Source organism: Colossoma macropomum, unplaced genomic scaffold (genome assembly GCF_904425465.1).
Source record: "Colossoma macropomum unplaced genomic scaffold, Colossoma_macropomum, whole genome shotgun sequence".
In the NCBI taxonomy this organism is placed as follows: Eukaryota; Metazoa; Chordata; class Actinopteri; order Characiformes; family Serrasalmidae; genus Colossoma; species Colossoma macropomum.
Genome location: NW_023494807.1, coordinates 26,891,791 through 26,963,879, shown reverse-complemented (window position 1 = coordinate 26,963,879; position 72,089 = coordinate 26,891,791). Strand labels below are relative to the sequence as shown.

Genomic DNA, 72,089 nt, shown 5'->3' with positions numbered 1-72,089 from the left:
CAAAAATAGAAATGCGAGGTTTCATTCCAACAGCAGCGATATATATGAAATGGCTCTGATACTCTATTATGATATATATACAAATTCACAGATTTCAACTAATTAGTAGAAAGCTGTTTAGAATGATGGAAGAGCTGTACACGGTTCTATAACGACCGAGAAAGCTGAAGAACATCGAGAAAGAAGTTATAATGAATAGTAATTAATATCAGAATGCCTCATATTTCAAAAGTGGTGATCAAATCTTGAGATATCCTGGTCAGTAATATAGTAAATAGATAAATACAGTGTACCATTTAGCACTAAATAACTTGCTGGGGTTCCCAAAATAAGTGAAATATTGAATAAACAATGTATAAAACTATTTTATAGTGTTTAAATCTACATGCTAAAAGTTATTACTGTATATAAAATCACACTCACACTAGTGATTCCAAATGTTTGAACAGTAGTGCAAATCTTAAAGATTGCAGCCCATCAGGGTGAATTTCTTCTTCTTCTTCTGCTTTTTTTCCCTTTTGGGAATGTTTATATGAAGTTGAGGCACCACAGATACAGTCGTATGCAAAAGTTTAAATACCCCTGGCCAAATGACATGTTGAGTTGATTTTCTAAGTGTAAATAAGTTACACATCCTCTACAGAGACACACTTCTGCACACTTTAATGCACAATTACTGCTTATTTGCTGGATTTAACATTTCTTTTGGGGGGGATGGGGGGGGGGCAGAAAATGTACAAAAATTATGGCACACTTTGTACTTTGTTTTTGTTTTCCAGCATGGATGTGTTAACTTGGATGGATGAGGATGTGTTCACTTATTTTCACTTAGAAAATCAGAAACACGTGTCATTTGACCGGGGTGTTCAAATTTTGCATACAACTGTTACTACTTTTTGACGCATTTGTGTAAGCCAGCACTTTGTCTCTTATTAAGTTACATAATTGCAATTTTTCTGCAGTTACACAAGGTTCTGAAGAATGTTCTGGACAGTCCTGTGAAGGTAGAACAGCTGGACTGGAGTGGAGTGGGATGTGATTGATTCAGGCCAACGCTGTTGTGCTATTGAGGCTTTAGTGTTGCTTCAGAGTTGTTCTTCAGACACGGGCCTCTAGCTTGTAGACCTATCTGGAAAGGCCGTTAGCTACGTTGTGGGTACAGGAGATGGTCAGAAGGGTCCAAAAGTCCAAGACCTCAGTGAAAATCTGGGATTTTTTTCTTTTAAACCTGGAAAAAAAAAATTCCTAATTCTAATTTTAGAATCAGGAAAAAAAGGTTATGACAAGTAAAACGAAGAAGAAGTATTGAAGATTCTGCACTATTTCTGGGTCGCTATTCAAATTCAAGCAAATTTGTGACACTGACCACGTTAAGGCCTTTGTGCAACAAGTCTGATTGTTGTTTAGTCTTATTTCTTCCATTGAAACAGAAGACTCTCAGATGGATTTGATCTACTCATCAGAGGTTTTTTAGCCAAACTCGCAGCGTTCATGCCAGCATGAGCACACGCTGTCATTAAAGCAAAAGGAGGACACATTTAACTGAAAACTGAGAAATTCTGTAATTCATGTTAAAATTTTACTTTTCACCTACATTGTTATGCTGATAATATTGTTTGTAATGTAATGAATGTTGTATTAAATTAGAAAAGAATGCAAAAACAGAAGCATTCTCACTATTTGGTTTGGACCCTGCTGTCTGTCGGCATTTCTGAGGCCTTGGAGTGATTCAGCTTGTGTTTAAACTGTTGCCCCAAAAACTGTGACCATTTTTTAAAAACAACCAGAGCTTCCCAACTTCTAATAGCAGCCATAACACTAAAACAGAACTGAATGCAAAGCTAACAGACCCAGATGTCTGTCCTGTATGACTCAGCCTGTTGTTCTCTCTCTGTGGTCAGTGGAGGGAAGGTCCGGCACAAGCGTCAGGCCCTGCAGGATATGGCCAGGCCGCTGAAGCAGTGGCTTTATAAACACAGGGACAACCCCTACCCCACCAAAACCGAGAAGATCCTACTGGCCCTCGGCTCCCACATGACCCTGGTTCAGGTGAGGTCAGAGGCAGCAGCCGTCCATCCATACACTCAAAAGAGACTCCACACTGTAAAAAATGATTTTATGTTTTAAAGTGGTAAAGTTGCTTTAAAATCTTAAGTTCATTGACCTTCTAAGCTGTTATTTTTTTAAATGCAATGACTTTTAAGGCAACAAGGCTACTAACTTTTTTAAATATGAATAATGTTTTTACAGTGTCCATCTGCATGATGTCCCAGTGTTTCTAGTTTTTAGTGTTTATTGATGAAACTGTCAAAAACATGAGTGGCCTTTTAAAAAAAAATAAAAATAAAAAATAGGCTAATGAGTACAAAATAGGGGTGGACAATATAATGATATTTATCATAATCTGTTACATAACAGTTAGATTTTCTGATTATGTACAAATTACAACCCCATTTCCAAAAAAGTTGGGACGCTGTGCAAAATGTAAAAAAAAACAAAATGCAATGATTGACAAATCATTTAAACCCCATATTTAATTGTAAATAGTACAAAGTCAACAGATCAGATGTTGAAACTGAGAAATTTTATTGTATTTTTGATAAATATATGCCCATTTTAAAATTTGATGCCAACAACACGTTCCAAAAATGTTGGGGTGGGGGCTGTGATCTTTGGGCCCTCAGGCAGCACTGATATGATTCTGTTGTGGAAATCACTGCATGAGCTCAGAAACACTTCTGAAAATCACTGTCTGTGAAAACAAATAAGAAACCAGATATAAACAGGATCCAGGAATGCTGCCACCTTCTCTGGGCCTGAGCTCATTTAAAATGGTCTAAAGTGAAGTGGAAAAGTGTCCTGTGGTCCAACAAATCAACATTTGAAATTCTTTTTGGAAATCATGGACACTGTGTCCTCCGGGCTAAAGACCACTCAGCTTGTTATCAGTGCACAGTTCAAAAGCCAGTATTCATGATGGTATCCAGATGAGACCCTGAACTGTTGAGCAGCTGAAATCCTATATCAAACAAGAACAGGAAAACATTTCACTTTCTAAACTACAGCAGCGTCTCCTCAGTTCCCAAACGCTTACAGAGAGTTGTTAAAAGAAGAGGTGATGAAGCACAGTGGTAAACAGGCCCCTGTCCCAACCTTTTTGGAACGTGTTGTTGGCATCAAATTCAAAATGGGCATATATTTTTCAAAAAACAATAAAATTTCTCAGTTTCAACATTTGGTATGTTGTCTTTGTAGTATTTTCCTTTGAAAATATGCTTTACTTGATTTGCACATCATTGCATTCTATTTTTATTTACATTCTGCACAGCGTCCCAACTTTTTTGGAAATGGGGGGGAACTATAATTTGCAGCTTTGTTAGATCACATTCAATACATATCAAAATAAATGCAACAACAGCACTGAGAAATCATGTGATCAAAAGAGAGGAGCAGATTAAACTGTAGTAAAAAAAAACTACATTTAAATATAACTCAAGCATCTCACAGTAAAAAGTCAAATGTTTATGGGGTCACTGTATCGTTTTTCAGCTTTAAAGCAGCTTTTATACTGGGCATGTGCTGATGACTAGTGAGTCTGCATCATCTTAAAATTTCTCAACAAACTGTTAAATGTTTGTAAAAGTCCAGTATGTGTAAACACCAGGATAAACTTCACATAACTTCCCATAACTGACGCATTGCAAATTGTGTGGGATTGGCAAGAAGAAGAAAAAAAAAAATCTTCTGGTCTTTCAGATTTTGAGATCTGAAACAAGTACTTTGAATGTCTAAATGAAAATGTAAGGAGTAAAAAGTATGTTTTTTTTTGCTCTTGGAAAGGTAACTGAGTAAAAGTACAAGTATTCAGTCTCAAGAATGCATAAACAAAGTACAGATCTTCCAATTAATGCTTAGTATAGTAAAGTATAGTAATGAAGTACAATTATATAATATTATATAAATATTATATACATACATACATACATCATCTAAACCGCTTATCCTTCTGGGTCGCGGTGGGGTGCTGGAGCCTATCCCAGCTGTCATTGGGCGGAAGGCAGGATACACCCTGGACAGGTCGCCAGTCCATCTCAGGGCAGTAAATATTATATAAATATTAATAAAAATATGTTATAAATATTAATAAAAAAATTATATCATGATACTTCAAGACATTTTAATGATTCACAATATGCATCATAAAATTTAGTTTTTCTGAGACTTAATAGTTGGAACAGACAAAGTAGAACTTGTAGCGCCACATATAAAAAATACTAATACTAATAATAAGAAGAATAATAAACCTACAACTAAAATGATTTTTCATTCAATGCTTACTCTATAATGACACTTGCAGCCAGGTATTGCTGTTTAAGTACTGATGATAGCCATGACATGCTCAGAAGAGCATATCGTCAGATAATTTATCACGATAATGATAAAATATTGTCATATTGCCCACCCCTGGTTGGAAAGCCAGTTATGCTGTATGCCTATCTATAATGTCATGTTGTGGTTTCTGCAGGTATCAAACTGGTTTGCTAACGCTCGGCGCAGGCTGAAGAACACAGTACGGCAGCCTGACCTGAGCTGGGCTCTACGCATCAAACTCTACAACAAGTACGTCCAGGGCAACGCAGAGAGGCTGAGCATCAGCAGTGACGACTCGGCCTCAGAGGGTAAGAGGGGAGGAGAGAGCGAGAGAGACGGCAGGTGTCAGTTACTTTAGGAAAGTCCAGAGAGGCCATGAGGCCGTTATAATTCTCTGGATTGTCATCTTGAGATCACAACTTAATTATCTTGTGATCTCGAGATAACAAAAGTTGTTATCCTGAGATCATGACTTAATTATCTTGTGATCTCAAGAATGCAACTTAACTGTTTTGTGATCTCAAGATAACAAAGTTGTTGTCTTGAGATAACTTGATCACTATTTAATTATCCTGTGATCTCGAGATGACACAAGTTGTTATCTTGAGATATCTTGTGATCTCAAGATAACGATCCAGAAAATTATGGCAACCTCCTGGCCTCTCCGGACTTCCGTAACAATGTACACAATATCAAACTGACTTTAAATGTAGTCGGTCAGCAAAGCGTGTTTGGTGTCCGAAGTTTACTTCTTTAGTTTTGCACTGGAGCTATGAGGCTAATGTCACTAACAAGTCACGGATGCTAATACTACACCAGTTAGCGCTGTGCTAACTAAATGCTAAAATCAGTACACACTTGCCTCAAACAATGTCATGTCAAAGTCTTTATAGGAAAGTTTGTCCACTAATCGGCCATCTCGGAAACTACAATAAATGTTTTGGCTAGCAGGACGCTAGCGTTACTGCTACTGAGTGCTGATTGGTTGGTGAGCAGAGCAGCTCGTTGGCTGTTTGCGCTCACAAAAAAAAATGTTTCATGCTGCTCTTTGTTCAGGAAATAACTATATTCTTTTACATTAAAAATGTTTAAGCATTTATAAACTATGATTTTGTTCAAATGCTACATCTTAACCCATTCATTTTGGACTCACTCGGGAGCGCCCTCTAGCGTCTGAGAAACCCGGAAGACATTACAGAGTGGTAATTCTCCTCTCTACCAGTTCTCTGTTCATATTCCATCCAGTGTCTTTGTAACATCTCTGCTTGAGTTGCTAAAGTGCTAATAGACTTGCGTATGTGGTTTCTGACGCTGTATGCAGTATGAATTTTGTCCATTTTCATATGTAAGAGTGTATCACACATTGTCAGAAACCACAAAAGCGAGTCTATTGGAGAGTACTTAACTACTGAACCTGGTTTGAGGCAATTTTGAGCATGCAGTTAGCACAGTGCTAATTGGTATAGTATGAGTTTCCATTACTTGTTAGCTAACATGAGCCTCACAGTCCCAGTGGAAAACTAAAGAAGCTAACTTCAGACACTAAACGTGTCTTGGCTGATCAACTACTTTTGGAGTAAGGGGGGGAATTGTGGGAATTGTGCATATCTTATTCACTGTGAAACGACAGCACTAAACTGTACTGAGATGCCTAAACCTGATATACAGCACTGTGAAAATTATATTTAAAGCTATTTATATGGGCAGGAGGCCTTCATTTGCTCGGAAAAGCACTAACATTACAGTAACACAAATAAAAATGAATATAGTCCATTGTGATTGATGAGTGTATTAGATTAGCCATTTCTCCTTGAGGAAGTCCAGTATTTACAGTTAGCGTCCGATACATGCCAAACCCTGATATACAGTACTGTGCAAACGTCAGTTCTTCTTTAAATTAAATCAAGAGGTGCTGCTGATGGAATATAAAAGTTCATGCAATGGCTGGAGTTTACCAAGAATTCAAGAACTAAACCCCTGTTCTCCTCACCAGCTAACAACATAGCAATTAATTCATGTTATATTTGATTGTATTGATGGTTAATTTGCCGTAAAAGAGTGGTTCGGTGTAAAATTACATTTACACAATGTTCCACTTACTCCAGATGTAGTCGCTCAGCCAGGACATGTTTGGTATCCAAATTTTGCTTCTTTAGTTTAGCACTGGAGCTAAGAAACTAACATTGCTAACAAACACTAGAAGTCAATAGTCACCCAAATTTTTTCTGTGAATACTTCCCAAAACCAACCTGTTCAAACCACATCCAGGTGTTTATTAAGGTCGTGCAGACTTATCAATATGGTTTAGGACACAGTATGACTTACTGTGAACTATAAAAACAAACAAAACTTCATCCTTTAGCTGAACATTTATGTGTTTACAGCAGGTATTTACAGAAAGGATTTGGGTGACTATTGACTTCCAATGTAATGTTAGCAGCATTAGTCTCGACTCCAGCACTAAACTAAAGAAAACTTTGGACACCAAACATGTCTTGGCTGATCAGCTACGTCGGGAGAAAGTGGAAAATTGTGTAAATTAGATTTTTGTTCCTTTAAACAATTTTCCTGACTGGTCTTAGACTTTTGCAGTATTGTACTGTGTATAACACATTTTCCTGTTCCACATCTTTCTTCACCACAGACGGTGAGAACGCTCTACAAATGCAAGCGGGTGAATCCAGCAGACCCAAAAGTGTGATCCAGGACAGCCAAGGCTTAGGGGCAGGCCTGAGGACAGACACATCGCTCTGTGGTGATTACGTTTCACCGCCAAAGTACAAGAGCAGCTTGCTGAACCGCTATCTCAATGACTCCCTGCGGCACGTCATGGCCGCCAACAAAGGCCTCGACTCCCGTAAGAGGCACCACTCGGGATCCTTTAGCTCCAACGAGTACGACGATGAGCTCCTGTCTCCATCGTCCTCAGAGACTGAGGCCAACTTCACCTACCGCACAGGTAAGAGCGGTCAGCGCGTTAGTGCACTGCCTGAAGCCTTGAAAACGTATGCAGTTATATAGGTAGCAGGATATAAAAATCACTCTCATCACATATTTGTAGCTTTAAATAATAAAAACTATTAATTTAAATATCAGATGTGTGTACAGAGAACATTCATATACATTCATATATATATATATACTATATATAATATATATATATATATATATATATATATATACATACACCGATCAGGTATAACATTATGACCACCTCCTTGTTTTCTATGCTCATTGCCCATTTTATCAGCTCCACTTACTATATAGGTGCACTTTGTAGTTCTACAGTTACAGACTGTAGTCCATCTGTTTCTCTGCATTCTTTGTTAGCCCCCTTTTACCCTGTTCTTCAGTGGTCAGGACCCCCATGGACCGTCACAGAGCAGGTACTATTTGGGTGGTGGATCATTCTCAGCACTGCAGTAACACTGACGTGGTGGTGGTGTGTTACTGTGTGTTGTGCTGGTACGAGTGGATCAGATACAGCAGTGCTGCTGGAGTTTTAACACTGTGTCCACTCACTGTCCACTCTATTAGACACTCCTACCTTGTCAGTCCACCTTGTAGATGTAAAGTCAGAGACGATAGCTCATCTGCTGCTGCACAGTTTGTGTTGGTCATCCTCTAGACCTTCATCAGTGGTCACAGGACGCTGCCCACAGGACGCTGTTGGCTGGATATTTTTGGTTAATGGACTATTCTCAGTCCAGCAGTGACACTGAGGTGTAGAAACAAGGAGGTGGTCATAATGTTATGCCTGATCGGTGTATATTATTTATATATTAGTTATGCCTGATCGGTGTATATTATTTATATATTAGTTATGCCTGATCGGTGTATATTATTTATATTATCATTGGCCGATTGCAAAGCAGAACTCTGATTACTGTCTGACTCATGTAAACCCAGAGCTTTTCCGTTATCTGATTACTCAAGTGCATGTAAACGCATTAATTGGATTACCAATGAAATTTGATTTTCTGCAACTATTGGATTATTAATTATTAATTATTATGTAAATGCACTCAATTCTGCCATATTGCCCACCCCTACTACTGAGCTGGACTGTTTTGTTGTAGCAGATCAAAACAACAATGAGTGGAAGGTGACACGGAGTGCAAATGGCACTCAATTTGCCACCATGCTAACATTCGCTCAATTTCATGACTGACAAACACCACCTGACAACACCAACTATCTGACTTCACGCTACAATTTCTCATTAGGTTAAATGGGATTTTCACTGACATTCTGAAAAGACTGTCATTGCAACAGTAGCTATGCATAAGAACAGATTTGAAGGATAAGCATAGATTGACTCAAGGCTCAGTACCTACACAACTAGTGCCAACATTAATGGTGCCCCAAATGAAGAAGCAGGTCAGCTTTGTAGTACCTACAGGCCTCTTTTCACAGATCGCAAAGCTGTTTTGTCTTAGTTGTTCTGCCGATTTGATAAGTTCAAAACAGATTTTCACAGCATAGTCAAAGCACTGAAGCAGACAAGTTATAACAGGGACGTGTTTTGAGCTGAGGGTGCTGAAATTTTAAGCACCATGTATGTGACGTTAACGATGATGTCAGGCAAAATGATTTGCCTTTTTTCTATTTGAATTTGATGACCATAGATACATACAGATGACACATCAGACCGCTGATGCACACAGTCTCTCTGCTATCTCGGTCAGATCTCTACTATTTTGCGTTTTTATTAAAAATATTATTTTTATTATTTTTAGTGGCTGCAGTCCTGAAATCTGGGAGTGCTGCGGCACCCTCAGCACCCCCACTTCCCAAAGCCCTGAGTCATTACGTAATAAAACCCTATGAAACTTTCCTTAGTCCTAAAAATTGCCAGTTTATTATTAAGTTATTATTATTATTAAAATATGTTATTTGAGAACTGCACTGCAAAAAATGGTGTCTTGTCAAGTAAAATGATCTTAAATATAGTCAATAAATCTAATATTTCTCTTGTTGAGATTGTTGTAAGCTTAAATTAAGATTATTTTACCTTATTACTAGACATTTTTACTTGTTTTAAGTCATTTTATTCAGCAGATCATTGTGCTCGTTTTAAGAAATGAAACCAGCAAAATTATCTGCCAGTACAGTGAGATCATTTTACCTATTAAAATTACTTAAAACAAGTGAAAAGTGTCTAGAAATAAGCTAAATCGTCTTATTATAAGTGCACAACCATCCCAAAATGGGAAATATTAGATATATCGACTAGATTTAAGATCATTTCACTTGATATGAGGGCAAGATTTTTTGCAGTGTACAATAAATTAATCAGAACTTACTATTAAATTATAATGTAATTTTCATAGACAGAGTGAGAAATTGAACCATGTGCCCACATATGGATCACTAAAGGACTAAAACCATGAAGTAGTTGTTTTTTTAAGAGAACAGAACTACTTTGTAGTGTTTTTGGAAGTAGTTTGTAAAGTTATTTATAGCTGCTTCGGTTCTCAGTCATAACTGGAATATCTTAAACTTCAAAAGCGCAGTTACAGCTCCAGTTAATTGCTCACATGTTTTAAAATTGAGGAATATTATTAGCTGACATCATGCGAGTAATACTTTTTGGATGATGTGTTTATTCTGAACGTATTTAAGGCAGTTATTTGAACCGCGGAAAGTTCTTTTACTCTGTGGTGTCGTAGCTTATAGGAACACCTGCTAACGTCTCCGAACAGTGAATGTTTCTGTCAAGCCAAAGAGGTTGAGTTTAATTCATCGTTTGCATAATTTCCACCGCAACCTTTTCAAACGTCCTATTTCTCTGTTGGTTTTGTCTAGTTGCCACAATGGAACGGCCTCATTTTGGGAAAAAATGAAGGAATGTTCTCCTTTTGATTTCTTTATGTGTCTGTACTCGTAATTTAAGCGAGTAGTTATTTGTGTTGCTTGCTTCTAAGCCAAACAAGGTAGCCAGCCACAAAGTGTGGACAGATTACATTTCCCTAATGGGACATAATAGCAGTGTGGGTAGCATTAGTTGCTTATCTCCTGATTTTATCCTGTTTTACACGCATAAGTTCAGTTTTTAGCTGGAGTCGATGTTAATGGGTGACGTGGCCTAGTCATTAGAATTCTTCTCCAAGGTCACACAGGTCAGGTTTGGTCAGTTTTTTGGAAAAAATTCAGCAGACTGTGACAAAGCATGGATGGTCACTTGAATTAGATGCTTGTAAGGTTTAACACAGGCAGACTTGTGTGTCACATTTCAACTGATTAACTCTTGTGTGGTGTTCAGGTCTGGGGGACCCATTTTCAATGTTTACCAAAAGAAAAAATTATGTGATTTATTATTATTTCAACCTCAGGTTCTTGGCCTTTGCTCATTTTCTGTGAAGAACATATAAAATAACACATTTTCAGTGCCTTCACTCTGTTCACCCCCCACACATTTGTGGAGGTGCTGTGTCCTTCACTCTGTTCTCCTCCTACATGGCCTGCTGTTAGTGTCTGTGTATGTGTGCATGTGTGTGAGTGTGGACAACATGGACAGGCTGCTGACTGGCTACAGCTGCTAAAGGAGAACCCTACGCTGGCCACTTGTGATATTTTAAACATCTGGTACTTTTACATAAATTGTTATGGCTGTATTGATTTAAATAAACAATAATGCAGTGGGTCCACCAGACCATTGAGTAACAAACACATCAACACCACATGAGGGTTAGGAGAGACAGTTTTGTTCTGAATTAGGTTATGTAGATTTTATGAACATGAAGCTTGTGCCTTTTTTTCTGCAGTGAATTTCTAATCAAGAATTAGCTGACCACATCAGTCCCCTCTCTGGAGACTTGACTGCGGACAGTCAACAGTTATGTACAATCTACATTTAAGTGTGTAGACTTTGGACACCATGGTTTTAATGCTGCTTTTAAGCTATTCTATTGCAGTTTAAGAAACCTGGCCTCATTCCTGATTAAATAGTTTGATGAAGAATCAACTTTACAAGTTTCCCTTTACTTCAGGTGTAGGAGATCAGTCAGTGTATGCTCGGTTTTCAAAGCTTACCTCTTTAGTTTTAAAATGTGAAGAGGAACAGACAAAAACGAGGCTTCAGCATGGCTGCTACTACTGTTTTAGCTCTGTGTTTTTTGTCCATTTTAGAAATAACAGTAATTCCAGAAATTTTGAAGTTGACTCCGATTCCAACTGAATGGAATAGATAGAGTCGATTCCAACAGCTGATTACAATACTTTTTTTTTTCTCAGTTCTAAAAGAGACTCTATAAATTAGCTAGAGCTTGTGAAGACGGACTGATCACCATTAATCTGTTGTTAATTTGAATGTTAATAATGGCTAAACTGTCAGTTTAGTTAAGACAACTCTCATACGGAAATCTGATATATGGCCATATATGCACATATATCAAAGCAGGTCAGGCTGGTATTTAAAATTTATGTACAAATATGTTGTGCGTACATATGTGTAAGTATCAAATATTGCACATAGATGCATAATATACAGATTACACATATATCTGTCTGATACATACATCTCTGTACCATTATAACTGTTACTATGTTATCTGTTTAGTTTTTCATACTCAAATGTGTCAGGGAACAATATATTTTCATTTATTTAATGTTTAATGATTTATTGCATAGGTTACAATGGGTATGGGTTATGTTATGTAGCTTATTATACTGATTTGCATATCATTATGAAGCATGTGGAAGAAACAAAAAGATGCACAAAAACTTCATATTATATAACATGTAGCTAGTATATATGAGTAATATATGGAATCCATATATGAATGTTTTCAATCATATATTGTTCAATATATGTGTTACACATATATCGCTGTTGTCTCCAAAATGGTAACTTTACAGGAGAAGGAAAAAACCTACTTTATTTTTAATGTAAGTCAATGGAACCAGACTTTTTTCCAGGTCATTTTGGGTCGTTTTGTTTAGTCCATTCGTCCTGAAATTTACACACAATGTAAAGGGTACCACGTATTTTCAAATTATGTCAAAAACCGAAAAACGTGAAAAATGGAGATATAAGGTTTTCTTCCGACAACAGCGATATGTTTGTATGTGTTGATGTATGGCTAAAATATATTTCCCATACTAAAAAATGGGAATTTCTAATTAGATGAAATATACATCACATAAACATCTATATGTGACAAATGTAAGTTGGATATATAAGGGAAATCCCTATATGCTAATATATGCCATATATTTGAAATCCATGTTATGCCATATATCAGATTTCCGTATGGGCTTGGAGAGGCCAGCTCTTTCACTGTTTCAGAACTGAAACTGATTTTTTTTCCAGACAGGCTGTCTGGACTGTGACAGCAGAATAGATGTCTAAAGTCATGCGTCATCCTGTAGTCTTCATCATGCCCATGTTAGGAACTCTGGGTCTTTTCTCTATGAATGGTGTTTTTGAAAATCACCACTGCCACTGCCCCAAAGCTGATACATTCTGTTCTGTGTACATTTTTTCCCCAAGAATCACTGGATCCTCTGGAATATGAGGTTGTTTAGCTGTCAAAATATATAAAATGTTGCTTACATGATACCAGCAAGCTAGCACACTTGTGCACTGAAACAATGTTGCATGAAAGTACGTCTACTATTAAACTACAACACTTATATACCAACACCAGCTACTCAAACTGCAGCCAAAAACTGCCAAAGCCTTTTGACAAGGTCGTTGGCGTCTGATGTCAATTCAGTGTGCAGCAGTGTTATTTTGTGTCTTTGACAACCTCATTAATTGAAGGATCCGCCAATGTTCAGGGGAAAAATGTCCAAAACGTACAGGCTTTGGAACATTTCAGTTTACCGCAGGATGCGAGAGCGATGATTTTCCAAAACGCTGTTCAGTTTTCCTATAGAGAAAACCAGTTTAGACACTTATATGGGCATGACGCCAGCTACAGAATGAAGACACGATTTCAGAAGGCCTGTAGCTCACACTGCACACACTGTGCAAGAGTGCGGTCAGACTTTAAGGTCACTGTGTGGAATCCAAAGCTTTGGAGTCGACTCTCAATTCCTGAATGCCTGGAATCTGACAATCTTTTTCTTAGACTCCCAGCTCTAGATAACAGTGTCAGAAACCATATAAGCAAGTTTATTTGAGATTACTGAACAACCTGACACAGTCTGAGGCAAGTTTTCATGATGCTGCTTGGTGGGTTTAAGCTGCCATTACTTGATAGCTACATTAGCCTCATAGCTCCAGTACAACATTAAAGACATGGTGTCCTCCACAGCTTTAGAAACCAACTTGACATATTACTGCTAAGACATTTGTTTGATGTGTCCGTCTTCCTTCTTTTCTGTAACTGTCCAGCTGTATCGTTGAGTTCTAAAGAAAAAGACATGTTTCAGTACTTTTCCATGCACTGTGGCAGCGTGATTGCCAAGACTATTGTCAGTGAAAGTCTCACTGGAGGCCGCATCCCACACAGAAAAGAGACATGAGATATGTACCTAATGAAGGCTGCTGCTTGTCAGGCAACAGAAAATCCTATTAAACACACCAGTGGAGTGGTTGTCTGGCAGTTATTGAGGGGTTGGCTTATTTCTGCTCGCTTTGCTCCTAACCTGCTGCAATTTCATCACACAGGAATGTGAATGGAAACATTCTAGTCAAACCAGAGTGGAACTATGGCACATAAGAGCCATAAACCACCCCCCCCTTGCACTGTTTCCTCCAAGATGTTACGCCGCTCCAAAGCGAGGAGCCGTACCGGAGGCTTTCCTTGCCCTACATCTGCGGCAGACAAAACCAAACTGCTGCTGCATTTGAGGTATTTTGGCATTTGTATGGGCACAGATTTGAAGAACCTCAGCAGCCAGGCTACTTAGATTATATATGGTTTTACCCTTACATATTATATACTATGTCTAACTTTGCCTAGAGGGTTATTATTCTTCAGAAGTTTGTTCTTATTGCTCAGGTTCCATTATTAGCTCACTATTCCCCATATAAAGCAATGGTACAGTTATATTTGTTTGCCTGTTTGGTGTCTGAAGCTTCTTCATTTTTGCCCTGGAGCTACAAAGCTAATTTAGCAAACAAGCAGTGGGGAACCATCCTGGGCCTTCTAGTCCTCCAGAGAAGGCCTAATGAGTTCTGTGAACTAAAAATATATGTCTAATTTTTAGCTCATCTGTATTCAGTACACTGCCTTGAATGAACGGGAGCACTTTCATGAAAAAACAATCACTATAGGCTGGAGGTTCTAGATACAGCAGATTTCAGTTAGCGGCAGCTTTATATCAGGACTGAAAAGGTCACTGTAAAACTGCTACATTGTAAAATATATGTCAATGAGTGCTCAATAATCTGATCATAATCAAATTTCTGCGGTTATCTGATTATTCAAATGGTCATGTAAACAGCATACTCATTCTTTCTTAGATCGGAGTAGGATCTGGATTTTAGCTCAGTAATCAGATTTCTCGGTGCATGTAAACTCTTACTCAGATTTCTTTCGGATTTCTCAGTCTGCGCATGTACGAAACAGACCGTGGAACCGGAAATAAGTACGCAGCGTTGCTGAGAGATGCAGCAAAACACTTTTGGAGCGACGCTGAAACCAAATACATGCTTGATGAAATAAAGGATTTAAATATTCTTCATCTTCTAGATGATGTATGTTCATATTTTCAGGTAAAGCTGGGGCATTAAGTTTGAGTTTTACATTACGTTTACGTTTCGTCTTCTTCTGTGAGTTTATTGGCTGGTTGCAAAGCAGAAATCTAATTACTGTCTGACTCATGTAGACCCAGAGTTTCCCCATCATCTGATTACTTAAGTGCACGTAAACGCGTTCATCGGATTACTGACATAATCTGATTTTCTGCAGTTATCGGATTATTAAGTGCATGCAAACGCACTTATTGTCTGTAACAAGCCTTAAATAAAATAGATGGTATGTCTTTTACATGTTTCAGATGTCTGTGGTTCATCTAGATTGGCCAATAAATGGTAATGTGCATCAGAGTTAGCTTAGCACTATCATACAACTAGAATCCCATTGCTAGCAGAGATTAGCATTGTTGTAGAGGTGGTTTTTTTTCGTCACTGAGTTTTGGAAGCTTATAGCCACCTGAATCATCACATGCATCACATTGTTAAGTGAGTAACCTTAAAAAAAAAGAAGAAATAAAGAAATATTTCAGCCAAAAATGTAAAGTACATCCAATTTTGACACCATTTTCCTTCACCCTAAATATAGTCAATCATCCAAGATATGTCTGGTGTTAGAAGTTTGCTTCTTTAGTTTTGTACTGGAGAGGCTAATGTAGCTAACGGATGTGGAGTAATGGAAGCTTATACCTCACCAGTTAGCATTGTGCTAACTGCATGCCTAAATCATCACACTCTTGCCTCAAACTTGAGTTCCTAAGTAATCTCAAATATACTTGTATACATGGTTTCTGACACTGTATGACACACTGTTATATATAGACCTGGATAAGGGTTAATATACTGCTGAGAAGCATTGAACACTAAATTACCAATGTGACAAAAGTGGCTATCAGCTTCCATTACTTGTTAGCTACATTAGCTTAGCAGCTCCTAGCAGTGCAGAACTAAAGAAGGAAACTCTGGACAACAACTATGCTTTCATTGATAAATGGCATTTGAGGGAAGAGAAAGAACATCTGAGGGGCATTTCTCAAAGTTAACCAGGTAACTTAAGTCCAAAGTAATTCAATAGTGGAAGATCAAGTGACATTTTTATTGGACGGTCCTCACTTTTTTGCTCAAGCTATCCAGCTAATGGAGGAATCCTGCTTTTTGAAGCCCCCCTCTGGCTGTAACACTCAGATACTTTGAAAGACAATAAGCGGTTGGATGAGGCGCGTAGTATCAGGGTTAAAAACTCTCTCTCATGGTGGACCTTCAGGAGTAGAGCCCAGCATTCTTGACCAATACATGATTCGATATGATTACACACACAATGCTATTGCTTATGTTCCGTGATTAGCTCACTATTTCCCTGGTCCCCCTCCACATGATTAACACTGCATGCTTCAGTGCACTGCAACTGCAATCTCAGGGCCCGCTGCCCATCCGTCTTTAATGGAAAATCGCTTTCTTTTCAGATCAGCGCTCATAAAGTGTTCAGGTCAATATTTTCACACCGTTGCTGCAGTGCTGCTCCAGCGTGGATAATGGCCAGGTCTAAAGGCACGTCTAGCCATTGATAGCGACGAGAACAACCCAAGGGGGGCCGAGGCGGATTTTAAAGGACGCAGGGGCGAGCATTACAAGGTCATTTAGGAGTCGAACAGAGGCAGGAGAGGGAGAAAATAAGCAGTATGTTGACTTAAAGCAACAGAGTGTGAAAATGTGGCACAGGCTAAGTTGGGTTAGTCGCTATGTGAGTGTGTTTGTTTTAGTAAATTTTCAGGACAAAATAGTGTTAACCTACATTGATTGACTTACTGATTCACTTATTACACATAGATACTCACATATCTATAATACATATGGGACACATTATCAGTACATGTAGATTCTTAGATCTCCAAAATAGTAACTTTACAGAAGAAGGCAAAAACTTTTAATCAAAATTAAATAGTTTTTATTCCAAACTGTTTTGGAGAATTTCTGTTGGTCTGTTCATCACGAAATTTCCATATAATGTAAAACTCAGCTGCTGTGCACAAATCATGAAGAAAAATGAAAATCAATATGTATCGACAATATATAATAAATTTGTGACATGATTACATGTAGTTATTTACATTTATAATGCATACGGGGCATATTACATATAGGTACTTACATATTTAATATAATATAAAACACATTTTACGCATAGTTACTTACGTGTGTAATACATTTTTTTTGTCATTTTTTATATAATTAGAGCTGTCATTTACATTGTATAAACATTTCATGTTGAATGGACAACAGAAATGATCCAGAATTACTTAATTTTTTTATGTTAATTTCAATTATAAGTTATTAAGTTATTCCTTTATTCCTTCCCTTGTAAAGTTACTACTTTGCAGATGGTGTATGTAGTGCTTATGGGAAATATGAAATGTATGTGTGTATAATTACTGCTTATTTGCTTAATTTAACTTATCCTTTTAAACTCCTTGGAACCACCGGTGGTTCCAAAACGCACTTTGTCATATTCTTCATAACTTTCATATTTCATAAGCTACATTCAAAAGGTGGGGGTCATATGAGAGCTGTAACTGTCTTCTTTCCAGTCAAATAGATGGGTAATGTAATTTTTAAATTTTATAATAAAAGAAGCTGAACTCACAATAGAATAATACAAAGAGAGTCTAAGATTTTTGGCTTTCAGCAGTAAATTGTAAGCATATAGCAATATGTGTGATCATAAAACACACGTTCTGTTAATTTGAGGGGAACTTTTACAAAAAAAAAAATAAATTAAATAAAAATTAACATTTATTTCATGCAGTTACTGAATAATTTGTCTTACGAAAACCATAATATACCCACGAGCATAAGAGGTTATGAATGATGTCATATTTAAGTGTGTTCTCTGTAGAGAATGTGTTCATTTATTAACACTTAGAAAATCAACAAAACCTGTAATTTGCCCACGGGTGTTCAAACTTTTGCACATGACTAAATATATGCCCATGCATAAGCTTGTGGTATGTGATGAAAGTTGTGGTCAACTGGAATTCAGTTGGTCAGCTGTGTCATTTGAAGTGCTCGGAGTTTTTCCGAACTCAACCTGACTTTGGCATTTCTGAACCATTGACAATTATGCGTATTAAGTATTATTAGGAAGTGAGACAATTGAATTTCGCTGATTAAAATTAAATTCGTTTAAACACAGGTTTTCTTCGCCTTGAGAAGCTCAATCAAGCCTAAGTGGCTAAAGAGAGACATTCAGTAGCAGCAGTAGAGTTTAGGCCAAATGATTTATTAATGCCTTATAGTAGCTTTTGGCACAGATGCTGTTTTAAGAAATCTGAGCGGGAGATGTTTTAGGCAAAGACTATTGAAAATTGTGTTTCGTGTGCGAGAGGTCGCAGTCCAATTTTCCCTCTCATGGCTCCCCTAAGAGAGATTTTTCCTCACTGATCTGGCTTCTTCCAGCAGAATAATGAGGCAGTTTCATCTGTGCAAGCCAAATTGAAGCAGATACACCTGACAAGAGGCCAATTCCAAAAGACTACTGTAAAAACGTGTCTGTCTGTGGCATAGATCATTTGACCTATATTTGTATGCATGTGGAGCATGCGGCCGCACAACAGATCTACACAACATCTCTATTTCACACAGCTTATGACTGCTGATATTATAGTATGTTACTTTTTATCAGTTGTAGTTCATTGTAGCTAGCTTCTAATTCAATTTATTCATTGTACAAAACGTTAGTGTGATGGCCCACAGCCACCAAACTCAGCACCTCTTCCTAACTCAGTGCAAATGATTGCTTTTGCGTTTTTTTTATTAGATTTATAAGTAATAACTTATAAGATTTATAAATATGAAAGTTTACAATTTATGAAATTCCCATACAATTACTTGTATTTTCAGTGTCTGTCACTTATAGACCATTGTTATGTCATGGGTGCAACCTGTCACTTATGGAACATTGTCATGTCATCAAAGTAGCCTTTCAGTTATAGACAAATGTGATGTCATCAGTACAGCCTGTCACTTGTGGGCCATTGTGATGTCATCAGTACAGCCTGTTGCTTATTGTTAATCGTGAAGTCATCAAAGCAGTTTGTCACTTATGGGCCATTGTGATATCAGCAAAGCAGCCTTTCACTTGTAGACCATTGTGATGTCATCAGTGCAGCCTGCCGCTTGTGGGCCATTGTGATGTCATCAGTACAGCCTGTTGCTTATTGTTAATCATGAAGTCATCAAAGCAGTTTGTCACTTATGGGCCATTGTGACGTCAGCAAAGCAGCCTTTCACTTGTAGACCATTGTGATGTCATCAGTACAGCCTGCCGCTTGTGGGCCATTGTGATGTCATCAGTATAGCCTGTTGCGTATGGGCCATTGCGATGTCATCGAAGGAGTTTGTCGCTTAAGGGCCATTGTGATGTCATCAGTGTAGCCTATCCCTTATGAGTCATTGTGATGTCATCAGTGCAGCCTGTAACCTACAGGCCACTGTGATGTCATTAATGCAGCTGGTCCCTTAGGGGCCATTGTGATGTCCTCAAAGCAGCCTTTCACTTATTGACATTGCGATGTCATCCATGCATTCTATCACTTATTGGCCATTATGATGTCATCAAAGCAGCCTTTCACTTATGGGCCATTGTGATGTCATCAGTACAGCCCGTTGCTTGTGGGTCATTCTGATGTCATCAAAGCAGTTTGTCACTTATGAGCCACTGTGATGTCATCAAAGCAGCTTGTAATTTATAGGCCATTGTGATGCCAACAGTGCAGTCTGTCACTAATGGGCCCTTATGATGTCATCAAAGCAGCCTGTCACTTATCAACTATTGCGATGCCATCCATGCAGTCTGTCACTAATGGGCCTCTGTAATGTCATGAATGCAGCCTATCCCTAATGGGCCATTGTGATGTCACTGGTGCAGCCTGTCATTTGTGGACCATTGTGATGTGACTGGTGCAGCCTGTCACTTATGGGCTATTGAGATGTCATCAGCGCAGTCTGCCACACCCACAGATTCCACAGACCTATAGAACCAGTAGTCTACACTAAAATACTCCTTTACTCTCCTCTACAGTAAAGGCCACCACACAAAAATTCAAAACCATTGTTTTTAATGAAGGTGCATGCACCAATGCCGGCATTTGGTGTGGCTGCACGGCGGCACTTGGCGACTGTTCAATTTCTCTGTACACTACTCAGCATTCTGCCATTACTACATTAAATTAAAGTGATATTGACACCGCAGAAGACCATAACAGGTCACATATGGATCGAAAGGCAGTCAATCTTCTAGTTAAACAAACGTTAATAAATTGTCCTCTCAGCTAACATTACTTCCTTAGTCTTTCTCACTGCGTATCTTTCAGCTTGAAAACAGTGAGTTTGTGAAGGAGTGAGGAAACTGACACACAAACTGATACAAAACATGATTCACTCATAAATAATGTTTTATTTCATTCGATTTATACAAGTAGAGTGTAAAAATAAATTTGAGACTTTCCAGCACTTTAACTGTGACACATTGTATGTAGTCCAGCAGTGTTTTATTATTTACGATGTAATGCTACGTGATGTGGCCGGCATGCTGTGACCTTCAACTGAACATTCATCTACTCCCGCAAAATATTTCTAACGTTGTGGCATTTTTTTTAAAGTTCTTTTTCAAATTGATATTAGAAATTTATTGTCAGCTGTCATTTACATTGTATAAACATTTCATGTTGAATGGACAACAGAATTACTTTTTTATGTTAACTTCCATTATAAGTTATTAAGTTATTCTTTGATTCCTTCCCCTGAAAAGTTACTATTTTGCAGATGGTATATGTAGTGCTTATGGGAAATATGAAATGTATGTGTGTTTATTTGCTAAATTTAACTTGTAATAATAATAATAATAATGCCATATTTAAGTGTCCTCTGTAGAGAATGTGTTAACTTATTAACACTTAGAAAATCAACAAAACCTGTCATTTGACCAGGGGTGTTCAAACGACCTTTGTTCTCAGAGGGGGTATCAGTACAGCGCCATTGCTCGCTTGAGAGTCTGGTAAAACAGTGTCAGGGGAACAGAGAGGGTCGGAGAGAAAAAAAAGCACTGTAATAACGTTAAATGATGCAAATGAGCTGTGGAGCGGTGGAACAGAGCGGCTGTGTTCCTGACACAGCACAGATATGGTTTTTCCATCTCCTCCACGCAGCACAGACATAATTGCATTTGTTTTGGCCAAAGCGCCCCAGCACGGTCAAACGGCCTGCAGCACTTTGCTTAAACCTCTTAACAGACGCACACACACTCGCTCGCTAGCACGCACATGCACTAAGAGAGTGTTTCCCAACCTGCCTGGAGTCCCCCTGCTATTCCCTATTTTAGTGTTTTCCTCCCAGCATGGCTGATTCAACTCATCAGCTCATTCTCAAACCCTTCATGTGGTTGGAATGGGCGTGTTAGAGCAGGAAAACTCGAAAATGTGAAGGACAGGCGAACTGCAGGAGCAGGCTTGGGAAACTGCTCCAAGACATTTAGATCAGATTTACACGAAAGCAAGTGCACGCTCATGTGCACTCGGATAGTTATAATGGGCCACGACGTTAGTGGGCCGAATGATGTATCCAATCTGTGTTTACCTTAGTTTCGCTTTCTGTGGTTTTCCATGCAGGACCTGGGCTATTTCAGCTCGGCCGACAGATGTTTAGGTTGTAACAAACAATACTGAAGGTTCTTTTTTATTTTTTCCTAGAATCCTTGGACTGTGGCTCACATCCCTGTGATAGGTAAGACTTTCCTTTATACTGCAAATGCCTAAAACCCCCTTTAAAACCATAATGGATATTTACACTTTCCCCTTTCCCCAAATGTACTTGTTTCAAGGTTTGCTTCTTTAGTTTTGAAGCAGAGACTAATTTAACTTGTGCAAAGTTGTGCAAACTGCATATCTACTTGCCTCAAACCGCGTTGAGTTGTTAAGTAATCTCTAATAGACTTGCTTAGGTTGTTTTTGAAACTGTATGATACTGTTATCTATAAACATTGACAAAAGTACAGAGCAATTTCTGTGTTCAAGTTGGCTGCGACTACTGTTTTTGGCTATGTGATGTACCCTATATCGGTGTTTCTCAATCCTGGGCCATTGTCCAACACATTTTAATGCTTTCCCTGCTTTAACACAGCCACTTGACCTCAATAATGGTCTGTTAATGACCTGATTAGTTGGATCAGGTGTGTTGGGGGCAGGGAAAATACTAAAAAGTGCAGGGCAGTGGGCCTCCAGGACCAGGGTTGAGAAACAGTGCCCTGTGTCATAGTGTCAGTAACAAAAGCAAGTCTATTTGAAGTTACAACTCAACATAATTAAGTTAAATGTGATAATTTAGGCACGCTATTGGAACAAAGCTAATTGGTTGGGCATAAGTTCCATATACTGAAATAAACTTTGGACCAGGGGCGTAGCTACAGTGGCAATGACATCTATGCTTTTTTCCACCTTAAGTAAATAAAAGAGATTAAAGAAGCTCTTCTTTGGTCATCTCCAATTTTTGTATGAGATCACTGTTCGATTCTAGAAATTACAATTCCAGGTGACGATTCCGCACAATAATTTTCTGGATTCCCAATTCCAAAAAATCAAGACAAAGGCTCTTTTCACATGTACGTTTAAGCAGAAATTCAATGGAAATTAACATACAAAGGCTGCATTCCAAAGCCTAGGCTGCAGCTGAGGTAGGGAGGGTCCTCGGCAGGGACTGTCCTATGAAGACTCTTCCTTAGCAGCCTATTGGTCACACGAAATGGAACGAGGCTGCGTGGTGACGTCGCCAGAAAGGTCTCGCCTCTTGTAATTGTAGCGCAAAACTTGTGAGGGAGCTGGTGGGACAAAATTGAGCCTGTTGCATTGTGTTTGTTGCTTTTTCATTTTCTGACGGAAATGGAGGAGAGTACAATACGATAAACTACATATACAGAAATACTTCTAAATAAAATATGATATATGGACAAACGCTTTAATTAATCAGTCATTTTACACTTTATAAGGTAACGAAGTCGAATTCAAGGATGTGAACAACTTACTTTGTAAAACAGGCTTGGTTCCTGTAGCTTCATTTTCCGTCATTTTCTCGTTGCTGTTTTCCTTCTTGTCGTTCATGCGAAGAGAACTGTGGGTAACCGAAGGCCGGGACGGATACATCAGTTGCATCCTCAACATCACTCAGAACATAGGCTGCATTTCTAGGCTGTATACGAAGGGTCCTTCACTTTGGAACAGCCTTCTTTGACGTTGCGGTCGAGAAATGCAGCCTAACTCGGCTGCAGACTAGGCTTTGCAACGCAGCTATTCGATTCTGAACACAAGCCAGAATCAAAGTGGCAGTAAGACTGACTCTACAATTTGCCATTACCAGAGTACAAATCTTGTGAAATTACTAAGAGGGCTGATGTGCGAACAGAAGCCAAGAAACAATGATCTTAAGTATGGCTAGCAAAGTCCTGTAACCTTCAACAATTCGGCCCACTCCTCTCCTAGTGCTGTGAAAGGCAGGACTCTTAAATAGCCTTTATCCACCATGGTTGCTGTCAAACGTTGTAGTTACTAACTAATTGTGAGGCCATGAATCATGTTGACAATTCTGTTCAAAAATGACTTTTTTGTCTTATTAATAATGGGCAGGTAATCTTCTAATGATTTAACTTACAGTGAAACAGGCTTATGGTGGTTGTCGCCTTACTCTAGTGATGTCTCTCCGACTTACTGTTTAGTGCCTTTCAGTCCCCCCAGAAAAAAAGGTTATTCTGGCTATGCTACTGCTTTGGACCCAAAACCTGTTGGCTGGTTGACTATATTTAGGATAAACTGTATAAATATGATCCCCAAATCCTCCGTTTTGATCGCTAAATCTCTCCTCCTGCGTTTCAGGAGTGGCGGTGTTCGTAAAGGAGGGGTTCATGGGAAAGACACCACCTACTGGAAGGAGATCCATGCTGCCATGGCCTTGACTAACCTGGCCCAGGGTGAAGAGAGTGTGGGCACTACAGGGACGACCAGCTGCATCATCCAAAAATCCTCCCATATAGCAGAAATAAAGACTGTTAAAGTGCCGATCGCACCCCGTCATTAGCAGCTCAGTGCTTGAGCCCTAATTACTAAGACAGAAGTCTGAGTGACAGAAAGTTGCCAAGAGACTCCCTAAAAACCCGTCTCACAAAAAGATCCACTGCAGTATTTTTTGAGGAGGTTTGACATGCATTGTTTTACCAATGTGCCTTTGTATCTCATTCTGACCATGATATAACTATCCAGCAAGGACAGGAAAGGGTCTCTGGTGGATCGAGCTCAGTTTTGTTCGGACTGTTAATGCCACTGAACTCCAATGTCGGTTCAACTCATGAAGACCACTTGTTTCTGTTTTAATTATTGTTATTTTTGACTCTGACATCTGCCGTCATCATTCGTTATCAGAGACCATCTTCTTCATGGTCGAAATGTAATATATTCATATATGTCTACCATTTTCTAAGTTAAGGTTAATGTTTATTGAGGCAGGATTTTTGTCCCACGACTTCAATGCGATACAGAAAATTACAGTTGTTTTTCTTCGTTTTTTGTTTTTTAAAATATGTATGGCCATAATGTTCCTTCTTAATGAAATTTTTTCATTGAATTCATAATACTGTATCTTTCAGTGATTGATTTGTTATTTTGGTTGTCCACAACCCTGGGTAAATGATGGCCAGTTCAAATTGGCACCCATTGCTGACCCATGCTGAAAGATCAGCCCCCTGGCTTTTAATAGAAATGTTCTTTGGTAACTTTATTTGGATAGTCCACTTTAGATGCTTTGTAGATACTTAATAACTCTAAACCTGGTTCTAATCCTAACCTTAACCTCAACCCAAAACCTAAAACCAACCCTCACCCTGGTCCAAACTCCACCACTGTTTACCGATCAGGCATATCATTATGACCACCTCCTTGTTTCTACGCTCATTGTCCATTTTATCAGCTCCACTTACTATATAGGAGCACTTTGTAGTTCTACAGTTACAGACTGTAGTCCATCTGTTTCTCTGCGTACTTTGTTAGCCCCTTTTTACCCTGTTCTTCAGTGGTCAGGACCCCCATGGACCCTCACAGAGCAGGTACTATTTGGGTGGTGGATCATTCTCAGCACTGCAGTAACACTGATGTGGTGGTGCTGGTGTGTTAGTGTGTGTTGCACTGGTACTGAGTGGATCAGACAGCAGTGCTGCTGGAGTTTTTAAACACTGTGTCCACTCACTGTCCACTCTATTAGACACTCCTACCTTGTCAGTCCACCTTGTAGATGTAGAGTCAGAGATGATAGCTCATCTGCTGCTGCACAGTTTGTGTTGGTCATCCTCTAGTCCTTTATCAGTGGTCACAGGACGCTGCCCACAGGACGCTGTTGGCTGGATATTTTTGGTTGGTGGACTATTCTCAGTCCAGCAGTGACACTGAGGTGTTTAAAACCTCCAGCAGCACTGCTGTGTCTGATCCACTCAGACCAGCACAACACACACTAACACACCACCCCCGCATCAGTGTCACTGCAGTGCTGAGAATGATCCACCACCCAAATAGTACATGTTCTTTGAGGGTCCACGGGGGTCCTGACCACTGAAGAACAGGGTAAAAGGGGGCTAACAAAGTATGCAGAGAAACAGATGGACTACAGTCTGTAACTGTAGAACTACAAAGTGCACCTATATAGTAAGTGGAGCTGATAAGATGGATAATGAGCGCAGAAACAAGGAGGTGGTCATAATGTTATGCCTGATCGGTGTAGGTAATAATTTAAACGTCTGTAGATAATCTATAGGAGACTATAGTGGACTAGCCAAACAAAGTGAGACCTGTTCTTTTTTAAAGTACAGGGGAATTAATGTCTGTGGTGATCAACTGTATGCTACAGACACAGCAGATAGAGTTTAGATAGAAACACTGGACTATTCCTTTAACCATGACTCTGGCCGTAGTCAGTCGACTGCACTTTTTCCAGCATTTCCACTTGAGCGAAATAACCTGATTCTGTTTGACCCACCTTACGTAAAAGAGCAATGTACTGGAGAGTCCCCAGTATACACATGCCACATCGGCATGGAAAAGACAAATTATTTCCACCCAGAATTTAGTAACACATACAGTAGGGTGGAAACTAAAGCGAGAGCCATATTTTTGGGAAGGATTCTGCGAAAGAGCTTCCAATCTGATAAAGAAATAGCACTCCCCATGCTGAAACAGTTAGCTCCTTTCACGTCCAAACAATGCTCTGATGTTAGCATGTATTTGTCCTTAGTGGACAAGTATGTGCATTTCAGTTATGCGTCTCGATAACAATGTTAGATATGGTGTGCAAGGGATCAGATATGTGCACAAAAGCCGGTCTGGAAGCTGTTACTTTACAAAAGCAGGTGTTTATGGAACTGGATGTTCAGGACAGTCCTGTGACCATCTCATAACCCATGGCCCTGCTGCTCTGTTTGATTTTCAGCATGTTCCTCATCCAAAGGTCAAAGAAGAGGCATCATTTTTAGTATGTTTTCAGTTTTCCATCACCTGGGGCTGTTTCATCTACTGGAGAACTACACCCTCTGTATCAACACAGTGGAACATAAGTTCAACCACAACAGCATTAGTGTCGTTTTTCCTTTAGCGGATGGATCCACCATTTCTTCCCCTTAACGCTGTTAAAATATCAAGTGTTTTGCGGTTTGAGAAGAAATGCTTTATTGGAGCTGTACAACTTGGGCTTTATAAACCAAAAATAATGCGTCTAAATCCAGTTTTAACATGGCTAAGCAACCATAGATGATTGTGTTGGTCATGGACAGATTATCCTGATAGTTCACTTATTTAGTATTTTTAGAAAGTGATGATTTCCCCCCTTAAACACAGTACTGTGCCAAAGTCAGAGACCACTCTTCGTTTACTTGATTTCCAGTCAAAACAGACATTAAGTATGGGTTATTCAGTATTTCTGAGGAGGTTAGGTCTAAAATGACCCACTTGTATAAGCAAGGAAAAAGTCAAAGGAAAATAAGTGAAAAAACCGGAGTGCAAAAAATGATCAAAAACTACAGAGGAAATGGAACTGCTAACAACCGTGCAAAACCTGGTAGACCACCAAAACTGTCCCCACCAGATAAACAGCACTTCACAAATCCACAACACTATGGCTCTGAAAGGATGTGTAGCTGTTAAGAGGAAAGAGAAGAAAGAAGTAGCTTCCGGGTCCCTATTACAGAAACTTCCTATCTTTTTGTCTTAAGTTAAGATCTGACAGGTCAAGATAAGATTTTTCATAAATTCGTATACAGAAGCAAATCTGATCTTGATTTAGGAATCTTATCTTAAAGGGGCTGTATTACAGAAATTTCTTAAGTCTGAGATCTGCTTTGTTGTCATGGGCACTTCAGTTAAGACTGAAGTTAGGACAGAAGCCATTACAGAACAACAGTTCTTAAGTCTATAATCTTATTTCCAGATAAGAAAATGGTTTTACAGAAACATCCTAAGTTGCCAAAATATCCTAAATATTTACTTAACTTTAAGATAAACCCAGAGCGTCTTAACTTCTGTTTTAACCGTCTGTTTCTATTGTTTTATGCAGTGACAGGCAGCACAGTTCACTATAACCAGCATAATGACGTCACATTTATCTACACTGAAAACGGCGCTTTGACTTGTGATTTTTTTCGAACAGCGTTTAAAAGCCCCAAACACTGCAGACACGATCTCCACCTTCTCTTATTACATTTGTGTGTTAATGTTGATGATTCAAATATTACAGTGATGGTGGTAAATAATAAGGAGACAGAGCTGAACAGGTGCCTGTTTATTAGGAGGAATGACGTTAGCGCGCTTGGCTGCAGTGTTTGGGAAATGGAGACTGAAACTGTGGAGCAGCGACGCTCTAATAAACAGCACAGTTTACTGCGCTTTAGTTTTGTTTGACTTTCTTTACCCAAGTAACCGCAGCTAACGTTAACTGTCTGGCTAACTTGATTACGTGTTTACGTTTCAGCTGTGCACTATGGTCGGTTGCTAGACAACAGACATGACAGTTGACTGTCGGCTTCAATCGAGTAAGTTTAGATTTCCTAACTTGAGATAAGACGCTGGAAGGTTCGATTCTTAAATTAAGATAAGATTTGCTTCTGTAATACAAATTTGTGAAAAATCTTATCTTGACCTGTCAGATCTTAAGTTAAGACCAAAAAATAAGAATTTTCTGTAATACGGCCCCAGCATCTTATCTCAAGTTAAGAAATCTTTACTTAATCGATCGAAGTCGACAATCAACTGTCAGGGTCTGTTACCGAGCAACCGACCATACGCGCACCGCTGAAACGTAAACACATAATCAAAATAATCAAGCTAGACAGCAAACGTTAGCTACCGTTACTGATGTAGCTACAAAAAAGGTCAAACAAAACTAAAGTGTGATAAACTGAAAATTAAGAATGTTGTGTCAGCGTTTCGTGCTGTTTATCAGAGTCTCCGCTCCACAGTTTCAGTTTCATTTCCCAAACGCTTCAGCCGAGCGCGCTAACGTTATTCTCCTAATAAACGGACAAACGTTCAGCTCTGTGTCCTCATTATTCACCACCATCACTGTAATATTTTATCATCAACATAAACACACGAAGGTAATAAGAGGGGACAGTGGAGATCGAGTCTGCAGTGTCTGGGGTTTTTAAACGCTGTTAGAAAAAACCCTCACTAGTCAAAGCACCGTGTTCAGTGTAGATAAATGTGACGTCGTTATGCTGGTTATAGTGAACTGCGCCGCCTGACACTGCGTAAAACAATAGAAACAGACGGTTAAAACAGAAGTTAAGACGCTCTGGGGTTGTGTTAAAGTTAGGACAGTATTCCGGAGATTTAGTCTAGTTAGGATGTTTCTGTAATGCAGTTTTCTTATCTGGAGTTAGGATAAGATTACAACCTTAAGAGCTGTTGTTCTGTAATAGCTTCTGTCCTAAATTCAGTCCTAACTAAAGTTGTCATGGTGACTAAGCAGATAAGATTTTAGACTTAAGAAGGTTCTGTAATGCGGCCCCAGGTGTTCTTAGAGCAATATATAGGCCACCATAGAGTCCAGACCTCAACATCAATGAATGTGATTATTTGGATCATAAGAAGCAGAAAATACAACCAACTTCTAAGACTGAACTTTGAAGGTGTGGAAAAATATCCCGATTTCTTTGAAAAACTGAGTCTCTTGAAAAGAATAAAAGCTGTAATAAAGGTAAAGTACGGACGTCTGGAGAGGCCATGAGGTAGTTATAATCTTCTGGATTGTTATCTTGAGATAACAAGTTAATTATCTTGTTAACAAAAGTTGTTATCTTAAGATAACGAGTTATCTTCTCATCTCGAGAGAAAGTTGAAATAAGTTAATTATCTTGTTATCTCAAGATAATAAAGTTGTTGTTTCGAGAAAATAAGTTTTACTATCTTGTGATCTCAAGATAAAGTTGTTATAAGTAACTCATTATCTCAAAATAACAATCCAGAAAATTATAGCAAAAGCTCATGGCCTCTCTGGACGTCTGTAGTAAAGAGTGGACACAGTAAATACGGAAAAAAATGATATTACATTCAGATGTTGAGGCGCATATTTCAGTAAAATGTTTTCTTTTTTTCCTGATGCTGAAACATGAATATATATAACTGCCATTTTGATTAGAAATTATGACTGGATAAATGAAATGTGGTCTGACTTTTGCACTTTACTGTATGAGCAGTCTAAGAACTTCTGAAACTGAATGGAGGAAATCCTTTCTAAAAGGTGTATCTGTACGTAAAACTGGGAAGTGAGTAAAAAAACACACCCTAAAGAAAAACATCCACGGCAGTCATAATAGTGGGACAGTCAGGTTGTTGGTAACTTTATACAGTTTTCTTTTAAACTGACCACCAACTCACCATCAGAGGAATAATACCTTGGCTGAGGAGATCCATGAATATGCCATTACACTAGACAAACATATTCCACAAGGAACAACCTTGACCGTGTTGGTATTTAACGACAGACAAATTTTGGTGTTTTCATTCCTGACGTGTTCATCAATATGAAACCAGAGTTGATCTTTTGATGCGCTGGGTGAGTGATGGACGTGCTGAAGGCTGGAGTGTTGGAGGAGTGACCTGAGGTACACCACATGTGAACGCAATAACATGGAAATTGCTGGCACATGAATGGTTCTACTCATCCTGGTATTTATTGCCACAAGATGGCCAAGTTTAGAGTCTATTCTCTGCTTATTGCCTTAGTAAAAAGATACTGAGGTGTGGGATCAAGTTCCTGTCTATCTACGGTCGTCTCTGACTGACCCGTCTCACTTTGAGGGAGGTAGCAAAAACTGACCAAAGTCATCTGGAGTTCATTTTCTGTCTCTACAGAAGTATTTACACAATTTGTCTAAGCAAGAATTACATAAGCATTACACACTGAAGTCTTTAATAATCTCTCATAGACTACAGTTTAATGTTCTTTGGCGTGTTACGGAGTGTTCTTCGACAGATTTCACCGTCTTTTATAGTTTCAATGTTTTCAATCATGAGTGTTCTCTCACTACAATACCCAGTAAGCATTATGCAAATACATCATGCAATCCCTGTGATGTCAACAAATCCTGACCAGAGAACTTTTAGAGAGGAGAATTCCCACTCTGTAATGTCTTCCAGGTTTCTCAGACGCTAGAGGGCGCTCCAGAGCGAGTCCAAAATGAAAGGGTTAAGATGGATCATTTGAGTAAAATCACAGTTTATAAATGCTTAAACATTTTTAATTAAAAAGAATACATTCATTTCCTGAACAGAACAGCATAAAACATTTTAACATCGCTGTTATATTTTTGAGCACTTTTGAACTCGAGTTATAGAAGTTTCAAATGGCGCCTCATGTACGTTCATTACGTCAGTGAACATGAACAGCCAATGAGCTGCTCCGCTCGCCAACCAATCAGCACTCAGTAGCAGTAATGCTAGCGTCCCGCTGCCCAAAACCCGTTTGCTATAGAAAATAAAGTAAACATACAGGAAAGTTTTCTTTGCTTTTTCAGTGAAATACATCCTTCTACTTTCTAAAATCAAAGTTCTGGGCGAGTGATTAGAAACTAATTTAACTTTTTGTTTTTAGTCTCACACCCACTCATTGAGGACTCGCTCATGGGCACCCTCTGCTGTTTCGCAGTCATGTTTTTGAAATAACAATTGAAATAGGAAGTGGCCAGGCACCTCATAAACCAGCTCTGTTCTGACTGCTGGCCACTGATCTATAGGCTAAAAAATACAACCAAGCTAGTCTTAGTGTAACTCTTACCTTTCAACAAAATCATAAAGAAAACAGTGATTCTATCTTTATTCAGCCCAAAATGTAAGCCAGGCAAAGGTTTTTATATTTTTAGCCTTTCAGCCATCTGAAGATATCTTAGGTATCGAGATAGCCTGGTAGCTCCATTGGTAACTGAAGCATTCAGCTTGTCCTCTTCATATGACAATTATTTCTGTTGACAATTGTTCTGTTTTCTTCTTTGTAATGATGATTGGAATAACTAGTTTTATGGCTGCAATAAGATATTTATTCCTATCAGTAAAATTAGCTATCTGCCTTCCTTCTGCTTTCACCAGCTAATAATAATAATAATAATAATAAAAGTTCCCCCAAAAATCCACACCAGCAGTTGTAGCTTTTAAATAGTCATCAAAGAGGGTTTCCAGGTTTTCCACTGTTTCAATTCTTTTTTAAAGCTGTCCTCAACCACACTTACAAAAGATGATGAACACTCAAAGAACCCTCTGCATGATCAAATGGTTCTTTGCATCATTAAAGGGTTATTCAGATTCATGGAAAATGTGCATGAATGTGCTACAGATGCTTCTATATGGAACCTTTTTGAAAATGGTTCTATACAGCACCCAAAAAGGAAGAACTTTTTTTTTTCCTTTTTCTCAAGTGTGCATTTCGACTCACCTCTCAGATGTGTGTCACACCTCTGTTATACAAGTGGTCACTCAGTCCTGAAGGGCAGGAGTGGATTATTCAAACGGAACACACTCACCCTCAGCAGGCTGGACTCAGTGAGCTAATCAGATAGCCATGCAAACCTTGCAATGCAAAATGTTTAAGAAGTTTGAACATAACGTGAGAAATTGCACTGTCTGGCTATAAACTGTGGTGTAATGCCTTTTCTTTTTGTTCCTGTTAGCTGTGTAGCTTTTAGCATGCTAACGAGCCAGCTAACTTGTAACTTGAAGCCCTGCAAATCCAGTGTTACGGTTTTGAAATATTAGGCATTTTAAGTAGTTTATCATTGTTGCTTATAAACAGCTTTGACTGCCACTGTTTCGGGTTTGAAAAGGGAAACACATCAGACACGCAATGATTTCTGGGCAAAGTTGCTGCACGTGTTCACTCGATCCCTCACCCCTCTAAAGAGCTCAATTAAAACATCCTTCACTTGAGCTAATAAAGTGATGGAACAGCCCTTAAGATGGCGCTGGGGTTCCCCCAAAGGGGAAACATCGAGGCCAAGTGAACGAGGGCTTGTTAAAACCAGGGGTATATGTCACACTCTAGAAACTACCGTAGCACAGCTGCAGGATGCAAGTAGGCATGTTTTCAACAGATATAGCAATGATCACATTTTCATTTTGGCCTGAGTCTCCATTTAAACATGAAGCCTGTGGTACAAAACATTCTAAACATGACAAAACATTAAGGCAGTTATATGAGTGAGATTTTATTGCAAAAGAAAACAGATCAGATGCTCTCAGAGATACATACTCAATCCTTACTTATTACAGAACGGAATACAGACTTTTGGTTCAGCCTTCAGTGGTAAAGAATGGATTTGCGACAGCTAAGCAAACTGTTTCCAGGATCATCGCATTTTCAGAACTACTGCGTCCTAAAGGAGCTATATGTAAGAGTGTAACTGCACAATGCTGCAGCATCTTCATCTGTCGGTGGAACAGATATCAACCTTCATCTCCATCATAGGACCACAGAATTGATTTATCCATGTTCTGCTCACGAATTCATTCTTTCATTGCAACTTTACAGAAGTTTTACAGAACGTTGCAATAGCACATAGTCCAGTTTAAACAAAACGACTCAATTTAGATTGGTACTGATTCCAAATTATATCGATTTTGTACGTGTGAAAGCTTACGCTGTCTTTTTTGTGTCGTATAACCAAGCAAACATTAACATGGAAGTAAATTTATCGTTCTCATTATAACAGCCTAGTTCTGGTTAGCTAGAACGACATAAGTATCTGACAAAGTATGTCACAATTTCTCTTTAGGTAAAATAAATGTGTTTCATCGTTCTATCAAACCTCAGTATAGTTGCTGCAAAAGGACGCATTTGTGGGCAGAGCATGGATGGGCCAATTGCAAACAAGATCATCAATTTTACCACCCAGAAAATGTCAGGTGGCACCACCACCATTAATAAAGCAATTATTGTTGTTATTTACCACTACTGAAAATGTGCATTAACTAGTCTTTGTACTTGGGCACCCATATAAACGTTTGTCCTTGAAGTCAAGGTTATACAAATAAATAAACATTATTATAATAACAGATCTTTATTGTTTTCCTGGGGCCACACTGCCTAACTTGGTAAACTGAACCAGCCAGTGACACCAAAATGACCATATTTTAAAAACATTTGTTACCCTTCCCACTTACTCTCAAAGGCGTGTCAGAATAAAAGTCCTTTGTTTTGATTTGCAGAAAAAAGTTTCAATGAGTTGAATACTTTTTCAAGTCACCTTATTTTGCAACATGGTATGATTTTACAGGTTTCAAACCTAAATTACCCTTTCTAATAGTTTATCTGCATATATGGTTGAGTGGCCACACCACCTGACATTTCTAGACTTTGGAAGGCATAAATGTCTAAATAAAATCTTCTTTTGATGCACTGAATATGTACTTGCATAAAGGAGGTATTGTAGGAGACCAAAGTATTATATATGATATGTATTTATTAAATTATTTTATAGGGAAAAATGGACCTTGATTCTTGCTTTAATGGTATCTTTGTCTTAATCTGCTTAACCATCATGTTAAAATTACCATAACACAATAAATCTGGTAGTGCCTTTGTCACAAATGCCACCGTCTCCCAAGAGAGTTATCTGACTATTGTTTGCTGCACAGGACAAGAAGAAATGATGACTCTTCAAGCCTAATTTTCACTACTATAAAGAACAAAAGTAGACTGGAAAAAAGGTCAATAACATGCTTATTTTTACTTATAGCTCCTTTAAATACAACTGTAGTTTACAGCTGAAATCGTTCACTTCATTGACTTCTGAATTAGGTCCACAGCTGAGAATATCTGTCTGAGGAAGAACTAACACTTCCATTGCAATAATACCAGACGGATTCATACAGTCAGACACAGTGACCAAGAACAATGTTGATTAAACTGATCAGCACATAAACTACTGATAAAACCATCACTGTCACCTATATTAACTCCCCCATCCGACAGATTTCAAGTGAATGCTACCAACAGTGACGGTCATGTTTAACATGTAGAACAGTTGTGTGATCTAGTCAGTGTTAAGGCATGGTTAAGTGTTAATTAAAGATAGTTGTACGAACACAAATAGGTTCAATAAAAACAAGCCATTCAGATGCAGCCCAGCATTTTTACGGTAACGTATTTTGTAGCTTCTGTAAAGCAGGACTGCATGAAACCAAGCGTGGATAACTGTAATTGTACATGCTGAAAATTCTATATAACCATGGTCCACGTATAACAGGTAATGAAGCATATGTAGAGCAAGGCAGCAAAAAAACAAGAAAGACTAATAAGAGTTATTGCACCTCATTGCACACCTGATCTACAGACATAAACTATCTGGCTCACTTTTGGTTTGCCAGTACATAATAGTCAGAGTTGATAAAAAAAAGACAACAAAAACGCATTCCTTATGATTTAGCTCGCTTTTTTGGTGGGAATAGCTCTCCGCTTTGACAGAGGGACCATGCTAAGCAACGTTTACGAGGCCGCATATTATAAAAACAGCAAACAGGACAGTTGCCAAGATAAAAGCAATTAACATTGGAGGAAGTAATGATAAAAATAAGGATGCAGAGAATACATTACACAGCAAAGGGCCTAAGCACAGGGCAGAACATAATAACTTCAGGAGGTACAGACCGTATTGGACATTTTTTATGGCTGTTTGCCTCTGGAGTGAGTTCACCAAACCAAAAGATGTCCATCCCCAAAACTATTCCCAACTATATCCGTTCTATTGGCCCCTAGCGCTCCCGAAGAGAGAGGTAAGTCAACTCGGTCCTCTTGCTGGGGGCATAAGTGACTTATTGGCTTAGTGGAAGATGTTTAGAATGTAACCTTAGCCAGGACAATGATAGCAATTCACATAATACATTAGCATGATAAATTAGATGAGTGTCATACACAAGAAGAACTTGAAGTGTGTGAGAACAAATGCCGAGTGACAGAGTGTGTGCAAACGTCTGAACTCCCTTTGCCTGAGCAGCCCGGATGGAGCGGACCTTCCCCTCTCAGAAGGAGCGCTCGTTCAGAAGCTAGAAATCGCCACTTTTCACCTCGTGTCTCAGTCCGTCTTTGCCGGGGGATCCGTCAGAGTTAGAGCAGGGAGCAGTAGCCTCCGCAGGCGCCGTGGGCTTGCGGCTGCTGCTCGTTGAGCTGCACGCCGTGGCTCTGCATGCTGCTCTCCCAAAGCCCAGGCGTCTGCAGGATCTTCTCCACCAGCTCCTCAAAGGCACACTGAACTCCGTCTCGTGTCTTAGCGCTGGCTTCTGCAAAAGAATTACAGAAACGGAGCTAGTCAGAAACACAACACAGTTTCTCTCTTATCCCTGGTGGAGTCCATCAGCCAAGATATGTTTGGTGTCGGAAGTCTGACAAAAAAGTTATCACTAAAAACAAAATTAGCAGCCAACTTGAAGCCTGAATTATGTCTGTGCATTTGTCCCTTTTTGTCCAATGAAGCAAAGTGAGACAGAACATGTCTTGGCAGATCGACTACATTATATATATATATATATATATATATATATATATATATATATATATATATATATATACACACATATACACACACACACACACACACACACACATATATATATATTTATAGTGTGTATTTATATATAATATAGTGTTAATTTGTTGCCAACCTTTTGCTTTAAACACAATGTCTTTAGCTATTCAGTTGCTTATGATTTTTCAAATATCAGAAGACACTCATGGTCTTCTCTCAAAGATGAAATGAGTCATCGGTACAAAGGATATGAGCCTCTGGTCATGCAATATTGATGACATCACTCTAAAGCATGTGTCAGGCTCCAGTCCACGTGGGCCAAGGCACTGCAGACTTCAGCACACTGCGTCATTAAACACACCTGATTCAGCTCATCAGCTAATTAGCAATGGCTTTATGAACTGAATTCAGCTCATTAGATGAAGGTAAATGCTAAACTCCACAGCACTTTGGCCCAATAGGTCCCCAGTTTGACATGTCTGCTCTAAAGACTAAAGCACATGGTCATGCTGGTGATGACACAAATGAACAGCAAACAATCATATTAATTTTTTGAGCAACATGTTTCAGTCTTAAGAGTCTGCATATAATCTAAATATTAAGCATTACTTATATTCAATGTATGATTGTCCTGTATAACTTACCTATTTGCTTAATTAATACAAAGCAGTAGTTACAAAGGGAAGTAATTTTTTCCTGAAAAACACTTGTAAGACAATTCTAAACACAATCTTGCCTTGATTAAGCTGTTCAATCTAAGGAACATTCGGTTTTCAACACGGGAAAACAAAGCTTTTAAACAAGCTCATTATTCAGTTGCTCATTTTAAGAGCTATTAAATGCACAGTGTCTTGGAGTTTAACCCCTTAAACTCTGAGGGACCGTATATGTGGGTCCACACTTCCTTCCTCACAGTCATAACTATCTGTGTGTTACAGATTTGACCATGGTTAAGGGAATTCTTCTTGGAAGTGAAATTCCACTGATTTTTTCACATTTCTGGATAATTAAAATGTTTAGACATGAGTGGTTTGATGTGAAACGCTCAAGTGAAACTTACTGAGTCAGAATTGTTCACGTGGTGGTGATGGGAACCAGATGTCTGAAGAGTTTAAATGCTTCTAAAAGCTACATCACTAGGAATGCAATTTTTGGCACATTCTTTTGACCGATAACTACCCGACATTAGTCAGCAATTAAGCAGTAAGCCTAAAGTAAGACACCCAACCCATCAAAATATTAATGATAAAAATGGCAGCGCCGGTTCTTTGATCTGGAAATTCTAAACACAAACCATGACTAGATTCAGCCGTATAACCTAAGACGCATTCTGTGCTGATCTACAGGCACTGGTGGCCAACAAGGGCATAAAATCTTTAAGATGACAAAGAATTTAATTTGGAAGATATGTTCAATCATTCACTCATGAAAATGTCAATAATAAAAAAAGTCAAAAGCTTACCAATGAACAACATAGAGTGCTTGCGTGCAAATTTTAGCCCTTCATTCCTGTCGACCTCACGGTTGTCCTGAAACAAAAACATTTGGACTTTAATTCATTGGAATAAATTACTAGAAGCACTAAATGTCACTGAATGTCTTAAAGGAGTGTTTCGGTGAAAAAAACACATTTACACAATGTTCCACTTACCCCAGATATCAGCCAAGACATGTTTGATTTCCAAAATTTGCTTCTTTAGTTTAAGAGGCTAACGTCACAACGTAACAAACAATATAAGCCAACAGTCACTCAAATCATTTCTGTCAATACAAAACTTCTAAACCTGCTCAAAAGCGCATTTGTCAATGTGCTTTGGGATACAGTGTGACTTACTGTAAACTACAAAAACAAACAAAACTTCACCACGTAGCTGAACACATCAACCGGCCATTTTAGATAACAGGTGTTGTGCAGAATTCAGACTCTTTCTGACTCTTTACTTTAGCGCTGGAGCAAAAGGAAAATGGGGACACCAAACATGCCCTGGCTGATCAACTACATCTGGGGTGAGCGGAAAATTGTGTATATTTGATTTTTCGACAAACCATTGCTTTAAACAGCATATTCAGCTTAAAAATCTTATCTCAGTGTTATTTTAAATAATAAATCACTCGTGACAGTGCATATCCAACATGTGCTCTTTAAGTATAGCATATACACGCTGGCCTGATACAACTGTTTATACTGCATATAAACAAACCTTGTCTATTTTGTTTCCAACCAGCATTTTCACGAGGTCGTTGCGTGTGCAGTACGTCTCCAACTCATTGAGCCAGTTCTCGAGCTTTGTGAAGGAGTCCCGCTTCGTCACATCATACACTGACACAGACAAGATCATCCATTGCATTGATTAACAACACAATCGCATGCTAAAACAGAGTTTAATCATTATTAGGGGTGTAAAAAATCTGAATCATCATTATGATGATCTCCATGGACAATCCACACTGCATCCAAACCTCAGACTCACTCTGATCTTACTGTAACTTCTAGCAAATCTATACCTGCATATATGGATTGAGATTGTGCACATCTATCCATATCTTGTATAATCTGGAATATATATTAATATTCTCTCCCCTGTGCACCCTGCATCTCATTTATCTACCTCACACTCACAAATTGCATATATGGAAATGTGTACAACTGTACATATCGTAGTTTTTTTGTGTATATTGTGTATAAATTAGAGTCTAATGTGTGTGTGTGTGTGTGTATATATATATATATATATATATATATATAGATATAGATATAGATATATACATATATATATACACACACATACACACACACACACTTTTTTCTTCTTTACATATTTTTGGTACATTTTAGTACTACAAGGCGCTACACACCTAAGATTTTCACTCACCTTCACACCTGTGTAAATGTGATGCAACAATAAACGTGATTTGATTTGATCTAATATGCACTGATGCACCGTGATGCAGCCATCACATTGGTGAGGTATTTTTGACCAAAATAAAATTTATTTTATTTTAAAATGTAAAAACAGTGTTTAATAGGTATAGTGTTTTTTCTGCTACTGTGCAAAGAGCTCCTGCAGTCATGTTTGTATATCTGGTGCATTTTTATAAAATAATTGCAGTAAATTAATTAAACAGAATCAAACTGAATTTTGGTGAAATCTCAAATCTCATGATGCACTGAAATGTCTCCTAAAGTGCTGTAATCAGGGTTACACCACATTTGATCAAACAGAACAAATACAATAATTAAAATATTAGAAAACAGAAAAGCAATTTGAATAACTGGGACTTACGCGTTCAGTCCAAATGCTTTTCCTACTGCTCTAGACTTCTAGCTAGCATGCTCACCACTGCATTTAATTCTAAAAATTATTAACAGTATGCTGGCTAATGAACTGTCTTTCCAGTGCAGAAAGAAACGTTAAAACTGCACTGGACGTTAAGACTAATACAGCTGAGTTCAGCATGTGCTTAGGTATAAAATGGTTTTTGAGGGGCTTAAAAACTCATATTGAATCTAAATGATGGACAGTCTCTCACTCACTGACAAGATCTGACCCAAAAGCTCAAACCACACAGGGCTTACAAAGATGCTCCTGAATCTGCTCTCCTGCACTGACATATTCAAACAGTCTCAGCAACCTAGGCAGGGTGGCCAGATTGAGCAGAAATGTGCATATGGAGTCTTGTGGTGAACTGAGACTGAGATGTGCTCATAATTTGAGAGCATTTCTTTTGAGCGAGACAGGCTTTCACTCACCTAATATTACTCCCTGTGCTCCTCTGTAGTAGCTGGGTGTCAGAGTTCTGAACCTTTCCTGTCCGGCTGTGTCCTAGAAACATCATACAAGGCTATTTAAATGAGTTGCATTGTGTAAATGTGTCAGTACTGCCTTGCTGGAGGGTTTTGTCTTTTCTCTGATTTAACACATCTGATTCAGCTCGCAGTAATGATCAAGCCCTTTGTGTGCTGAACTGGGTGTGTTTGAACTGAGTAATTCATAAAACTCTGCAGCACTGCGGCTCCTCAGGACCTGAGCTGAACCTACAACACTACAACGATGCAGCACTGACACCTTGTGGGCAAAGTGATTCATTACTTTTAATACACAAAAACATTAGAAACAAGAAGTATTATAGCTTTTAAACTCCTAACAGGCTTCTTACTCAGTCATTAAGCTTAAGATTTATTTCATATACTGACCCCTACAGTTTAACCCCTTAAACACAAAATGAGCCATATGTGGGTCCACTCCTCCTTCCTCAATCTCATAACTACACTACTTACAGACTGGCTTCATAATAATAGGTATAATTCATAATGGGCCCTTTTCACGAGATTCGTGATTACTTCCGGTTTAAGCATTAGCAGGGTAAAACTCACCTCCTCTCCATATAAAGATTGCAGAAGCGATTCTAAAAAGTGTTATTGTAGTGAACTATAATGCTCAAACACTGAGCTACAACAGATATATACTTTTCCTGCACTGTCATGAAAAACAGCAAGAATAAGAAGTGGATGGAAGCACTGATTTATCTTTAAACAGAGCTAAAATGCTGTATGTGTGGGACAGCCTTGTTTTTACTGCAGTCTGCTGCAGCTGCTCACATCAAGCAGTACCTGTGTACAACACGCCAGCGATTTCTGTAATATTTCTGTTTTCAAAAGAAGTAAGAACTTTTATATGTAACATGAATTTGATGGACTCCGTTTATATTAAGATAGCTACGCTGGCTAGAAGCTACTGCCAACCAAACTAGATTGCCCGGCTAACATAAAGCAGCTTTCTGCTTTTTCAAATGTCACCGCAGAACCGCGATGCTAAGACACAAGTTAGCTAGGGAGTCGCGGTTTTGATTGAGCAGTGAAAGGTGGGCGTTTTTTCGAAGTACTGCTTCAAAAACTGCCATGAAACTAAGAGAATGCTACTGTTTGGCAGATCGCTAACATAGCTAGAAAGCTAGCTTTAAAGTTTGCTACTCATATGAAGTTGGAGTTCCTTAAACTGCTAATGGTGGGCTAGCTAATTAGTGCATGTAGCCTGCTAGCCTTCCATAAGCTAAAAGAGAGTTTAAACGAGGTCTGTCAAACAGACTTTACATATAAAAGTCCTGGTTTGTGGTTGTTACAGAAGTCGCTGGCATCCTGTGGCTAAATGAGGCACAGAACCTGCTCCACGTTAGCCGGCTGGTGCCGGCAGCTGATGAAAAGTAGCTTCCTTGTTTGGGAAAACAGCTACAGTTAGAAATGGCTTCTAGTGTAGCTAATTAGCTACATCTAAACAACGTCTACCAAATTCAAACTATATATAAAAGTTCTTCTTTCTTTTGAAAACAGAAATATTACAGAAATCGCTGGCATGTTGTACAAAGACAGAGAGACTGCTTGATGTGAAGCAGCAGCTCTCAGATTTTTTGTCCATCACATACACAGCATTTTAGCTGTGTTTAAAGTTAAATCGGTGCTTCCATTCACTTCCTTTTCTCACTTTTTGTCGTGATAGTGCACAAAAACTAACATGTCTGTTGTAGCTCAGTGTTTGAGCGTTATAATACACTACTATAACATTTTGTCATCACTTCTGCAGTAGTTATATGGAGCGGAAGTTAGTTTTACCCTGCTAACGCTTAAACCGGAAGTAATCGCCACTCTTTGTGAAAAGGGCCCATGCAGCAATAAGATAGGACTGGCTGTGTGTTAGAGATTTTACTTCAGTTAAGGGAATTCCACTTCATTACCCTAATTTTTACATTTCTGCATAATTAAAATGTTAAGTAAATGTTAAGTTTAGTAAACAAAATTATTCAGAGTGGTTTGATGTGAAAAACTGCAGAAACGTACAGTCAGAACATGTTCACAGTGGTGGTGATGGGAACCAGACGTCTGAATGAGTTTAATACCTCTAAAAGCTATTTCACCAGGGATGCGAATTTTGGCTAATTCTTTAGAGCGACCACTGGTCTACAATTAACTTGTAACCGGCAAGCCTAAAATGGAGGACATGACACATCAAAATATTAATTATAAAAAGGACAGCTCCGGTTCTGAAATCTGATTGGCTGAGCCACAAAGCCACTCTCAAAATATGCACACTTATGAGCACACATCACATGAACTCTGTATTAATGCACTGAGATACTAAAAAGTGTTCCTTGTAAGAACTGTGGAACGCAGTACTGATGGGTGGGGCCAGGTATAAACATATATGCTGTAAAAGGCCTAAAACCATAACAAACATACCCAATATAATAACACATTTTTGTTCAAAACAAGAGGCTGACAACTATAATACGTTCATGACTACAAGGGGCCTCATTCACCAATATCTTACCTATATCCTAAGTTTTTTCTTAAACCTGTTCTTGAGAAAAGTCCTAAGAAAAGGTCTACATCAGATCCATAATGTGTTCTTAAACTGCAGAACTGTTCACACCTTTGTGCTCGAGTGTGTAGATTTTGTTCTTACCTAAGAACAAATCCAAAATAAGAAAACAGAGGTGAACGTCAGAATCTTCCCAAAAACTGCGCAAGCGGGTTTTAAGAAGAAATTTCTTCTTAAGAATGGCTGGTGGGGGCCCCCGAGTGGCGCGACCATCACTCAACGCGATGCTAGTCAGCGGCTGGCGCTTTCAGCTGTCCAGTGAGCGGCAGTTCAAAAAGATACGGTGGCTGGTTTCACAGATCTCAGAGGAAGCCTGTGTTAGCCTTCACCCTTCTAGCGTTGATAGTATCGTGTGACTGGGGGAGTCCTAACTAGCGGGTGGAATTGGAACCAACTAAATTGGGGAGATAATTGGGTAAAAAAATCCCCCAAAAAAAAAGAATGGCTGGTGAATGAGGCCCAATGTTTACAAAATTACTGGAATATATAAACGATAGGCTACTGAAAAAGTTCTGGAGTTACATTTATCACTCATTACGAGCCCAAATTCAAAGAAACATAAATGCCTTGTCCCAACAGCTTCGGCTTAGTCGCCGTCCTCCACGTCCTGTTCTAAAGTTTTCATACCCATGTGTGATTTCCTCACGCCGGCGTGAATCACACTTTTTCTTAGAGAACATGGACAGAACTGTTGCCTGTCTTACTGCTTTCGATATGGAACACACTGTAGGTGTGCTATCGTCCTTTCAAACATGCTCCCAAACAACTGTTAGCTGTACTCTTAATTTCCTGTAGCCATATCTAGCAGGAATCAGTATGAAGCAGCATCACCTGCTTATTCAAATAGAAACCGTGGTTTATTGGAAATGAAATAAAATCTTTTGTCATTTGTCACTTAGCGGTTAATGGGTTAATCATTTACACCCCACAGCAAGTTATTAAATTACATACAAATATGTTGCCCAATGCCTGAGGTTGTTTTAAATTAGTTTTGAGATTAGATTTTGACTAAAATGTACTTTTATTTGTTCATAGATTTGTACAGGGTCCTGTGAGGCAAAATAATCCCCAAAGAGAATTTTCCACTATTTTACCATTATCAACATTATATATTAAAAACTCAGAAGACACAAAGTTTATCTTATTATATAAACCTGTATATAAACCTTTAGGTCTACGAAATATATGGGAAAAATAGCTAAAAAGTGGTCAGGGTCAAATCAATTAGCATACTATATGGAATAACATCACATCAGCCTCTAAAAATCCTAACCATCAGCTTATTCATTATAATTTTATCCACAGATCCTATTTAACCTGCAGACGCTACCGTATGCGTCTTACTCCATCTCCTCTTTGTAATTTTTGTTCTGATGATACATACGGTACATTTTTACATATGTACTGGGAGTGTTTAAATGTGCGTAAGTTTTGGACCAATGTTTCTTTTTACGTTATCAGACATTCTCAATAAACCATTCCAAATACAGTCCAAACTTTGCTTTTGATTGACGACTCTGAATGTAATTTAAATTGTGCTGAAAAGCGAATCTGGCTGGCTGGTCTCACAGCTGCAAAAAAATGTTAGTCTTGCGCTGGCAACCTCCACATTCTCTGTGCTGGTGGCAATGGATCCTCACCTTTGTGGATATTATTAATATGGAACTTTCAACTGCAAGGATCGACGGAGCTAGCGGGAGGACCGTGCGCTCTTTGGAACGTGCAGCTGAGAAAATTGGCAACTTATTGTGAAACCTGTTTTGTATTACTTGATATGCCATTGAGATTATTAATTAATTTATTTTTTCACTATTATTTTCTTCTTTGATCAGCAGTGGGTTTATGGAAGCCATGTGGGGGGATGCTGGGGTGGTTGGGTGCTTCATTTTGTTACTATGTCTTTTGCTGCTTACCGTATTTTGTATTATACTGGAGCACTATCGTAAAAATAAAAACATTTGATCACAAAAAAATTTAGAAGACACATGAAGGTTCACTGGTAAATAAAGTAAAGCAAGTAATAAAATATGTAAAATAAAGTAAGTAAATAAAACGGCTACACTTGTAGACATTGTGACTCCTGGTTTTTATCACCACCACTGTAAAGAAATCTGCATCAGTAAGTTTTTCCACAATGAACCATTCCACATCAAACCACTCTGTATGACTGTTTACATCTCAAAGATTGAGTAATGCAGAATTTTTGACATGCTGGGGTAATTCCCCTTTAAATATGGCAAAATTACTATAACACCTGCTCTCTCACAAATAACACAATTTGATAAAATACAATTCATTATGTTTTTTTCATGTGTGACTTATAATGACTGCGACAATTCTTCTGTCGAGTAAAGTAGCTTGTTAACAGTAGGTAAGCAGTCATAAATGTAACAATGGATATTAATAACTTGACGCATTAATACAAATTTCAGCCAATGTATGCAGACATACTTGTGAATACTGAACGTTTTACAACAGCTTCAAATGTGGCTCAATTAGATTTTACAACTTATGTTACGAAAGTCATAAATTAAGACGTTAGGTTGTTAATAACTGAATAATAAGCCAATGGTTCGAAGGGTTAATGAGTTAAATACTACCAAATACTACTAGTAAAATGAATTGACGTTTCTTAAGTGTGAAAATAAGCCACAAATGTACTCACCCATATTGCCAACTTTGCTCTGTTGCCATCTACTGCTATGGTTTTCACTTTAAAGTCCACACCTAGAATGGAAAGACACCAATCTCAGCTCAGTTCGTCCTATTTATTTGAGCTGATGTCTAGTTACAAGCCACCTTTGTCAATATTCAGTACCTTCAAGTTTCAGACATGTACTTGAATAATAATAAAGCTATAATTATAAAGATCTGGGCCAAGATTTAAGCTGTTTGGTTTGATCCACTACAATTATGTGACAGGCCAGAAACTCTGGTCACTCCAGAAATATGCCTGCGCTTTTACATAAATTAGTTAGTGAGGAAATAAACTTGTAGAGAGGAACAAAAAAGGTGAACCTTCCCTTTAAATAGGTCTTTCATGTAACTTTTAGTATTGGTCAAGGTAAGTATTCACTAAATCTTATTAAAGCTCATTTGTAAGCTCAACAGCAACACGTGTGCCTGATTAAACTCCATGCTGATGTAATGTCTCTGATATGCACACTTACCATTAGAAACAGCTCTCTGAATCAGACAGCTCACTGAATCAGATAAGATTTCAACTCACCGATGGTTGCAGCTAACTCTGGGTCAAATGTATCATCTGTGAACCTCAGGAGCAAACTGAGAAACAAGATTTCAGCACAGTCAGCACCAGGGCATGTTAAAGAAACCTTTAAACCATCCTTAAGCTCACATTAAGACAAATTCTTAAACGTATACCCTGTTAAGGGTTGAGTTTTAGTTTCTTCTATTGTCATGAACCAGTGAGGCGGTGCTTTAGGCCTTTTTCCTATCGCAGAAGATAAAGTGTACAGTTTGACTTCAAAATGTATGTACATTTTGAAAAAGTGTCACAGCCAGTATATCAAGCTTAGCAAGACAGCTTGAATGCTTGGAAGCTCTTCTTGCCCAGCTAATGAAATCAAGAGTGAGGTATTCAAGTTTAGCAACGAGTAGAGGGAATGAAATACCTCCAACAACTCAATTTGGCTTCTTATTCCCCCGCTACTTGTTAGCTGTTCCACCTTAAATGTGAGGCGCTAGTTAGAATGTGACTGCCGCACTATTTAAGGTGGAACGAAAAATTCGAGTAAGAAGCCAAGTTTAACTTCATATTTCATGAGTAACTTAGTTAGCTAGATATCTCTCTTAACCTTAGTTATTCAGCTCAACTATTTTATCCACAGTCATGGTTATTTCGCAAGCCTGTTAGCTTATCTTAGCTGGCTAAGATAAGTTGATAAGGGAAAGCTCACATTTGACCAACCAACTGTTAACTGTTAACATTTTCCTAACATTATAATAGTTAAATATGAAATATTTGGGAACATATGGCCTCAGGAGAGGTTTTCAGGACCCAGTCATAGCCTGAAAAAACAAGTAGCTTTGTTTCTTCATCCTGAACTCAAGAGAGCGACTGGTTAGCTTAGCTTAGCTCTGTATTAGCTTTAGCTAGGTTAGCTATGCTCTGCCAACTTCGTTTCGCAACTAAATTGCGGTTTCTAAATGCTCGTCTGTGTAGTGAACAGCTTAGAATCTAAAGTATGAAGACAAATCATCAAATTAAAGCCGGATTACCTCGACTTCCCGACGCCGCTCTCCCCGATAATCAGTATTTTTAAAGTGGTTAACACGTCGTCGTCCATGTTCTCCGTGTTTACAGTACAGGCTGCCTTCGGCTGACGTGACACAGCTGAGCGGCGCAGCGCGGAGAAGAAGGCCCGCCCGCTGTGGGGGCTGTGGGCGGCGCTGTGCACTCTCTAAAAAAAGATCTTCAAGGGTTCTTTAGTAAAGAGAATGGTTCTGTTTAGAACCATGAGTTCTATGTGGAACCATTTCATGCTTTAATGGTTCTTTGCATGGTGAAATGGTTCCTCAGAGTGATGGAGAATGTGGTGTATATGGTTCTACATAGAACCTTCTTGAAAATGGTACTACACTCTAAAAAGATGGTTCTTCAATGGTTCTTTAGTAATAATGGTTGGAAATGTGGAACAATGAACACTTAAAGAACCCTTTGCATGATTAAAGTGTTCTTTGCATTGTGAAAGGGCCCTTTAGATTGATGGATAATGTGCTGTAGATGGTTCTATATAGAACCTTTTTGAAAAGAGTTCTATATAGCACTAAAAGTGTTCCACTCTACAAGCTTTTTGGGACTATGTAGACTTCTTTTTGCTAAGAGTGTGTATAGAACCATCTACAGCACATTCTGAGGAAGCATCAATCTGAAGGAGAACCTTTTAATCATGCTGTAGATGGTTCTATATATCACGCGAAAGGGTTCTTCTATTATTACGATGTCAAGCTTGGGTGCTATATAGAACCCTTTTCAAAAAGCCTCCGTAAGGAACCATCTATAGCACATTCATGCACATTTTCCATCAATCACAGGAACCCTTTTCTTTTTACTGCAGAACCCTTGAAGAACCACCTTTTTTAAGTGTATACATAGAACCAAAAATAGTTCCTGTATTGTCACGATGTCAAGCTTGTAACCATAGAAGAACCCTTTTTTTGCTGCTTGATAGAACCATTTACAACACATTCTCCATCAACCAGTTCACCATGCAAAGAACCATTAGGCATGACATAGTTCTACATAGAGCTCATGAATCTAAATAGAACCATCCCCTTTACTAAATAACCCTTGAAGAACCATCTTTTTTTAAGTATGTGGGTGTCGCTGGCCGAGTGGCCAAACTAGTGATGGGTGACACCACTAATTTTCTTTTTGATGTGATACCAAGTAGTGATGGACATTCCAGCTTTTCAGAGAGTTCGATCATGTGGGTCAGCTCACAAATACGAGCCGACTCACAAACAGCTCCTCCTTCAGTAGCATTGCACCACCCCCCCACTCCACCCCCGGTAGGCAAATTAATGATATCTATCAATTAATTTTCAACAAAACCAAAGTCTACCTTCTAATTAATTAATTAACAAGCATTGCTTGTTGTGTCAGAGCTGGTCTTTTCAGTTCAGCTCTTCATTCAGAAGCAGTAACGTTGGGCCTCATTCACCAATATCTTCCTAAGTTTGTTCTTAAATGTGTTCTTGAGAAAAAGTCCTAAGAGAAAGTCTACGTCAGATTCATGACGTGTTCTTAAACACTAGAACTGTTCTCACCTTTGTGCTTTTGAGTGTGTGTAGATTCTGTTCTTACCAAAGAACAAATCTCAAATAAGGAAACACTGGTGAACGTCAGAATCATCATGAAAACTGAATAAGTGGTGAATGAGGAGCAATGTTACTGCTACTGAATGAGGCCCATTGTTATCTATCATTTCAGCAACAATAACTAATAACTAATTAACATAAATTGCATTAGTTTTGTTATTTCCTGTAACAACTTTCTGTGAGGAAGCTTTTAGAGGCAGTAAAGTCTTCAAACGTCTGGTTCCTATCACCACCACTGTGACCAATTTTGACCAGTAAGTTTCTCTAAAATGTAGCATTTCACACTAAACCACTCTGAATGAACAGAGGATGAAGCTATTTCTTAAAAAGATCATAGTCGAATGTAGTTTGAGCGCCAATTTGTCTAATATACCACCTGTATTCTAAAATACATCTTCTTACAGGTAGAATCAACAGTAGAGTGACAAATCAAGTATATCCATTTCCCTTTTCTTCTGTTATTTCCTAATCATACGGTGCCGTTTCCCAAAGGGAAGTTTCCAGTGGCCGCTATCAATGGCCTTTTGTCCTGTTACTGAAGCGGATGATTGCCCCCAGGTTCAAACGGCCTACAGGAGGTACCTGACCAGTGCATTAGAAAATTACAGCTTTTAAGAGAAAGCTATAGCTGTGGGTAAATACACTGTGATAACAATTACTGATTGTTGACCAAGAGTTAAAAGACACCAAGACCTTTGTTCTTACTCTTCCAGCTCAAGTGAACCTCAATATGAGGCTGGGGCCCATGGTTAAGGGACACCAAGCTGATTGATAGAAGCCTGGGTGGCAGAGAGGGGGATTTATTTTCAGGATGCTTGCACGTAATAGGGAAAGCAGCAATAGCAATTATTCAAATGGGCCATTAGCTATTGGTGTGCCATAGAGGCTGGTCTTCACAAACTCTCCAAAACTCTAGACGAGCCAAATGAAGTTCTAGCAACCATGGTGTACACCACAGACTGCGTGGAAAAACCAATCCGGTTTTGCTTTGAAAGAGTGGGCAAGTTTATCGGACTCCATCCATGGTGGTTCATCGTCGTTCCCCTTGCTTTAGCTGCATCTCTTGGATGGGGCTTCTGCTTTCTTGAAGATAGAAAATCCAACGATATTGTGCAGCAGTTCACACCCATTGATGGACGCGCGAAGACGGAGAAGCACTTCTACAAAGCCTTTTTCCCCAATAATAAAGAAGTGTTTTCCAGTCTCAGGCTGACCACAGATGGAGCTTACGGAGCTCTAATCTTCACCAGCGAGACGGATGTGCTCAGCGTTGGTGCACTGGAAGAAATCCTGCACGTAGACGCCAGCGTGAAAGGAATAAGCATCAGACATGGAGAAGAAGGAGTTTGCATATTCAGATATTTGTGCTAAAGTGAATCAGCGCTGCCATCCCAACTTACTTGAAATCTTGGATTACGATGCCAACAACATCAGAGTGATCAACCTTACATTCCCAGTTCATCATCACAGAATGGGTCGAGTACCCCTGGAACATCTCCTTGGCCAGGTGGACAAAGACAGCAATGCAGTGGTCCAGAGTGCCAGGGCAGTGAGACTGTTTTACTATCTCCAAGAAGTCAATGATACACTGGAAGATGCTTGGTTGAATGAATTTGTTCATTTGTTGACCAACGTTACAACGTCCGTCACGCAGGTACGTCTTATTGATCCCAATATTTGGATTCATGCTTTTCTGGGTATTTTCAAGTGATAATACACTCACTGGCCACTTCATTAGGTTCACTTACTTTGTATCTGCACTCATTGCCCACTTACCATATATACTGTGCAGAAGTCAGAGACCACCCTTCATTTATTTCATTTGCAGTCAAATGGTCACTAAATGCAAGTTATTCATTTTTCAGGAGATATTTCTGAGGAGATTAGACAAAAGACAATCCACATGCATAAGGAAGGACAAAGTCAGAGGAAAATAAGTGAACAGGAGTTTCCAAAGTTCGAGTTTAAAAAACGATTAAAAGCTACAAAGAAAATGAGACAACTCTGCAAGACCACCTGGTAGACCACCAAAACTGTCCCCATCAGATAAACAGCACTGAGCGCTTTCACCCTTGAGAGAGAGGAGAAAATCTGAATCTTTTTGATGGGAAATTAAATAAATGAAAGGTGGCCTATGACTTTTGAACAGTACTGTATATGTCTTATTTAACCTTACACACTTAAAAACAGATGGTTCTTCGAGGGTTTTTTAGTAAAAAAAGGTTCTGTATTAAACCATGAACACTCAAAGAACCCTGTGCACGATTAAAGGGTTCTTAATGTCATGAAAGTTTCTACAGATTGATAGAGAATGTGCTGTAGATGGTTCTATAGATGGTTCTGTGCTGTAGGTGGTTCTCTCTAAGTCTATATAGTCCCAAAAAAGGGTTCTTTGGCTTGAAGCAAGAGTGGAACACTTTTGGTGCTATATAGATTCAAGATTCAAGAGTTTTATTGTCATATGCACAGCAGAAACAGGCAGTTACACTGTACAATGAAATTCTTACTTTGCTGTTCCTCCATTCACCAATATAGTCTTAGAAAAAATAAATAAAGTATAAGAATATATTAAATACACTGAATAAGTATAAATACACTAAAAACCAAAAAGTAAAAAAGTACAGTTCTATGCACAAAGTTGGAAGAAAATTAAAGTTACATGTGCGTATGTGCAAGTATGTAGAGCAGCGGTCCATAAAGTGCACGTTGCAAGTAACAGATGTAAACAGTAGTGTTCTGTGCAAGTAATAGATGTTTTCAAAAAAGGCTCTATAAAAACCCATCTACAGCACATTCTCCATCAATCTGAAGAACTCTTTCACAACGTTAAGAACCCTTTAATCGTGCACAGGGTTCTTTGAGTGTTCATGGTTCTATATAAAACCATTTTCTTTGCTAAAGAACCTTTAAAGAACCATCTTTTTTAAGAGTGTAGCAAAGCAATCTGTAGAGCTAACGCTAACTAAACTATCTAAATGAACTCAGCTAAAGTGTACCTTATTCTCCTGTGCCTACTTTCTGTCACAAACTGTACATTTTTACTCCATTTTTTGCTTTGTCCAAAGTAAAACACAAAATCTAGTGTTGTACGGATGCAATTTGTGGACATATTTATGCGGATTCAAGTTCAAAGCTCTGGCTTCAACTCTCAAATCCTGAATTCTACACGAGAATATTTCAAATATGCATGTATGTACACTGTTAGAAATAAAGGTTCTGTGCTGGTATATCTTTTGTTCATCAACGTACAAAGAATGTAAATGTTCCCTCAAAGGTACAACAGTAGTTTTAAGGTCCATTATGCACCTTAAATAAGTTTTTCCAGGTGAAAAGTACATATTTGTACATTTTCCTAACCTAATGATTTAAAACAGAACAATAAAATAAAAAGCCTGGAGACGAGACGGGGTGTGTGGAGTAGGTACAGCTTAGAAAATATCATTTCAATGGATTATTGTACAGTTATGTTCCCTGACTAAAGGTACTGAGATGTACCCTTAGGGGTGCTGCCCCAGTGACAGTTTCACACCTTTATTTCTGAGAGTGTACACTGAAATAATCTCTTGTATGATACTGATGTTTTTAAGAACTTCATAATTCTGCTGTTTCTTTCAGGTATCCTACTTCACTTCCTTGTCAAGGCAACAGGAGTTTGAGAAAAGCACTAAGTCCGTCACTCTGCTTTTTGCCATAACCTACTTTATTGCTATTCTGTTCTCAGTTCTGTCATGTATAAGGTTTGTATGACATTTATATATGAGTTACTTTAAAAAATGTTTTGATTACAGATTCACTATGTATTGACCATGCTTGATTTTGTCTCTCTGCAGGCTTGACAATGTGAGGAATAAAGTGTGGGTGGCCAGCCTTGGAGTGATTTCAACTGGTCTAGCTGTGCTTTCCAGCTTTGGGTTCCTCTTAATTCTAAATGTTCCATTTGTCATAACTGTGGCATCATCTCCATTCCTGATACTCGGTAAGCCACAGGCTTTCCTTTAAAGAATTAGGTCACAAAAAATCACATTAGGCAAATTGCTATATCAAGTTGTTCAGTAATCAAAAGTAGACTTGCTTATGTGGCTTAACATACGGTATTATTCATATACTATCTATAAACATGGATAAAATTATGAACAAAGGTCAGGCTTCAAGATGGCTGCTGCTACTGTTTTTAGCTATGCAACATAAAGTGCTGTGCAAAAGACCACCCTTCATTTATTTGATTTCCAGGTTAAATGGCCATTAAGCATAACTTATTCATTTTCAGGAGAAAAGGAGAAGACATTTTACACAGGAGCCTCAACAACTAAATATAATATCACATTTTTCAATGTTTAGTGTGTCACTCTTTACCTTCATTACAGCTTCTGTTCTTTCCAGGAGACTCACTTTCATTTTCTCAGAGAAAACTGCAGGGACATTTTCCTCACCTCCAAAGTTCAGAAGGAAGAGTGGAGCTTGATTTTCTCCTCTCTCTCAAAGATGAAAGCTTTAAGTGCTGTTTATCTGATGGGGGCAGTTTTGGTGTCTACCTCGTCTTCTATATAGAACCTTTTGGAAAAGGGTTCTTCCATTGTTACGATGTCAAACCTAACAATATAAGAACACTTTTTGGTGCTACATAGAATCCTTTTCAAAAACGTTCTGTATAGAACCATATAAAACACACTCTCCATCAATCTGAAAAATGCTTTCATGATGCAGAGGGTTCTTTAAGTATTCATGGTTCCATGTAGAACCACTTTCTTTACTAAAGAACCCTCGGAGAACCATCTTTTTTAAGTGCGTACTGAAGATGTACCCCTATGGGTACCATCCCAGCGACAGTTCAGTACCTTTATTTCTGAAAGTGTAGCATCAAAATCTAGAGAACCAAGCACCTTGCCGGACTGACTACACTGGTGCTTTAGGCAAAATTCATTATACTTTGTAATTAGTTGCTGCTGAGGTCATTGACAGTTCATGCTGGAAGATAAACTACAGTACGTGTCTTTCAGGGATTGGCATTGACGATATGTTCATCATGATCTCCTGCTGGCAGCAGACCAACGTCCACGACAGTGTAGAAGACCGCATGGCTGCCACTTACAGAGAAGCAGCCATTTCCATCACAATCACCACCCTGACCGACGTGCTGGCCTTCTACCTCAGTTACAGCAACCCTTTCCGTTCCGTACAGTCTTTCTGCCTGTATGCTGGCACCGCCATATTGTTTCTGCTACCTCTACAACATCACCTTCTTTGGTGCATGTTTGGCTCTGAACGGCAAAAGAGAAGAAGGCAACCGCCACTGGCTGACATGCATGAAGGTTCCTGAAGACTGTCCTCCAGGAGCTTCCACAAGGTATATCGCATGTTGTGTTGGAGGCGCTTACAACCGTGAATCTGGAACTGAGGAGGAACATCTGATGCAAAAGTTCTTCAGGAAGCACTATGGACCATTTTTAACCACACTGTGGGCTAAAGCAGTGGTGATTATTCTTTACTTGGTATATGTTTCCATCAGTATCTATGGGTGCACTACTATTAAAGAAGGCATTGACCTCAAGAACCTGGCGGTTGATCAGTCTTACATTGTCAAATACTATGAGGATGAAAAGGAATACTTTGGTCATTACGGTCCAAATGTAATGTTGGCCGTGAATAGTACGTTTCCATATTGGGAGAAAGCGGAACGAACTCAGCTTGAGTTTTGCATTGTAAAATTTCAAGAACTTCCATTTGTGAGCAACCTATCTCCCTCTTGGCTTCATTCTTTTGAACATTATGCAAAGGAAAACAGCATCAACATTAGCTCAGACGTTGAATTTAAGAAACATTTGGAACCTTTTCTAGGACAACATCCAATGCTCAGGTTGGATGTTAGTATTACCAATGATACCATAGATGCCTCACGCTTATTTCTTCAGACCTCCAATGTTTCATCAGAGAAGATAATGCTGGAATCATTGAGAAAAACCGCAGATGACTGCCAGATATCTTTAGTGGTCTACCATCCAGCATTTATATACTATGATCAGTATGCTGTGATTGCGAACAATACCATTCAGACTGTTTGCGTAGCTACTGTGGTCATGTTGGTCATCTCATTCATACTCATCCCAAACCCAGTCTGTGCTTTGTGGGTCGCTTTTGCCATTGCGTCGGTCATTGTGGGAATTGCAGGCTTCATGGCACTGCTGGGCATCAACTTGGATTCCATCTCGATGATCAACCTAGTCATTAGCATTGGCTTCTCTGTGGACTTCTCTGCACATATCTCCTACACGTTTGTGTCCAGCACTAAGCCCAGTGTGAATGAGAAAGTTGTGGATGCGCTGTCACATCTGGGCTATCCCATACTGCAAGGAGCTTTGTCCACAATTCTAGGGGTGGTAGTGCTCTCTGCATCTGTAAGCTACATCTTCAGAACCTTTTTCACCATCATGTCTCTGGTTATTTTGTTGGGGCTGCTTCACGGCATTGCTTTTATCCCAGTGTTTTTAACTTTTTCACAATGCAGCAAGTGATACAATCGTTCTGTTTATTTAACTGATTAGTTTTACCCATCAAGTTATTAGAATGACTGTCAAAGTTATATCTTTTGTTGTATTGTTTTTGTAAAGGGGTCAATGAGATGACATGCATTTCTTGTGTTTATTATTTTCCTATTAAAAGATCCAACAAATACATGACATTTTTCTACAACACCTCTTTTATGTGAAAGCATTTTCAGTGCATCAGAATAAAACGCATTTCAAACTGAAAGTGAAGTCTAAACATGTCAGAAGTACGACTCGCCAAACTCATAAATACTTTTTCTTCTGAAATATCAGGCAGTGCAAGACCTTTTATTCTGACATCCTTTTAAGAAAAAAATGCGCAGTGTTACATCATAAAGAAGACCCCAAGTGACCCCCATGGTGCAATGCCAAAGTAAACAGAATAGCTGTTTATTAAAGTTTAATAGTAATAAAAAAAAAAACAATTGAATTGTGATTTTGCTGGTTGTTATAAGTCAGTGGTGCAACCACAGGAAAACACATAAAAAGTTATAACTATTATAATAATGTTTATTTATTTGTGACAAAAACAAACAAAAATAACCCCACAAGTATAAATTTAAGTTGAAGGACAAAAGGTCTGATATGGAAGTCCAAGTACAAAGACTAGTCTGTACACGTTATAGGTTGTCAGTGGTTGTAAATGACGTTAAAATGTTTTAATATATTTTTGTTTGTGTGGTTGCACCAGCTGACATTATCTGGTTGTCAAAATTGATCGTGTAAAATGAATTTATGCCATTATGAAAACTATGAAAAAAAAAGCAATGCACTGAATAAAATTATTGCACATATCATTTTAATTATTATTTTAAAAGCCTTATTTGAAGAAAGGAAGATTAATTCAAGATCCACAGTTAAAAAAGCTCTAGTGTATTACATGCCAGCAGATGAAAAGTATGTGTAACTGAGAATATCGGAGTGGATATGAACTAAAAATAGCTTCAGAATAGATTCGGCAGATTCAGACTGTGAAATGGCCTCATGATAAATGCCAGACTGTGTGAGGTCTTTATTTGCGTTTCTCTCCTTTCCAGAAAATAAATCCATAAATCCATTATGCAAATGCATTTATGGTCAGGAACGTGTCTGTCTGTTTAATCTATTCAGTGCCATCAATAAACAAATTCAAAGAATAGCTTTTCATATACTTTTATTTATTACAGCAACCCATTCCTCACTAACTTTGCACAAACTTCAAGCGCAATTCAACTTAAAACTCAATCAAACCTCAGGTTTACATTCCTCTATACATCTATATACAAAGATAAAATGTTCCCACGCAATATTGTTCATATATACACGTCTAAACTTAACTTAAGGAAGACATACAAGACAGGCAGAGTCAACTCAAAAGGTGGATCCACATAAATAACAGTATAAGATATCAAACCAAACTTCAAGAATAAAGTGGATTTGACTAACACAGCAAAGGATAGATGACCTGACTTCAACCACACCTCATATAAGGTTTTAGGATTGTGCAAGTATATGTTCCCAATCACTATATAATACAGCATATGTATTTATATATGCCAAAAGCACTGCTATGCATTCTGCTTTTCTTTAGAATTAGGTACAGTACTAAGCTCACGTCAGAGACTGCCCTTCATTTATTTAATTTCCAGTCAAAATGGCCATTATGTGCAAGTTATTTACTTATCATGTCAGGCAAAAGCTGAGAACATATTTCATAAAAAAAAAAAAAATCTGAGGAGACTTGCTTTCAGTTCTTGAAAGAAACCTGCAGGGATATTTTCCCACACCTCCAAAGTTCAGTCTTATAAGTTTGTTGTATTTTCTGCTTCTCATGATCCAAATAATCCCAAACACATTCAGTAATGTTGAGGTCTGGACACTGGGGTGGTCAGTCCATTGTTCAGCTTCTTTGTTTGATGTGTCCGTCTCCTTTTCTCAGTGAGGGCCTCTTTACAGCTACACATCCTTTCAGACCCACAGCGCTGAGTCGCCTTCTCACAGTGGAAGGATGGACAGAAACACCTGTGGATGTTTTCAGATCTGAAGCAGCTTGATTTTCTCCTCTCTCTCAAAGATGAAAGCTTTAAGTGCTGTTTATCTGATGGGGGCAGTTTTGGTGTCTACCAGGTCTTCCAGGTGGTTGTTAGGAGTCCCAGTTTCTCTGTAGCTCTTAATGAGCTTTGTAAACTCATGTGTTTTCATTTATTGTCCTTTGACTTTATGCAAGTGGATTATCTTATATCTAACCTCCTCAAATGGGGGCAGTTTTGGTGGTCTACCCAGTCTTGCACAGTTGCTAGGGGGTACATTTTCTCTGTAGCTTTTAATAATTTTTTAAATTCAAGTTTTTTTTTTTAAACTTATTTTCCTTTGACTCTAATTTATGCAAGTAGATTATTATATATATCTTATCTCTTCAGAAATATCTCCTGAAAAAATTAATAACGTGTACTTAATGGCCATTTTGACTACAAACTAAGGGAGAGCTTTTTTACACAGTACTGTATTTTTTAGTTTGCAGGTAATTAAACTTATCTTTGGTAAACCTGCCAATGAAAAGACAGTGGAATTCTGAAGAAGAAACACATGACAGATTAGTGTCCAGATCGAAGAATTACAAAGTGACTCAAAGACCTCTGAAACAGGACTATTCACAAGCAGATAAACTAAAACAGTACGTCCTTAACATACAAAACTGTAAGTATTCCACTTACCAAAGTGCCTTGAGACATTCTTTAGTCCCGCAGTGACATACTGTACATTCCCAATTTTCTCAAGGCCACAGTGAGACCTACTCAACAAAACTCACAGCTGTGGCTAAACTGGAGTTCAGATTTGCGCATAATGACAGGATTTCTTTTCTCTGCATACACACTTCCTCTATTCGTGGCCACAAGTGGTTGCAGACAATATCAATGTAGCAAAGAAATAAGAGCTGTTCAGAAACAGCCAAAATGTGTTATATGAAGAGGAAATATGACAGGGAATAGTCAAAAAAATGTATAGTGCTTCTCATTCAGCTATAAGGACAGCATAAATCTCTTGAGTGCTGGCTCAGAAAATATATGATGAGGTTTGTGTAGATACTTTCTGGGGGTAAAGCTTACCAAGATCGTCTACTGCATATGTACATTTGTGAGTTTTCATACTATGCAAGTCTCTCATCTGCTTTCTAACGTCTTCCCCTCCAAGACCATCTGGATCTCTTTGGCGTCCAGCGTCTCGTATCTCAGCAAAGCCTCTGCCAAGTTTTTGTGCTCTTTCGCACGAGACTTCAGGAGCGTTTTAGCCCGCTCGTATGAATCCTGAGAGGAAAAACAGCGGTTTATTTTCCCAGCTGTGACAATTTACACCACCAAGGTAAATTCACAAAAAAAACAAATAAAAAAATGCGGAACATATGTAGTCAAAATTCTGAACTGCTTACTCTCAAAAGCGTCCTGACTTCCTGTTCAATGGCTGCCTGTGTTTCTGGGCTCTGCTTGGCGATATCAGTGTAAGTCATGACACCCAACTAGACAACATTAAAGAAACACACAAAAAAGGAATGAATACATCACATAATGGTAAAATCTGTAGTATAGACAAGACCTTCAGAAAGTTTTCCTTATTGCTGATCACAGATGTGTTTATACTTTGCAGGTGAAACAGCTGGCATGTCCCAGTTATTACAGTGCTCAAAAGCAGTCTTAGGACACGTCCATCATTTGTGTTTTTAGAATTATTGAATTTGTTAATATATTATATACATTTTGCCTCACCATTTTCAAAAGTACATCATTTCAGCTATGTTGTAACTTATCCACTTATACTTTTGGTCCAACAGGACAAAAGCTAGAAAAATAGCTTAGAATCAAAAAAAAAAAAATTCACTAATCCAAATGTGGACACATCATGTTGAAACGAACATTCTGAAAGAGAGGGATTTGGAAAACTTAAATACTGAGTGGAATTTATCTGTCAAAAAAAATAGTGGCCCTTAAAGTTGTATACAGTCAACTGTCACCGACAGGTTAGTTTAAATTTTGATCTCTGCCGTTTCTGTAAGATCTAACTCATGTCTGGTAGGAGTGCATGTAAATTTGAGGTTAATAGTTTACCAACCTGAAAATGCTATTATAAATATCATCTATAATACCAATAATAGTAATGAAAATAGAAAACAATAATACTAATTGTTCACATGGCAATCCAGTACAAAAGGGAATTTTATTTTACAAGCACATTAGTATAATTCCTGCAACTATTTCATGCTCCATTTATAGATGTTACACTGTACTTTTGTTTTATACTACTGACACCACCCAAAAAATAAATCATACAAAATCACATCATTCTACCATCTTAAAAAAAATAAAAAAATAAACACACCAATACATTTTGTTTATTTCACGTTTTACTCTTTCCAGTCATCGAAAGTTTAACACTACAAATTTTGGTCAGTAGGGGGAGCAGTGTAGTCACTTCTGGACCTCAAATTACGAGCACAGCCATTGGCTCACAACCAACTGAATGCTGTCGTATTATTGGCTCCCTACCAAAACATTAGCATGTTTGTTTATTGGATGTTGTCAGTTGGGAAGTACCAAGTATCAGCTAAAATGCAAGAAAGCTAATCAATTCATCTGGTCACTGTAGACTTGTACTTTAATACTCGAACACAATTAACAGTAAAACTACTGTTAAACGCAGTTACGTATATGGCAATTAATTGGCAGCTTAACAGTCATGAGTGCGACAGGCCTAGAAGCAGCATCAGAAATATGTTAGAGCTTTATTTTTTTTTAAAAGAGGGCTTAACACAAACCTTGTCACTCATGCCGAACCTTGTCACCATCAATTCGGCTATTTTTGTAGCGCTGTCAAAATCACTTGATGCACCTGCCAGGTTGAACCAAAAATTAACATACATCTACCTTAAAATCACAGATCCCCACTATACTCCTTTTAGTTTAATACTTTCACTACGTCTGAAACACTGCATAATAAAACTACATTGTTTATTGCAACTTTTCCAGCATTTCAATAATAAATAACAGGGCTCACACTAGTTACTGCTACAACAAAATTTAGACTGAGGTTGACATTAAGGTGAACTAACCTGTGGTAATGTTCTCATTTCCAAAGATGAGCTCCTCTGCCACTCGGCCACCCATGCTGACGTCCATCTGTGCCAGCAATTGAGCTCTGGTTTCACTCCAGCGGTCATTCTCTGGCAGCATAGAGACCTGGGAGGAATAATAACAACTGAGAACACAGGCTCCCCAACAAAGTACACACTGTAGTGAGTATGTTTTTGTTTTTCAGTAGATATAAAACTGATGTGACTCCATACAAATTAAACATATTAAATTAATCAAAATAAATATAAATGATATGTGAACTTCTATGCAATGAGTACTTATATGCACCATACACATTTGTCCATATGTTATTGAACACAAAAAACAGTCTTTCCTGACTGCTGTTCAATGACTTATTAGTGTGTGATCAGTTTGCCAGCGTAATACAAAAATAGCAGTGAGAGTAACTCACATGACCCAAAGTGGGTCCTCTTGGCATAATGGTTGCCTTGTTGATGGGCATGGCGTCTTTGGTGTAATATGCAATGATAGCATGGCCCGACTCGTGGTAGGCTGTGATCACTTTGTTCTTTTTGTCTATCTCGGCACTTCGGCGCTCCGGGCCTGTACGGAAGACAGGGAGGTGTGTTAGGACAGTAAAAAAACTAAACTGTGAGGTGTAATAGCCCATTTCACAAAACAAGATTTCTTAGTAAGCTGGATAACTTGAAGGAATGCTTTGGCAAAAATTCTAATTTACACAATTTTCCACTTACCCCAGATGTAGCTGATTAGCCAAGACATTGTTGTTTCAATTTTTTAAACGATTTGGTTTTGTGCTAGAGCGACAAGGCTAATGTAGCTCCCAAACACTATAGATCAATAGTCACCCAAATATTTTCTGTAAATACATCCACAAAACTTCTCTCAATCTGCTCAAACAGCATCCAGATCTTCATTAAGATCACCCAGACTTGTAAATGTGGTTTAGGACACAGTATGACCATATCTGGGATAAGTGGAACATTAAATTGTTTGCCAAACCATTCCTTTAAACCAAAAACTGACCAGTAGGAATGTCCTCTAGCTCTACTCCTTTAAAACAGGCCTGATTTTTGGTTTATGTTATCCAGCTAACTGCGAAATCCTGCTCTGCAAAACAACTACGCCCCCAAGACTTGTACATCATTGTTTTAATCCTCCTTTCTTTAGAGAAGACATTCTAACCCATTAGGATCTTGTCCTTGGCAAACTCCAGCTCCTTCATGGTCACCATGTCCTTGCCATCCACAGCAGCTTTCAGGGCAGCTTGGTTTACCAGGTTCTCCAGGTCAGCTCCAGAGAACCCCACTGTTCCTCTGGCAATGATCTCAGCCTCCACAACTGCACAGAGTGAGATTAGAGTGAATTATTAAAAATAAATGGCACATTAACAGCACAGTCATATTTTAAGATACTAGTAGGCATCATATTACAGGCTGTGATCAAAAGAATTAAGTAATTCTAATATTATCGTGAGAAGTTCACTGTATTAAATGACGTACCTGGATCTACTTTGATTTTTTTGAGGTACCATTTGAGGATCTCTGTACGTCCCTTCACGTCCGGTTTGGGTACAGTGACTTGCATATCAAACCGCCCCGGGCGGATGAGAGCACTGGAGAGGATCGGGATATGAACATCAGACTGACTCAAATTATCTAATAAAAGGCTCTGTGCCAGCAATTACCATAAATTATGTGGATTTATTACACAACTCCAAGAGACCCCTTAAGGTGTACTTGAGATACATACTTATCCAAAGCTTCAGGGAAGTTTGTAGCACCAATAATGATGACACCTTCATTTGGTTTAAACCTGCAGATGCAAAGCACAATTGATTAAATTCAGGTCAATGATACAGAATTACTGAAGAAACAGATCCAGTGTGAGTGGTAAGAGTTAAAATCTCACCCGTCCATCTCAGCCAGAAGTTGGTTAATGGTCTGCCTAGAATAAGGGTGCATCGGTGACTCAATCCTCTTTCCCCCCACGCTGTCCAGTTCATCAATGAAGATCACACAGGGGGCATTTGCTTTAGCCTCACCTGGGGGAAGAAGTGAAGATTAAAATAAGGTATGATATGAGCGGGTCATGAGTATTACAGCATAGTATAGATACGTATTAGCTACATTTCCCTGTTGTTGAGAATTTCCCCATTGTGGGACTAATAAAGGATTATCTTATCTTAATTCATAGCTAATATAGTCAAGTCAATAGGGGAAATAAGGCAAGCGTAAATTATTCAGAGCAACTATTCAAGCTACTGAGGTGACCTTTATAGAGAAATATGGGGGCTTGTATTTTATAGTCTGGTCTGTTTTTTTCAGAAATCAGAGATACTAGAAAGGACTGTATTTTGAGAAAACTGGTAGCCAATACCTCTGTACTTGAGAAAAAGTGTAAGTATAAAAAAAGTACTTGCTTGTAAATATACTTAAGTATCAAAAGTAGCACTGAGTTATTATAGATTTGGTATAATATTGTTTTGATGCACATAATTATTATATAGCAGGTTTACATATATACCTGGCATACAATCTCCCTGGACAAAAGAGTCATCTTGCATGTTTAAGGTGGCAAGAAACTTTAGGCTTCTGCAGATGGTGTTGCATGAGGACTATAAGTACTTGTTGGGCGTGCAACGGGACTCATAGATTGAGAAGAGGTGGTACAGTGCAGTGAATGTGAATTGGTAAAAAGGAGTAACTGCATTCGGGCGTGCCAAAGGCCACAGTCTGAAGGAAGTAGCTGAATTTGATGGTGGATGGAAGCATACGGTCATACAGGTTGACCAGCAGGGGCAAAAATCCCAGTCTACAGGAAATTCTCATCAGAACCGTCTATGCCAAATCAAATCGCAGCTGTTATTCATGCTCATGGAGGTATTACACGCTATTAGGTACATTTTAGTCAAAGGTGACTAATTTTTTTGTCCGGTGAGCTTAATAGCATGTATATATACACAACTGTGTGAATTTTTTAGTCTTCTATCTAATATAACTTTTGTTTTTGATACCTAAGTATATTCACCGGCAAGCACTCTTAGACTTTGCTGGTGGTCTAAAGAGTTGGACACACACTCACAAAAGGTATAAGGAGATCCAAGGTACTTACGAAAAAGGTTCCTGATCCGGCTAGCACCAACCCCAACAAACATCTCATCAAACTCTGATCCGGAGGCATAGTAGAAAGGCACATCGGCCTCCCCTGCCACAGCCCGAGCCAGCAGAGTTTTCCCTGTTCCTGGAGGTCCCACCAGCAAGATTCCTGAAAAGAAACATACGTCTTTAACAAGTATGTACAAAATGCTGGAAAATTCCTCCCCAGTTGAAACACTGAAATGTCTCAGGGTGGTGCTGTTATGTGTGAACCTCAGTAAAGATGTCAGGGCATTTGGCAATTGCCCCTCCTGCACTGCTGGTAGTTATGCTGCTAATCCTAATGCCTTTATGTTTACAATAGTCTTCTACAATAATGTAAGCAAGCTTACCTTTGGGCAGCTTGCCTCCCAGGACAGTGAACTTCTGTGGGTTCCTGAGGAATGCCACTACTTCCTGCAGCTCGTTCTTGGCCTCCTCCACACCTTTGACATGCTCGAAAGTGACATTTTTCATTTGGACAGGGTCCACCGCCGAATCCAGGCCTGATGTGGTTCGGAATCGCACTGTCCGGAACGGTTAGATTACAGTTCACACACCAAAGGCACACTGCACACATGCTCTCTCTCTCTCTCACACACACACAAACATAAAATCTCACAGAGCTTGCTGCTCACAGGGATTAGCATCAAACTGTGACATGGGGCATTTTTCCACTGCACAAAGAACCTCTGACACCAGAAAACTGGAACTGTGCTTTTTCCATTGATCATTATTTCAGTACTGAAGATTCTAGTTTTATGGTTTTTGCTACCTGCTCAAGAGTGACACTACCAGGACCTAATGGTACATGAGGGTGTTTTCCTTTGTCTTTGTTAACACTTGCAGCAGCTGAAGCCAACAATAATGTAGTGAATTCTTTACTTATCCAGGTGAGAATAAAGTCCCTAGGGATGTGCGTTCTGACTAATTTGTAAGAGTAAATGAACGAATATCCAGTTAATCGCAGGGAAGAAGAGAATATTTAAAATGGACAAAAAAAGGGACTTTAGCTGAAATTAACATGGAACTGGAGACAGAGGCCCGCTCTTAGGTGATCGCTCTGGTGTTAAAAGTCTGGATCAACATGCTAGTTTGTCCGACAAATATATTTACATTTACACTTACATTTACATCATTTAGCAGACGCTCTTATCCAGAGCGACTTACAAAAAGTGCTTTGTCTATCCAGAGAAAGAATCTTTGCTAGCTACCAAAGTTTCCTTTGTTTCTGGACCTAGCTAAAATCGGCTAGAGTAGTTGCCTAGTTAGCGACAGAGCCTTTACAGAGCGTTACATTAGCCTTCTCAATCACATCCTTAACAACATGTCCTTGATACGCACTCATATTTCGGAGTGGCCCAGTGTAATATACATACTTACTCACAAACACGAACAAAATCGTAACATTTCATAATCTTGATCAAACATACAAGCGGCTTTTAATTGAACTGTTAGTCTGCATAGTTTTTGTCTTTATGCGCTGGAACAGAACCAACACCCAAACAGTGGCTGTGTTTACATGCAAAGATTTTTGCCAATCTGATTGAATACATTCCTATTACAGATTAAGACTGAGGTGTTTATATTCACTCTACTCAACAATCTGATGAAAATCTCTGTTTACATGCTCACTACAAGTAATCCGATCCAAAATTACATGCATGTATAGAGAACCACTTAGTGTAGACGTTACCATTATTATTAAACAACGCCGAGAGGAAGACGTTGTGTTCTGAGACACATAAGCTGGACGCCCGTCCCGTCGCCGTCTTTAAGAGCTCAAAGCTTAAACTTCGTCTCCTCTGCAGACCAGTTTCTGTTCCATGTTGAACGTTATAAACTTTCGTTGTGACGTGACGCACATGCAGCACGTACTTAAACTTTCCGACAGATGTAATCAGATACAGGCGTTTACATGGTTATTATTCTTCTATTTAACTGGTTATTTACAGGATCACCCACCTCGTTCAATCGGATAGAAATTGTATTCCGAATGGCCTCAATCGGACTAGACTATTCCGATTGAGGTGGATACATGGACGTATTTTATTCTGATTGAGCTATTAGTCAGATTGTTAATGGACTATTACGCTGCATGTAAACGTGGCTAATGATTACAATATTTGAATACTAGCACCTCGAACAGTTAAGTACTCGAGTGCCTGTGCACATCCCTCTTACCAAGCACTATTACATCATAAATAAGCTCACCAGAATGACAAACTAAAATGGTATGTTGATGTGTCAACATGAAAATAGCTTCATTTGACTGAGACAAATATCAGAAATGTCACCTCTGCCAATAAGTTAAGCTAACTACAACTAAGCAAGCAAGATATCTACTTAGCCGAATCAAACACTTTAGAGTGGAATAAAACGTCCAAAAAGACAATTTAATCACTAAACGCAGTTACTATGATGGTTCCGGCTGTCTCTAAAGCAGGTGGAAAAGACCTAGAACTAGAACCCTAAGGTTCCTGTTTGGGTCAATTCTGGTTTTGAATGTGTAGTGGAAAAACACCCATGGATGCCAAACAGGAAACAACCAGACGTATACTAAACTCCATCTTAAATAAGGTTCTTTAGTCCTTCTACTTTAAAAATAAAGTTACTTTAAAGCCAAAGTATTTCTGTTTGTCTACAACAGTAACATCATTTACCTCATAAAAATATATAAAGCACAGCACTGGAAAAGAGGAAGCAAAGACACACTGAAGAAGTAAGAACCAAAACAGAAGCCTTTACCCGATAGAAATGGTGTTTTGGACAATCCATACAATCCCACCAGCAACAGGACCAACAAGATCAGCCGTGTCCTCCTCAACGATTCTACAGAACAACAGACATTTAAACTATAGAACCTGCAACAGCACAGTTTTCACGGCTAATAATACTAATTATAGCGAAATCACCTTGCAAATTGTAAGATGCTTGAAGATTCTCAAATTGATTTCACACTTTACCTTGTGTTCTCTGACTAAGAGCCTGAGCTTTCAAGAAGCCCTCGGCAAAACCAGTCTTGAAAGCATCGTGATGGCCGTCAGGAATGTTTTTGACTTTCAAAAGCTTGTCTAAGGTCTCCACATCTTGCCCTTTGTCCCGTGTAAGAAATCCCTGTCAAGGCAAAAACAGATATTACAAAGATTAAAGGCAAGTGGTATGATAAAAAAAAAGTACACTACTACTAAAAGCACTACAAGAAGGGTGGAAGGGAAAGGAAAATGATTTTTTCCCCACTTATTTTACTTTTTCTTTCCCCTTCTTTATACAAGTGGATTATCTTATATCTCCTCAGAAATATCTCCTGAAAAAAATATTTAAATGGCTGCATTGACTGCAAATTAAACAAATGAAAGGTGGTCTCTGACTTTCACACTGTACTGTATTCCAACTGATAAAAACGTACTTCAAGTACCAAACCACCATATACCACAGATAACTGATGGTAAATGGTATTGGTTAAAGACATCAGCTTTAACACTGGCTGAACTACAAGTAACACATGATTACAGTCCAACCATACCTTCATAAAAGATGGGGTGAATGCATCAGTGTCCACTGAGCGGTCAAAACCACCCTGAAGGCGCCTTGTTTTGGACTTCAAGGTTTTAAATCCTCGATTTTGGACCCATACTGCAAACAGAAATTATAGAAAACTTCTCTATCACTCTACTGAAAAAACTGACACTCATACTCTCACACAGCAATTCTTAAAACTTAATGTTAATGCACTGATGGTTTTGTTGTTTCTTTAAAAGTGAGTGAAAAAAACCTTGTTAAGGTAAGTTTTACCTGGCCAGAACTTTAAATCTGTACACACTGCCTGCAGAGGGGAAGGGCTCTTTCTGCAAAAAACAGGTGAAATACCACCCATCTTAGCAACCGAGAAACCTGGAGAGCACAGAAAGGAAAACTTTCAATCAGTCACAGCTTCATAAGTTAGTTATTAGGTCACATCTGATCAGGCAGAAAGCACTTCATCACAGAAGCAAGCTGGTATTTAATGCAGTGCCGTCTGAGGGATCGAAGGTCACAAGTATTCAGTTATGCAGAGATTTTTCCAGATTCTTTTAGCAGTCTGATAATATTTTTGCACTATAGAGGGTGAAATACCTAAAATCCTTTAAAAAACATTGTTTTTAAGAAGTTGGACTATTTGCTGATGGAGTTTTTATGGCCTTTTCTGGATGCTCCCTTTATGCCCAAGCATGTTTTCTCATTTAACAATGTTTTAGTCTTAAACTGCCCCTCTCTCAACCTTTTTGGAATGTGCTGACAAGGCAAAACATAAAAAAGATCTGTCTTTGTACTGCCTTCATTTAAAGCTGCACTATGTGGGGATTTTGAGACTCTTTGGTGGAAATGTGTAATTGCGCTCTATACACCAATCAGGCATAACATTATGACCACCTCCTTGTTTCTATGCTCATTGTCCATTTTATCAGCTCCACTTACTATATAGGTGCACTTTGTAGTTTTACAGTTACAGACTGTAGTCCATCTGTTTCTCTGCATACTGTTCTTCAGTGGTCAGGACCCCCATGGACCCTCACGGAGCAGGTACTATTTGGGTGGTGGATCATTCTGAGCACTGCAGTAACACTGACATGGTGGTGGTGTGTTAGCATGTGTTGTGCTGGAATGAGCGGATCAGACACAGCAGTGCTGCTGGAGTTTTTAAAAACCTCAGTGTCACTGCTGGCCTGAGAAGAGTCCACCAACCAAAAATATCCAGCCAACAGCGTCCTGTGACCACTGATGAGGGACTAGAGGATGACCAACACAAACTGTGCAGCAGCAGATGAGCTATCGTCTCTGACTTTACAGCTACAAGGTGGACTGACAAGGTAGGAGTGTCTGATAAAATGGACAGTGAGCGTAGAAACAAGGACATAATGTTATGCCTGATCTGTGTATGCAGAACACTACTTTCTGATGTGCTTTGGACCCCTTCCCTGAGCAGATAAATCTGATGATTGAATTCTTTCAACGCACTCACAAAGAGAACATAGTCAAAACTTGGAGAGTAAATTGTCTACTACTGTCATCAAATCTTCATCAGTATAATGCTGATTTTGCATTTGAGACCTAAACATTGAGCCGGACTGTCTATTTTTAACCTACGTGTTTGGCGTTAATACGTAAAGACGTATGATGTAGTCCAAAAAACTCCCGCCCCGACGGCTCTGACATTTAAATTATTATTTTAGGCTTTACACACACACAACGTATTTTAGCCTGTTATTTTTCTACTGACTCAGTAATGCTACTTCTTTCAGTTTTAACAAAAAAATACTGCCGCTTTAAAAACAGGTTAAAGCAGATTTATAAATCATGCTTTCTGATTTTATTTGCTTTTGCATCTGTTCCAGCTTTTTTTGGAATTGGGTTTGTCGTTTGTGTCCACAGTGTTAAATATAATCTTGAACTGTCAAAATCGTTGAATTCATGTCAATATCTACAATACACAAGTCAAACCCAGGCAACATTACATTCAGTGTCTCTGTGTATGTCTCCTCACCATATTTGTTGTGAAAGAAGGAGTCAGTGGAAAGGTAGGAGGCCTTCCAGTGGTTTGATTCTGCTCTAGAGGGTGGTGACAACACCTTCTGCGTCACATACGGCAACAGTCTGTCCACAAGCTCATCCAGTTGACCTACGCCCAGATCTGTCAATCCAAGGTCCCTGAGGTTCCATGAGGGCTGCATGAAGCAAAAGTAGAGGGATCAGAAATTATAATGCAGTTTCTCTCCATGTTGTGATGTATTTATGAAACTTGGTAACTCTCTATGAAACATGGAAGTTCTCTAAAACTAACTGAGCGTGAGCGCAAAACACCACCCCCATTTAGCATAAACTGCATTGGCTACCTGTTTAATTAAGGATTGATTTTAAAGTTCTTCTATTTCTTTTTAAAGCTCTAAAGCACCTGCGTATCTCACAACCTTGAATGCTCTACTGCTTTTTCACAACAGTTCTGCAAAATAAAGAAAAATGTAAAGCAAAGATGCCCTGAACACTGTTGAGCATTCTGCCATCAGACAGGAGATTTCACAGCATTCAGGCTAGAACAACCCAGTTAATGAACAGTTTCTACTCACAGGCTGTCAGGCTTCTGAACAAGCTGTGAAGCTGTGGGTCCTTCCCCAACTACCATTTCACTCAGTCGCTTTGTCAGTATTATTATTATTATAATCAGATTACTGTCATGGACAATAACACTAAGTCACTTTAAATAACAATAACACTGAGTCCCTTAAGTCACTTTAAAATGTATATATTCTTCATAGATTATCCCTTGTTTAATATAAATATATTGTACATAGCAGAGAGGATTTTTTTTGTCCTTACGTAGGTCCCTCCTGTCTCTATTTTTTGTGTATATTTTGTGTATATTTAATTTATTTCAGTTTCAGTATTTTCGGAAAACTTTCAGAAATATGTCTTCGGTCTTCTTCTAAGGGCATGTTCAAACTATTGCTGTTGCTTAGTAACCAGCTGTCAGCCGAACAATACAGGTATGATGAAAAACATGCAACAACACAGGCAAGGCCAGAGCACACGGAACAAACAATCTGCATCAAACACCAACTAACAGTCATCCTTTTTGAAAGTTCAGGAAAATAACTGACTGGCCAAATACATCAGTCTGAATGAGGGAGAGAACATTCAGCATTCTGCCAATGACAGGTACAGCACAATGTTCGTTACCTCTGTGATGTGTGGGTCTTGTTCTTGAGCATTTTCTCTGTGCTGAGGCTTCACTGAGCTGCTGCAGCCCACCGAACCCTTCAAAGAGTGCAGGGCATTGATGAGGTGACTCAGTGGAACTGTTACCTGTAAACAGATGGGACACTAATCATTTTTAGAGCTAAGAAAAGAGTACAAAAATTAATGGTGCCAATATGTGATGTTTAGTGTGGTTTGCGATGAACTAGCAGCAGCAAATGCTACTAAAAAGCAGTGGTGATAGGAACCAGACGTCTGAAGAGTTGAATGCCTCTAATGCATTAATTCATTAACGTTCGAGAGACACATGCAGGACGTCACAAGACAAAATAAAGCACAACAAAAATGGTTTCTCAGCGATGAACCATTTAGTGTCAGACCGCTCTGAATGACTTTACAGCTCAGTGATTGAATTACTAAGAAATTTTGAAAAAAAGGGTAGAATTTCCCTTTAACATTAACTAACCACCCACCACTACTCTCTCAAAAAATAAGAGTGCCAATCTGGAGCTATGCCATAGAAGAACCACATTTGGTTCCCTAAAGAACCTTTAAAAAGACTGGGCCTCGTTCACCAATATCTTCCTAAGTTTTTCTTAAATGTGTTCTTGAGAAAAAGTCCTAAGAGAAAGTCTATTTCAGATTCATGACGTGTTCTTAAACTGTAGAACATTCACTGCAAATACACAGGTTAGCTGTCAACTCCCTAGTTACATAACGCTGCCTTCAAAACTGATGCATGCAAATAAATGTTAGCTTCAGGGCAACAGTGAAAGACTTCCTAGGCATGTTAGAGCAGGTGTCGTTAATGAAAAGATACATTTTCACACTTTTTTTTTTTAATATACACTTGTGAGGTATGTGAGCCCCATGAACTTGAATGTTCGGACTGATATTCCAGCACCAGTTTCACAACCCTAAGTGTACATATGAATTATTTTGTACCGCATAGAGATGAGCAATATGGCAAAATGTTAGGTCACTTCAAAAAGTGTTTTATAATAGAAAACGTTTATTTTTCTAACATCTGGTCAGTTAGAACGGGCAAAGTAAACCTACGTTTTAAAAATACCATCAAAAACTACAAATCCAGTTATTTGTATTCAACATTTCACACACTGAGCTGCAGTAAATCCAATTAGACAGGAGGAATTATGCTCTCTTTGTAATCAAACATGCAGTCGGTGACTTTTAAGCATTGCTGATTTAAGCTTACTGGGACATATTGTGATGATTTTATCACGATAATGATAAACATTGGCATTTCGCCCAGCTCTAGTTCCCTACACTAGCTAAATACCCCATAGTAATAATGAGAAAGGCCAAAATGTCTATAATATAAGGTACCGCTGACTGACTGAAAGCATGAAATTATGTAAATATGGAAATGACTTAAAGGGCTTAAGAGTTAAGCAGCTACACAGCGGCAACGTAACTTGTGGTTTATAACGTTAACAGTTAGTTAGTTACAAAACCTCTCAGAAACGAGGTTATCAGACAGCTAACTAATGTGACTGGTTGGTTAATTACAGATTATAAACTCGTTTTATAAACCATTTACTCTGCTTAAGTACAGATAAGCTACATTAGCATTAGCGTTAGCATTAGCATTAGCCTGCTCAATTATAAACAAGTTACGAAAACAGCTGGTTGGCTAAGGTTAGCATGTCTAAACTGATCCAGTCTGGCGATGACGTTACCTGGGGTTGTACGGTGGACGAAAGAGAAAACATTTCCGATTAAAGGAAGATAAACTCCGCCCGGGACATATAAGTATTTTATCTGTATTAGCTTAAATGAAATGTCCTCAGCGCCGCTAATCCAAACCTGCTAACTAGCACTGCTTCTCCATCAGCAGCGGCAGGGACAAACTGCCGCTACAGCTCCCATAGCAGCGCCACCTAGCGGAGCCTTTCCGTTTAAAGGGGAATTCCACCGAAGTTCTGAATAATTCGGTCCTTAACTTACTCTCCAGGGTATATTTTGTTTTTTCCATCTGAATCTACATGAGCTAATCGTAAGGCAAATTATTCAGTAACTGCATGAAATAAATGTAAATTTTTATTTTTTTTCTATTTTTTTTGTAAAAGCTCCCCACAAATTAACAGAACGTGTGTTTTGTGATCACACATATTGCTATATGCTTACTATTTACTGCTGAAGGCCAAAAATCTTAGACGCTCTTTGTATTATTTTATCAAAATAATTTTTACAGAGCAGATCACTGAAGACACGCCATCTATTTATAGTTTATAGCCCAGATTTGTGGAAA

At 38.7% G+C, this 72,089-nt stretch overlaps 4 protein-coding genes across 5 annotated transcripts in view; 2 read left to right on the top strand and 2 right to left on the bottom strand.

The window, feature by feature from the left end:
* mkxb (mohawk homeobox b) overlaps positions 1–24,216 on the top strand; it is a 27,456-nt gene extending 3,240 nt beyond the window's left edge. For both annotated transcript variants that reach the window (XM_036556312.1, XM_036556311.1), the window contains exons 3-7: positions 1,902–2,049; positions 4,526–4,679; positions 7,016–7,330; positions 21,763–21,796; positions 23,935–24,216. In XM_036556312.1, the coding sequence (XP_036412205.1) occupies positions 1,902–2,049; positions 4,526–4,679; positions 7,016–7,330; positions 21,763–21,796; positions 23,935–24,136 (853 nt within the window). In that variant the 3' untranslated portion in view covers positions 24,137–24,216. The remainder of the gene's footprint in view (positions 1–1,901; positions 2,050–4,525; positions 4,680–7,015; positions 7,331–21,762; positions 21,797–23,934) is intronic.
* A 10,069-nt stretch (positions 24,217–34,285) lies between these two features.
* rab18b (RAB18B, member RAS oncogene family) lies at positions 34,286–46,859 on the bottom strand. The gene is made up of 7 exons (XM_036555978.1): positions 46,721–46,859; positions 45,708–45,763; positions 45,144–45,205; positions 39,856–39,928; positions 38,306–38,424; positions 37,567–37,633; positions 34,286–35,859 (listed from the first exon to the last, which is right to left on the bottom strand). Exons 1-7 carry the CDS (start codon positions 46,786–46,788, stop codon positions 35,687–35,689), a joined length of 618 nt encoding a protein of 205 aa, XP_036411871.1. The 5' UTR covers positions 46,789–46,859; the 3' UTR covers positions 34,286–35,686.
* Positions 46,860–49,264: 2,405 nt separating this feature from the next.
* Positions 49,265–54,831, top strand: LOC118797252 (patched domain-containing protein 3). Its single transcript, XM_036556536.1, is given in 6 exon segments — positions 49,265–49,662; positions 49,664–49,976; positions 51,938–52,059; positions 52,153–52,298; positions 53,320–53,534; positions 53,536–54,831. Coding segments are annotated over 6 exon segments (2,490 nt in total).
* A 3,136-nt stretch (positions 54,832–57,967) lies between these two features.
* yme1l1b (YME1-like 1b) lies at positions 57,968–71,699 on the bottom strand. Its single transcript, XM_036556281.1, has 18 exons — positions 71,518–71,699; positions 69,800–69,925; positions 68,610–68,790; positions 66,881–66,979; positions 66,612–66,721; positions 66,052–66,202; positions 65,834–65,917; positions 63,439–63,612; positions 63,063–63,215; positions 61,860–61,992; positions 61,701–61,763; positions 61,451–61,563; positions 61,134–61,289; positions 60,379–60,530; positions 59,945–60,071; positions 59,651–59,724; positions 58,271–58,357; positions 57,968–58,148 (listed from the first exon to the last, which is right to left on the bottom strand). The coding sequence occupies exons 1-18, from the start codon at positions 71,548–71,550 to the stop codon at positions 58,005–58,007; spliced, it is 2,160 nt and encodes a 719-aa protein (XP_036412174.1). The 5' UTR covers positions 71,551–71,699; the 3' UTR covers positions 57,968–58,004.
* Between the last annotated feature and the right edge of the window lie 390 nt (positions 71,700–72,089).

Excerpts from the sequence above, each read along its gene's own strand:
- rab18b (XM_036555978.1), bottom strand. The coding sequence starts at position 46,788 with ATGGACGACGACGTGTTAACCACTTTAAAAATACTGATTATCGGGGAG. Across the intron at positions 45,206-45,707 it reads AGAGTTAGCTGCAACCATCG|GTGTGGACTTTAAAGTGAAA; the intron begins GTGAGTTGAAAT and ends TTTCCATTCTAG. Across the intron at positions 37,634-38,305 it reads TTGGAAACAAAATAGACAAG|GACAACCGTGAGGTCGACAG; the intron begins GTTTGTTTATAT and ends TTTTTGTTTCAG.
- yme1l1b (XM_036556281.1), bottom strand. The coding sequence starts at position 71,550 with ATGTTTTCTCTTTCGTCCACCGTACAACCCCAG. Across the intron at positions 66,203-66,611 it reads TCACCCCATCTTTTATGAAG|GGATTTCTTACACGGGACAA; the intron begins GTATGGTTGGAC and ends TTGCCTTGACAG. Across the intron at positions 61,290-61,450 it reads AAAAATCAAAGTAGATCCAG|TTGTGGAGGCTGAGATCATT; the intron begins GTACGTCATTTA and ends CACTCTGTGCAG.